General features: G+C 36.5%; 2 protein-coding genes and 3 non-coding genes across 5 annotated transcripts; 3 read left to right on the forward strand and 2 right to left on the reverse strand.

Annotated features, from left to right (window-relative positions):
* Positions 1-907: 907 nt before the first annotated feature.
* On the forward strand, positions 908-2,757 carry LOC101291003. Its single transcript, XR_183957.1, has 2 exons — positions 908-1,064; positions 2,545-2,757. It is a non-coding gene; the product is annotated as an uncharacterized LOC101291003 (transcript).
* Positions 2,758-2,973: 216 nt separating this feature from the next.
* On the forward strand, positions 2,974-3,780 carry LOC101290825. Its single transcript, XR_183956.1, has 3 exons — positions 2,974-2,994; positions 3,170-3,295; positions 3,538-3,780. It is a non-coding gene; the product is annotated as an uncharacterized LOC101290825 (transcript).
* A 5,112-nt stretch (positions 3,781-8,892) lies between these two features.
* On the forward strand, positions 8,893-9,516 carry LOC101299353 (putative ribonuclease H protein At1g65750-like). Its single transcript, XM_004292437.1, has one exon. It carries the CDS (start codon positions 8,893-8,895, stop codon positions 9,514-9,516), a length of 624 nt encoding a protein of 207 aa, XP_004292485.1.
* A 33,960-nt stretch (positions 9,517-43,476) lies between these two features.
* Positions 43,477-47,028, reverse strand: LOC101299642. Its single transcript, XM_004292438.1, has 10 exons — positions 46,864-47,028; positions 46,669-46,741; positions 46,496-46,542; positions 46,207-46,410; positions 46,022-46,118; positions 45,593-45,706; positions 45,330-45,470; positions 45,176-45,238; positions 43,901-44,383; positions 43,477-43,779 (listed from the first exon to the last, which is right to left on the reverse strand). The coding sequence occupies exons 2-10, from the start codon at positions 46,672-46,674 to the stop codon at positions 43,477-43,479; spliced, it is 1,458 nt and encodes a 485-aa protein (XP_004292486.1). The 5' UTR covers positions 46,675-46,741; positions 46,864-47,028.
* Positions 47,029-56,075: 9,047 nt separating this feature from the next.
* Positions 56,076-59,218, reverse strand: LOC101291195. Its single transcript, XR_183958.1, has 4 exons — positions 58,985-59,218; positions 58,257-58,350; positions 58,076-58,175; positions 56,076-57,280 (listed from the first exon to the last, which is right to left on the reverse strand). It is a non-coding gene; the product is annotated as an uncharacterized LOC101291195 (transcript).
* Between the last annotated feature and the right edge of the window lie 11,545 nt (positions 59,219-70,763).

The following is a 70,763-nucleotide window of genomic DNA, read 5'->3' on the forward strand; positions in this document are numbered from 1 at the left end:
ATTTCAGGTGAGAAATGAATTTTTGAAGTTTACACTTAGTTTGGGTTTTTTGCTCTCAAGTCATATTTATTTACGGTTTTTAGGTTTTCGTGCTTGAGAATTGTGCAACTTAGTGAAAAGTTTCTATTTATTTGAATAAATTGAATTTGTTTCCCCAAGCCCCATCTGTAAACCCGGTTTTGATAGTACTTATCAATGATACCGAACAATATCTCAATTCGGATCAAACCAATCAACAAAAGGAAAATAGAAAAAAGGGAAGAGCTTTAACCTTTTCATGACTTCTCTGTATCTGTATTAAAGTCATGCCAAGGAAAGTGTGACATTTAGGAATTGTGCAACAGTTTTACTTAAGAACCTGTAATGATCTCAATTTTTAAATAGGTTATTTAATTGTTTTTATTCTTCTTCTTTATGTGTTTCATTATATGCTTAGGAATAGATTTTTATTGCTATTTTGGGTTTTACCAATATAATTTCAGTCTAGATTTTCTTGTCTATATAGTTTTTATTTTATTATTATTTTTGGTGTGGAAATACTTGATTGGAGTGTGGAAGATTCCAGTCACCATCTAGAACCAAACACGTTGTTGAATCTGTGTCCTTGATCAAGTCTCCTTTGTATGATTGCCTCTCAACCATACACGTTCTCCTTCTTACTTTTTCCCGATTCTTCCTTCTCCTATTTCGTTCCAAACATCAATTCACTCACCCCAAAGCTTCAAAGAAAATCTACACTTCTCATAAGCTTCAAAGAGTAGTTGGGAACACTGTCCAGGATTTGAAACTTCTTGTTTATCTCAGCCATCTCCAGTAAGTTTGAATCTCTCTCATCTTTTCAGACCCATTTGTTCAGTTTCAGCTTTTCCAAAAAGGTTCGGGTATAAACTGTTGTAATCTTGTTTAGGTGGCTGGATTGCTTTGAACTGTTTGGGTGTTTGCATAGCGTGATTGATTTCAGAGATATTGCTATGGTATAAAATGGCTGAGTGGGTGCTTATGCTCTTGATGAGATTTGCTTGACGTCTGTTGTCTTGCTTGGCTGCTGGTATCCATAGATTGAGGTATGGAAAACATAATTCTCTTTATAGCTTTGATTCTAATCTAGTGGCTATGTTTGGGTGTGATTGCTTGGTTTCCTCTATAAATTTCATTGATCTGTTGAGATTTTGATTTATCAAGTTTGAGCTTTGATCAAAATCCTTGTCAATAAACATGCTTCTCTTTGGGAATTGGTGAATTGAGATTCATAGAATAGTTGGTTCATCAGGTTGATATCCTACTGAGTTCCATTGATGTGATCCTTTGAGTTTTAAATTTCTTTTATTGATATTGAGAATTCGTAGTTGCCAACTTGTTCATGGTAACAAGTATCCTTGTTGAGATGTCTTAATCATGTTATGAACTAGCCTTGGAGTATCTTACCAAAATTATTGAACTGTACATGGCAGACCTTGTCCTTCTTTTCGTCTAACCCTCTTCTCAAAGTTAGGTTGCAGTCATGATCCTTATTTACTTGGTATATCATTGAAAGTATTTTATTGGCTTGGTGATTCCAAAAATATTTATTTGGCTGCACTTGAGAGTTTATTTCTTGATCTATTGCTGATGTCCGTTTGTGCTATAACTCATTCATAAAAGTGATTCATATTAGAGTCCTTCTCTATCAGTATTTGTATACTTGTCAAACCAAAGTTGAGATCTAAAATCTAATGGAGCTTTTCAAGATATTCCCACCAACTAACTCTATTTTTATTCTTCTTGTTCTCTTCTAACAAAACTTGTGCAGCCTACATTGTTCTCTTATTCTCTTCCCACCTTACTATGATTCCTCCATTAAGTCTTATATCAGAAAAGAATCCTTGGGAACAAATGTTTATGAAACATGTCTTTATTAAGTCTGAATAATATTCCCTCTTGTAGTCTCTTCATGCCTGTTTCATTGTTAATTTTGCCTTGCTGTAAGTTACTTCCAGATTTGAATGAATAGTCATATCTGCTCTCTTCCTTCTCATGCAAAATTTGGTAGCAGCAAAAAGTACATAATTCCAATGTTTACGTCAATTTCAGTCTCCCAAAATATTATACACTCAAGCTACTATAATTGTGAAACTACCTATCATAATCAAATTCAGAATTTCATTTCGGGTCTCCTGTAAACTTCATCCTAATCAGTACCATGATTCATTTGTGTATACCTCTGTTTGTTCTCATGTTAAGTTTCCTGTTGTACCCTGGTATGTACATATCTTACTGTCAGTTTTAGGGCTGGCAATTTGGACCCTGGCAAAACCAACCAACCATGTACCAACCGTACAAAGCAAATTGGTATGCCAAGTAGTTGGTAACCGAGTTTTCGGTACAGTAGTACCGTACCAAGTTCTTAGAGTCGGTTGGTACGTGGTACAACTTTTCCCAAAATGCAGTATACCGTGTACCAACCGAGTTTTATTAAAAATAATAAAAAATAATTAATATACTAATAATAGCCGTTGATTCAATCTCCATCGTTGATCTCATGACCTAATCGGCTAATCCTTACAGACTCATCACTCATTCATTCCCTCATTCACTTCACTTCAGCCTCTCTCGCCTCTCTTGCCGTCGACTCGGCAGCGCCTCCATTTCGCAGTCGACTCGGCAACGCCTCCACTCGCCGTCAACTCGACTCAGCTTCGAGAACTGGCATGGGCAGCACCTCGACTTTGTAGCACCTCGTCTCTCTCGCCATCGACTCGGCAGCGCCTCCACTTCGACTATACTCGGCAGCGCCTCCACTCGCCGTCGACTCGACTCAGCTTCGAGAACTGTGCAGCACCTCGACTTCGTAGCACCTCGCCTCTCTCACCATCGACTTGGCAGCGCCTCCTCTCGCCGTCGACTCGACACAGCTTCGAGAACTGGGCAGCACCTTGACTGCGTAGCAGCTTGCCTCTTTCGTCGTCGACTCGGCAGCACCTCAACTCGGCTCCGTTCGTCAAGCCTCGAATCTCCGTATGTATCAACTTCCTAATTTGTTCTTCACTTCTGTGTTCTGTGTTCTGCACTTCTGTGTTCTATAATTTGAGCTATCTATAATTTGTGATGAGTATAATCAATGAGTATAATTTGTGATGACTGATCAGTATAATTTGTGATGAGTATAATCTATTAGTTGTGTTTCGCATAGGCTATGGACTCTTCCACGTTGCAGAGTGGTTGTGTAGGCAATTCAAGCTCAACACCATCATTTCCATCTATTGAGATGACTGCCGGTTTACATGTCATTAACTTGATTTGGAGGAGCTTCAGAGAGGTACATGTCATTAACTTGATTTATATCAAACTACTTATTATATCAAACTACATGTCATTAACTTGATCTATATCAAACTACTGATTATTGATCTGAAACATGACATTTATATGATTTTGAGAGTTGAGATCATCATATTGAATTGTTGTGTTGTTGTGTTGCTGTGTTGCTGTGTTGTTGTGTAATCATAATTCTTGTGTATATATATATATATATATTTTATTTTGTTGTTGTGTTTGCAGAGAATGTTTTTGTCCAAGGTTTTGAGGCAGCAAGAAACATACCAAGTAACACCACTGCCTAGACTAGTGTTTAGCAGTCTAGCACTCTCCCGGCCTCGCAGCATCACTCTTTCCCTGTTAATTTGGACTTTTGTGTTTTCATTGGACATGTGTTGTTTAATTTTCTGTATAAGATTTTGGACGTTGTTGGCTTGTTGCATTTGAACTTTTGAACTTTTGATCTTGCTTGTTTATGGCTTTATGCATTTGAAATTATATGATGTGTTAAACTTTGAATGTGTTTAAATAGTTTGATAATTGATAGAAGTTTGGTATAGGCCCAAAAAAAGGATTCAAATGGGCTGGGCCTTTCAGTTTGTTGGGCCTCAATCTAAACTTGGTAGAGGCCCAATACCAACCGTACCAACCGAGTACCAACCGTACCAACTAAGTTGGTATACCAACTAAGTTGGTATACCAACTTTGATGGTTGGTTTTGGTACAAGATTTTGTCTACCAATTTTAAGTTGGTTGGTACATGGTATTGGAAAATATAGTTGGTATACCTACCAATGCCGGCCCTAGTCAGTTTGGTGGATTTCTCGTGCTTTCATGTTCCTTGTCAAAAGTTTGTTTATTTCAAGCTAGTCCAATGTTATATTGAAATCTCAAGCTCGTGTATTTCTACTGATCTGATCCACTTACAAAGTTTCTGAGTTTCTAAAGCTCTACTTCTTAGCAAGTTGCTCAATTTAAAGAACTATTTCTTGACAGACTTCATCCTGTTATTAAAGGGCATTTCAGTTCCTTTGGAAATCCTTGAAGGATTGATTTGGTTTGGAAAAGCAAAGGGTTTCATGGAAAGATCAGATTTGGTTTTATTTGTTTTATTCGGTTAGGCCCGGTTTAAAGTTAAGTAGGGATTGTGACTCCCTGGGGTGAATAGACCCAAAACCTGATCAGGATACCGCATGTTCGGGGTTTGCTCAGTGGTATAGCTGGGCGGTGGGCTCTAACTGGACTTCAAGGATTTCACTGAATTTGATTCATCGGAAAAGAGTTTTACGTGTTGCCTCTAAGTTGGAAAAGGAAAGGAAAGATTTCTGATTTGAAAAAGGAAAAGTAAAGCAAAGAGATTGCTCTGGTTTTGTTGCTACTACTTCCAGATTTTTACGACGACTTTATCCTCCCATTATGTTGAGTATCTATCGAGAAAATCCTGAATTTCAGTTATCTCTTCCTTTCCTGTGTATCAGTCTATTCATTTTATCTGAAATAATTGGTTCTATGTCGTAATCTATTCCTTGATCCTTCATTTGTTCAGTTATCTATTGATTTGGATTCGGAAATGATTGGCCTATTTGCAGTATAGTAATTCTGGATTGTTAGTATCAGTCCTTGATTTCCTTCCTGTCCAGTAGTCTGCTCACTTGATCTGAGTTGCTTGGTCAGTTGCAGCCTAATAATTCTATGTTATCATCTATGCTTAATTCAGTTAATGGTTGGCATTTGTTCCTCAAGCTTAATTCCATATTTGTTTGCAGCCATATTTTTATTCTCATTTGAAAGTACATTTGAAGCATCTCTACCATCCTTCACATTTCAGATGTAGTTGCTGGTTTAGAATCTTAGTTATAACGATTTTTATGTCGTACCTATTGAGCTTGTGAAGCTCATTCCCTATATTCTTCTTGTTGTTTTCAGGTAGTCCATAAGTGGACAAGTTAATGATTTTCTGGAGCTCTTGAGCTGAAGTTTACTTGGGTATTTATATGTTGTGGTGTTGCTGTGATGGTGTTGATGTGTGTATTATGGAAATGTTGGAATTTTTATCAGGTTTTAAGGGAATAACCTGGTATGGTTATGATACCATATGTGATGGAAGGTTTTGAAATTTAAGTATTTTACCAAGCAAAATGTAAAGTTGTATTCAGCCTTCTTGATAGCAGATTTTACTGTTCATGTGTATCTTTGAAAGAGATTGAACTTGAAATGGAGTTGTCTTTAAAATTCTGTTGTTCCTTTTGTATCTTTGAGGAGAACTAAACCAGGAAAAGAAGCTATGTTTAAATTTGTATTTGAACTTTTGTGTATTACTAAGTTTTGGAAAAGTAAGTATTATTCATTATATTTTGTTTACAGCTCTGGTTTACGACTCATCGGAAGAGGGAGATATTTGTGTTTCTTGAGATGTCTTAACTCTCTCATATTTCATCTCCTTGTTTTCAACAGAATGATTCTTACTCCTCCAATATGCCAACACAACCAAAGTTTTTAGTTATTTAGTTATGATGTCTTGCTTTCTTCCAAGTTTAAAAAAATAATAATAATAATTTCACCAATCTTTCTTTCGATTTAATCCATCACTTTAGTTATGCCTTGAGGTCAGGGTGTGACAGAACCGTTGGGTTCACTCGAATGTTTCCTTAACTTTGATATGTATTTTTGCTTCCTACCTTTTACTTTTAACTGTTTGGTTTATGTGTTTTGGAATTGGATCTTAGATTGAAGGTGGTGCTCTGTGTGTGAGGCTATAAGGGGGTTATATTTTTCCATGATTGCTTACTTCTCCCAAGTTTTTTTTATCTCGTTTTTTATATTGTGAATCTGAATTTCGATGATCTTTGCGCTCTTTTTGAAATTTGAACTGTTTCTGATCTTTGTTGATCTCTTTCCAATCTTGACTAAATTTGCAGCGTATCATCAGCAAGAATAGGGAAGGTAATTCTGGGTTTTCGGGTTACAGGTATAATTATTGATATGTTTTCTTTCAAAGCAAGTGTTTAATTAGAATTAAGTTGGGGTTTATAAGGTGTATTTGATCCAATTGTTATTGTACTAAAGCATGCTTCTTTTCAATTTTTGGTGGGTTCAGATTATATATGGCGTTGATAGTGCAATGTGCATTGGTTATAAATTGGGTGTTTGTGAATATAAAAAGCTGGTCTTAAATTGGATTGGGCCAGACTAGATATGAAAAGTGAAGCTTGAAAAGTGAGTTTTAGGTTTGATATAGATGTTGTTGCATCTATATGGATAGCTTGATTTTATCCCAATTGTGAAATTTTTGATTCCTCAAGAACTGCGGAATTTGTTCTCACTGTAAGTGCCCATGTCATTTGTGGTCCAAAGTTTAGGATATTTAGGTACTGAGACTTGACGTTTTCGTTTTGATATTGTTGCCACTGATGAAAATTATTGCAGGAGGTTAGAGCACAACAATGTATGAGGGGAATTGGTGTCACTGATCTATTGCCTCAGTCTTGCAATGGTGTGAGTAATTTCTGATTTCATTATATGTGTAGCGCAGTCTGATAAGGATTTTAATCAAAATTGGTTGCTTGGAATACTTTATTTCATGCAATATGATTGATGCACTTGAATATATGAATAGTTGCCAACTGAAATGATACTTTTCAACATGGATTTTTCAACTTGTCATGCTCTTCAAGTTCATTATTGCTGTATCAGATTTGCAATTTATTCCTTTCATTTGTACAGGGCAATGCTGCTGGGAAGGTGATGATTGCTTCTTTACTTTTGTTTTTAGTATTGTAAAGGTTAAAAAAACTATTAGAGTTTGCTGTTAAATGTGCTTAAAATTCTTTTTGATGATTAATATGCAGCTATGGAGCTTAGTGGAAAGACAATCACGTTTATATCCTATAAATCTGGTAAGGAATTCGTCTTTCACACTGAATTTTATATACACTTTTAGATCAGCAATCATTTCTTTAGACCAAAATTAATTCCAGCATCGAGGTAAAGAGATGAACTGAAGAATGAGTTCAAGTTTGACTGATGGAGTACTAGTTTGAGTATTGTAGTCACTCGAATGTGTCCTTAACTTTGATAAGTACTTCGCTTCCTTTTTACTTAAACTGTATGGTTTGTTGTTCTGCATGTGTTTTGGAATTGGATTGTAGATTGAAGGTGGTGCTCTGTGTGTGAGAGGCTGTAAAGGGGTTATATTTTTTCAAGTGTGCTTACTTCTCCTAAGTTTGTTATTTCCTTTTTTATGTTGTGAATCTGAATTTTGATCTTCTTTGCTCTCTTTTTGATATCCGAACTATTTCTGATCTACTTACCTGCCCTATTGTTATTTTCCTCGATCAAATGCCGAACTACTTGGATGAAGGAGCTTACGCCATCCAAGAAGCTCAACTTTCTCATCTGGAACAAATTCAGGTAGCCGAGATCTTCTTTCTGTTTTTTTTTTTTTTCTTTTTTTTGGATTGCATCTGCTGATTGTGGAGCGCCTTCGAGACCCCTAGGCTTTACTCGACTGTAACCTGAAGTTGCGTAATTTCAATTTTCAGGCTAATAAGACTAATGTAGAGGATCAACCTCCTGTGACTTCAATTCCTGCTTTTACACGGAATTGTCAAGGTGAGAGCCCGCCATGTAATATATAATTTTGAATTCGGCTAATTGGTATTAAACCCGTTTTTGTATTTCATACCTCTTGGCAGCTTGATTTGAGAAACAATTTAACACAGAGATCAATCTTCTCTCTCACCTCCACCCTACAATTGTCATAAAGGTAGCTGAATTTTCTTTCGCCAACTATATACTTTCATTAGTTTGTTTAGCTTTCATTTAGAATTATGCTTCTAGCTTACAAATTTTTGTATAGTGGTCAATGAATTATAGACATGGTTCTTTGGCTTTCATGAGAAAGGTAATCTCTTTTTTATTTCTGTACAAGATTCTAGGCACTCTACCTCTCTTTCTGGGTTCCTGGATGTTGTTTCATCTATTATCTCAATTGTGGTGGTTCTTAGTGCTGCTGTTTACAATCTGTGCCTATCCTATCCAAATGGGTAGGCCAAGATCATCTTGTGAACTATCAGTATTTGAACTTTTAACATGTCCAATGGAAAAAAAAAAAGTATCTGTTAGTTTTGGCTGATACTCTTATCTCCCACTTCACTATGTTTTGTTTCATTCCGGCTGCTTTTTCTTGGATCCTTTAGTCAATCTACGTTTGTTGGGTTCTTTGGAATTATTTTTTTCGTAAGTTGATGGTATGCATTTGAAGCTCCAAAGGGGGTATTCAGGCTTCAGTGTGGCTGAGCATGTAAAATTAATTTTGCATTCTTCTGATAGAGTTTTTTTTTCTAAGTTTTTATTTTTTATTTTTTTATGAGTAAACTATGAGTAAGTGATTTTATTATCCAGAGTTTGTTTATCGTGCCATCTATACTGTTTTAGATTGTTAACTAACTGAAGTGATTTGCATTTTTTTTGTGCATGTTTAACTTTATTGATTGATGGATTAACTTATAAAGGGGCATAACAGCTTCCTCTTTTGTTATCTGCAAATGTGTTGCCATTTAGTGGAGAAATAAGCTTGTTTTTTATTCTACTTTCACTATGCCTCTATGCCCTGAGAAGATAATTTGGGAGTATGCCTTGGAATGGAAAAAGGCTCATTCGAGATCTAGTAATTCTGTGAATTTCAGCTACACAATGCTATCCTGGACTATGCCCCCTCAGAGTTATTACAAATTGAATATTGATGGTACTAGAGTTTCTAGCTCTGGTATGATTGGAGCTGGTGGTGTTATTAGAAACCATTCTGATGCTTGGATTACTGGCTTTCAAATTAATCTTGGGGTTGGTGCCATTGATGCTGAGGCATGGGGCCTGTTTCATGGCTTAAAGTTGGCTTCTAATCTGCACATTTCAAAGCTTGAGATTGAATCTGACTCTGCTATCCTTGTGCATCTTATGAAAAGTGCCAATCTCTCTCTCCATCCCCTGGGATCTCTTCTCAATGGTTGCAAAAGCATGATGTCCCAAATGGATGATGTGAAGCTCTCTCATGTGTTCAGAGAGTCCAACATGACAGCTGATGTCCTAGCAAAGTGCAGCATCTCAAATGATCTTGGTCTCATTCTTTTTGAGGAACCTCCAGCTCATGCCATTCTAGTTTTTCTTGATGATTTAGTTGCTGTTACTAGAGCTAGGAGAACAGGCTTTTGTTTTAGTCTGTAATCTTTTTCTTTCTCTTTTTTGGGTCTTCTAGGCCCCGTTTGTAACCAAAAAAAAAAATGTGTTGCCATTTAGGCATCTCAGATTACAGTGTCCATAATTTCTCATGCTTTTCTTTAAGTTCTATCACATAATCCTCTTCTTCTTTTAACTTTTATTTTTTCCATTCGATGCAGAGCAAGTGAGATTGTGTTTTGAATGAAGAACGAGGGCGGGATTGGATGAAGTTTTGAGGTACACTTTCAATTTGTTTTCAAAACAAATGCATCTTTATATTTTACTTTTTCTGTATTCAGTGCAGCTTTGCAATGTGAGAGTTTGAAACTAAGATTAATCGGAGTTTGTTGTAGTTGCTTTTCTAATCTACTCCATATTTTTTTTGTTAGTGCTGGTCTGCAGAAAGAGAAGATCATAATCAATTAAGCTTAAAGGGTACAGTGCAATGCCTTTTCTGTTCATGTGCGGTCAATTGGCATAGCAGTCTAGGTAATTCTTTGTTTGATTTCAATTTTTGTTATGGGTTATCATTTGTGTGATATCCCGATTTTATTTATTTAAATATAAATTTATTTTTTATGTCTAATTTCATTTTACTTTATCATTGGTTTAAATGAGGTCTGAGTAGTTTGAGGAGCAGTTTGTTTTTTTTTTTTTTTTTTTCAAGAACTTTTGAAACGGTTATACTGATGGTAAGGCTGGGTTTTTGCCGCTTAACTGCATGGGCTAGGGGGAGCTCTGGCGATTTGGAAGAGAGGGAGAGAAGTTAAAGGTTTGCCTTGGGAGAAGGTGTTTGAGGTGAGTAAAACTTTCGAAATATTCCATTGTCTGGTGATATGCATGATTATCCATTTATGTTCTTTCGTATTCACTGTGTCGATTTACCTGTAGAGCGATTGTTTTGCAATCGAGATATTCATTTTGGTTGTCAACAATTGATAAGAACTTCAGTGATAGAATTGTAGTTGTAGGAAGTCTGGTATCATTAGAATTGATTTCCTTTTTTTGCTTGGGTCGAAATTTTTGTCATTGGTACAATTGCATTGCCTTATGGGTTCTTAAATCCATAATTGATGGCTCTGACTCGGATGGATTCCTCGAGTACTTTTTAATCAACATTTATGTGCTATTTCGACTAGGTATTAAGAATGTTTTTGAGATGTGAAGTCGCTACTGTTGTTCTTTGTCAGTATGGAACCTGTTGGATTCAAGGATTAATCTGGTTCTTGAACTCCTCAATTGGGTATAAATCTCACATTTTGTTTTTGTTTTGTTTTTTTTTTTTTTTATTAGAGGGTGTCATTCTTCATCTATAGGATCAAGTATTATCTAATTTGGGTATGTTTTGAGATCATGGAGTTGTATCAAAATTCTTGTGTGAAAACCTGATATTTAAAAGTCATTGCTACTAGCGCTACTTACTGTTATTGCATTGTGATGTTTAAAAACTCTTATGTTGGATATTATGTGGCTGTGGGAAGTAGTTCTCTGCTTTGCTCATCAGCATTGGTAAGCACCCATTGAATTGAGTCTGTAGCTTTTAATGTCACTCTTGATGAAGCTCAATTGAAGTAGAATTTATACCATCTTCAATTTTTTTATTTTCCTTCTCAAAAGTTATTTTGGTTCATTCCAAATCTTTATGTGCGGTACTTGATATACTTTAGGAATTTAAATTTTGGATTTGAGGTATGATTTCTGAATTTGACCGCGGATGATTGGGGTAGGAAGGAAGAGAGATGGAATCAATGGACATGAGGCTGCTTCTTGAGGGTATGGCAAAATTCTCAAAACAACATTACTGACACTTTTGATGTTTATACGCCTAAGTACTCTTTGTTTCTTTAAATAAAACAGAAAAAATTGATACAATACTATTCTGATTGGGATTTGTTTCTATCTGAGATATGTACAGCTGCAGTTGGTAATAGCATAGATCAAGAGGTCGGAAGAAATGCTTTGGAATCGGTGGGAAAGTCGACTGGTATCAATTTAAACAACTTTGTTATCTTTACTCTTCTTAGTTAGTTCACTCTGTAGTGTTATATTTCTTCTCCAATTTAATCTCATGTGTGTTGTTCTTCTGAAGAAGATGCCCCCAAACGGCCAAACCCAAAGACTCCCTAATTGAATTGAGTAAGCACATTCTTCAATTTTGACTTCAATTTCATTGCTTTTATCTGTTTTAGCAAATCATTCAGTGAGGCTATTCTGATCAGTATCTTATTTCAGAATTCCCACCTTTTCCAACAGTGATTGGTTGATAATCAAATATGTGAAATCTTGCCTCACAGGTGAGTGGTCTTGGTTTTTGATCTGTTTTTGGTTGGTGGGTATTGGATGGTTTTAGTGATTGTTTCTAAAGTTTTGAACTTTTAGGCTTTTGGCTTTTGGGTGTTTTGCAGGTTTCCATTTCTTTTGGTGGATATTAAGATCGAGTACAACCCAGGTGTTTCAACTGTTGCTATTAAGATTTTACTTTTCTGATGAGTTTCCTCTTTTGCAGCTTCAGTTTAGTTGGTTCACTAAAAGAGTTGGTTGGAAATACAAAGTTGCTAATCAGCAGGCGGTAGAAAATTGTAAGAGGTATTACAGTCTCACTTCATTGCTTGTGCATAGAAGCCTATTATTGCCTGCACTCAATTGTGTTCTTGAACTAATTACGTTTCCAATTGCACAGCTTTTTAATTAAAGATTTTACTTGCTTTGTGTTTGCACTACACACAAGCTCTCTTTTTTCATAAAGTTTCTGTGTTTAGACGATATATATCATAAACGTGGATGTGAGAAGAAGTTTCCAACATCTAGGTTTTATTGAAGTTTAAAAGTATGATTTTGGTGTGCTGGGATTCTGGGTTTTCAGTTGATTGGTGGTGCTGGGAGTATATACATATTTCTATAGAAAGCTTCCCATGCTTCATGATACGTGAGGGAATCAAGTAACAAATAATAATGAAAAGCACTTGGCTACATATAGATTAGTTGTTAGACCGATGATCAGGTAGTAGATTGATATGTTCATACCATCTAATCATATATACCTGAACATATTGAAGTATATAGTCTAGCTGCATTGCTTTGTGTTTATTTTGTTCTCATTGTGTGATTGCTTCGATAAATACTTGGCCTTTTGGCTGAAATGGGTAATGTTTTGGCTGACATGAATTAACTATTTTTGTGAAATTTTGGGACGTTGATCCCGGCAATCTAAACTAAACTCCCGGCACTCTAAACTAAACTTTGTTGGACAAGAGACAACCAGATTTTTTTAATTTTTTTTCTTTCAGAAACTAAGAATTTTCTAAATATTCTATCCTTGCTGTGCAAATCTTATAATTGTTGTTTATCTTTTAATATATAGTTGCGGATTAAGGATGCGAATCCAAATTAGGTGAATGCGATCGGGATTCTAGTTGAGGATTAAGGATGCGAATCCAAATTAGATGAATGCGATCGGGATTCCAGGTTTTGCGCTCGCGCTCGTGCGTATTGACGATGCGATCGGAATGCGATCGAGCCAAGGCACGTTCGTGGCCTGATCCTTGTATCAAGATTTGGTTTTCATGTGTGATCCTTGAGGTGAATGCCGGAAACGTTCGAGGTTGACTGCGAGAGGAAAAGGTGAGCGCTGGCTCATGTTTGAGGAGAAGTTTGGCCGTTTGGGCTCTTCTGATCTAATCGATCTTTATATTGAAAAGTGCTCAATAGAATCCTTGTTCGCTAGATGGCCTGAGTCAACTGTGAATTTGCTAATTGAGTTGAAGATGATGCAAAGGGAGATCTGAGCCCTCATGATTGTTATCACAGAAAAGGCGGCTGGAGTTCATGAGTTCCGCCGACCGCCGGGGTTCTCGGCAATTGGGGTCACTCCGTTTGTTGCCATAATCTGGATTGGGTGTTCAGAGTAATTTGCTTGGCAGAGAGCACGTGGAATTATGTCAACTTCTTTTGTATTCGTTGTTTCCTGAGAAACAAATACTTAAAGTGAGAATTTGTTATGAAAAGAAGTTTTGCATTCATTCATTTTAGTTTGATTTATTAAACTATGTCCACAGTTATTGTTATTGTCATCAATTTCATATTTTAGCTTATATATGCATTTGTTTTTACTAGCCCTTCTACCTGCGCAAATTTGCATGTTGTTACAAATTCATCCAAAATTAATGAGTGGTTAATCCACTACCCTTGTTTTTCTATTTCAAAAATTATCTTTTCAGTTTATTATTTTGTTTTTTATTTTATAATTTACCATAGTAGCTATTTTTTTAAAACTCTGAATTAACTTAACAAGGGTAATTTTAGCAAAACAGAATCTGGTAATTTAGAGGCAGCTCGTTTTATATATAGTAGAGATTTCTATATCAAATGTTTATTAGTGCTTGACAAGAGAATATAAAAAAATAATCGATAGGAAGAAAATGTTTTAAATGACAAGAAAAAAATTAATTACTAGGAAGAAAATGTCTAAAATGGAAGATTTTTACCCAATATAAAAAGAGGCAGATTTTAGGCTTATCCAATCAGCCAAAACAACTCCGCAACAAACGTGGTATAGGAAAGGAGCTGGACAACTCCAATCAAATCCTAGTCAAGTCTGATCAGAAATGGATTTGACATCCAATCTTGTACGGTGTACCAAACGTCTCCAAAGTGAGAATTTGTTATGGAAAGAAATTTTGCGTTTGGAGGGAAAGCAAAGGGAAGCATGGGCTTGTTAGAACTTGTGTGGTATTTATCCCATATTGAAGAAGAATTAAATGTGTGAGTCTTTATATAAAAACACTCATGTGACTCATTAAATAGATAATAGGCCTAATATGGGATTGGTGGGCTTTCTATTGGGTTTCTAACAGAAATGAATAAATAAATATATATATATATATATATTAATATATGTATATATATTTAATAAAAATCAAAGATTGGGCTTTGGGATCCGAATTTAATATTATTTAATTTAATTATTAAATTTAGATAAATATCAAAAGACATAACTGTCCAAACAGTTACAACTGTCCGAGTAGTTGTGTCTATCCGAACAGTTATGCCTGTTCAAATTGACTTTTATATAAAGACGACTTATGTCGTTGTTTTAATCATCGAATAATTCTTTTTCTTCCTCCCAAAACTATTTCTTCTGAAGCATAAAGTAAATTCGCTAGGGTCAAGTTTTTGTGCAAGAACTTGAACCAGATAGTTGTATCCTCTAGATAGACGTCCGAGACTGCAGCACAAGTAGGGACGAATTTCTATCTTAGGTCACTGTAAGACAGGCATTTATCTGATCAATTAAGTTAGTGTTGTTTATTTTTATTGTTATTTTTTAATTTCGTTTTGATTTCATTGTTATATATATAATGTTTTTGAACGGATATTGGATTGGTTGTAACAGGGCTTTGTTTCCGATTGCCGGAGTATCGCTCGGAGGCAATCCGATCGGAAGCCTCGAACAGATCAAAATCTTAATTTGATGAGTCGAAAGGCCTGGTCGTTTGATCCGAAGCATGCATCGATGCGCTCATGGAGATGGAAATTATGATCGCTTGGCTTTTGAATTTGATTCCGAACGGGTCGGTCAATCAGAGTTTGGTGCTCGTTCGTTGTACAGAGGATCGAGCGTTAGGCTCTTGTGTTCCGAATTCGAATCGGGGAAGGTGGAGCGGAGCCAATTTTGTGGATTAACTGCCAAATGAATGAGCGCTGGGCTCCTTTGTCGATCGCTGCAGGAGATTGCTTTGCTTCTTGCTTGATTCAATGTGGCGATTATTTGATGCAGCGGTATGAAATAGAGGACAAATTTGGATCCAATACAAGAAGTCTGGGCTCTTATTTTGCTCGCCGGAGCTGGCTGTTCATCAATTGAAGTCGACTTGTATGGTTGCGATCGGAATTGACGCAGACTTTAAAGATGCGTTCGATCGATTGACGCGTCCTTGGCCATTTGCAGATATGTTTCTGTTTTTGCAGGTTTGCTTTTTCGTTTGGAGATAATCGAATGGCTTTCGAAATGCTGTATCCAGCTGTGTGTTTGTTCGCCGGAGATGGTCAAAGTCGGGATCGATTTGGGTCTCGAATAGGTCGAATTTTCTAGTTGAACTGATTATTGAGCGCTGGGCTCTTGTATTTGCGCTGTGTTGTATTTGTCCATCATATGGCTTTTCCTTTGCTGATCGTATCTTGCATGGTGAACGAATGGAATTGGCCACCCCGAACGACATCTTGCATGGTGAAGTTATGAGCTGGGCGTTATGTCTCCGATCAGAGTGATGAGATTACGAGCGCCGAGATAGAACAAATCAATTATGTGTTTGTAATTGCACTAGATAGATAATTATGGAATTGATAGAATAAAAGAGTGTGAGCAGGGTTTTGAATTTCTTGTTCCGATGGAGCTTGTTGATTGTCAATCGGAATTGAGAAGCTTGGCTTTGAGAGAAGCGTCGTCGGAGCTTGAAAAGAAAGGCTGGGTGCTGATAATAAATTTCCAGATTTGTAAAGCTTGAAGTATTGAGCTTGATGTCGATCGTGGAAAGCTCTGAGCTTTGTTTTGCGTTCGGAACTGATAGCTAGCTTTGTGTCTGCATATCGAATGACGAAGCAATATCCAAAATCCCAGTTGAGCTAGAAATTTTCGCATGGGTGCCACGAAATATTAGCTGGGTGTCGAGAGTATATTTGCTCATCATCTAGCTTTGATGCCTTTTCTTTTTCTGATCGCTTGTATATATAAAAGAAAAATATCTAAATAGTGTTTCATCTTTTAAAAAAGTAAAATTTTAAAATTGTATCTCACGTTCTTAACCCGACTAAAATAGTGTCTAATGATGTCAGCTCCGTTACGGAGGATGTTAGATAACATATATTTATGGGTGTTTTGGTCTTTTCGCTTTTTTCAATTTTTTATTTAAACTTGTCCTACCTTTTTTTGTAAATTATTTTTCTTTTTCTTTGTTGCTACTATTCTCTTCATTCGCTGAGTTTGATTCCTTCAAGCTAGTCATGGCCGCCGAAGGTCATGACTCTCTAGCCGTTGAAACCCACCGCGAATAGAGGCTAGATCTCCGGCAGTCTAGAATCCTTTGGTAAAATTTTCCTAGAGATTCTACAAACCAAAGACATAGATGTTAGCACTTCGACAAGACAACAAGTTATGATATCTACATATACAACAACACGCCAAGGCATAGGCATAAAATTGACTGGGTTAAAGGTTTGAAGCCATGCTGATAGGAGAAAGAGAATTAGTGTTGTGCACTGTCAGCCTCATGCTCCATCTCTTGTGCATCCTCAAAGCGTTGGTCGTTGATCTAAAGCTCAAGCACTGACGCGCTCGTTTCCGAGCGTGCGACAATTATGAACCCTGTTTTGACAATTGTAGTATTGGTAAATAAGGTTCGATCAATCCAAGGACTTTAGGGTGCTCCTGCGTTACAAAACTAAACAGATTAGAGTAAGAGTTATATACAGAATATAAACAGCAATTACATTTATATGATTTCAGGGGGGATTTTAGGGTTTGTTTACTAAATTCCTACGAAAACAGAAAATAAAAGATACTAAATTACTATGTACAAGTGATCAACTTCATTCCATATAAAATCATGTAATAAATTGCTTCAACCTACATAACTTAAAATTATGCCAATCAAGTATGAAGAAACGAATTCAGAATTACACGCCTCAGCGGTCATGCAACATATAATAATCTTCTTATGTATCTTATGTTTGCCTCACGGTTTAACACAGAAATTTCCATGCAATATGTCATGTTAATACTCAGCGCAACCATACAACATAAAACATGAATCATTAAGATCAAAGAAGAATTCGAATATGTAAACAAGTTTATCTTAGCGCTTAAATAGTTCACATGTAACTCATGATCAAAAGCTGACTCATTCCCATGAATCTAAGCTTTTGCCACTTTTTCAATCTGTGTTTGCCTCAACGGTTTAACACAGATCGATGGCACTACTAACCCTGCAGAAGTCAGTCATTTAAATAATCCAGATCATAACTTTTCAACATCAAGAATGGCACAGGAATAAGTTACGCAAAATTCATTAACAATCTAAGAACAAAACTTTATAAAATTCATGTATAAAACATATTTTCAAAATCAGTACTGATAATCCATGCAATTAGAAATCCAAAGGCAATAGGAACAAAATAGTAAATCAAAAGCATAGTTTTACACTTTTGAATCTTCTTGGCCTTGAAGCTTCAAAGGGGTGACGAACTAGCACAGGAAGGACTTCGACAGCGTTGAGGAAGCTCTATTGGCTGCGTGCTTGCTCCTTGCGGCTTGGCACTCACACAGATTTAGAGAACAGAAGAGACAGAACGTTTTTCTGAACTTTTGGCGAAAGAAGTGATGCTGAAAACGTTGCTCCCTTAATTCTCTGATTAGCACATACAAAATCCTTGATTGCTATAGAATTCGTCCTCCCCTTTTATACACATTCACAGATTCCTATTCCAAGTTGGATTAGGTTTCCTGACTGCAAATGGTTTCCCTGTCTCATTAGAAAAGAAAGTTTCCTAAATATTTTAGGAAAGTGAGAATAGGAAAGATTCAGAAATAGTAAGTTTCCTAAATCAAAATAAGAAAATTTCTTAAAATGAAATAGGCAACTTTCCCTTTTCAAAACAGGAAAGTTTCCTAAACGACTTATCCTTTGATTCTGTGACTTAATGAGACTCCTTGCTGCAGTAGGAATCCTTCTTTGATTAGGATTTCCCTCAATTCTTGCGTTTTAGCCTCCTTTTGTGTAAAACTGCCTCTTTTGACCTACAACACAAAAACAAGCTAGAAATGACATTATTAAGGAATTAACGAAGCTAAATAGCGTAGGAAATACATTAAGAATATAGCATAAAATGCGTTTATCAGACAGTTGAGGGCACTGATCAGTATGATGTCCTTGACTTGAGCACACACCACAAGCTTTCACTTGGCTTTTTCCAAGCATAAGATGAGATAATAATGTATCAATTTTATTTTCCGTGGTGCATGATTTTACTTCATTCACCTTCCTAGAAGAGGCCAAAGCACCAGCATATTGTTGATCGTTTAAGGCACGATTGTCTAGCAATGCCCATGCTTCTCTTGGTGTTTTGTCAAGGAAGGACCCTCCAGATGCAGCATCCAGCAGCTGGCGCTCCAAAGATGAAAGTCCTTCAAAAAAGTACTGCAGAAGGTTATTCTCTTTAAACCCGTAGGAGGGGCAAGCTGCAACAAGGGCCTTAAATCGCTCATAATCAGGACAGAATGTTTCCTCGGGTCCTTGCTGAATTCTGGTGATTTGCTTCCTCATCACCATGATCTTTGAAGCTGGAAAGTACTTGGTCAGGAACTCAGTCATCATCTTTTCCCATGAATCTATATGTCCGGCAGGTAAATCAATGAGCCATGACTTGGCCCGGTCCTCCAGTGAGAACGGAAATGCCTTCAACTTCAAAATGTTAATATCTGCATTTCTAGGGCACATGCTCACACAAACAAACTGAAAAGACTTCAGATGCTTGTTGGGATCTTCATTGCTGAGCCCATGGAATTTTGGAATTTGGTGCAGAAGTCCACTCTTCAACTTGAATTCTCCTTCCTTAGTGGCTGCCAGTTCAGGATAAGTGATACATGAAGGTCCATTACCTCCAGCTCCTGGTACAACCGAATTCGATAATTGTCTAATAATCTGCTGATCCATTGGTGGAATGTCTTCCTCAGAATCTGAATGTTGTGAAGACTTTGTGTGTTCTTCTTCCTCTGCTTCCAATTCTGCTTCACTCTCAAACTCTAGCTGTCTGAATGTGTTGGGGGTTTGAACAGGAAGATCAAGAATCTGGGAAGGTTCTCCTCACTTAATGCGCTGTAACCGCTCCGTCAAGTTCGTGAAAGTCGCGTCGGTTAATCCAGGAATACGAATTTCCTTATCGGACATTCATAACCTTACAGAAATGAAATAACAAAATAAGAAACAATATAAAAATTAAACATAAACAAAGTAACTAAAATTTAAAAACGAGCTCAAACATAAAAGGCTAAGTTTACATTTTACAAAGGTTCTAAATGACAACAATCTGTTTGAGTTAGCAGTTAGCAGTTATAAGTTTTATAAATTTTCAAACTCGAATCTTAAGTAGTAAACCAATGATGAATAGGTATGAATGTCCTGATACAAACGTTTCCGTGGTTTCAGAAGACTTGAATGGCCAAGCCGAAGTAAAATGGGCTGGTAGGACTTCGTTTTTAATGGGTTACGGAGGTTAAAACCCCTATCGTGCTATCGCACAGTCTATAACCCTTTGAAGTCCAATTTTGGTCTCAGGCGCTTACTCGGGCCTAAACACCATCCAAAATGTCCCTTACTCAGTTAGGAAACACTTGTATGTTTGACAGTCATACAAGAGTTAATCAGATTCGCCCTCAACTCCAAAAGACCATTGAAAAGGTACTAATGAAGGGTTTAGCATCCTATTAACTAAAGTAACCTTCAATGGTTTACAAAACAAGATAAGTACTTGAAAATAAATAAAACAGACAACAATTAGTCAAATGTGTTAAAGCAGTATAAATATTTAAACAAATAAGTAACCGAAAATCGTTAGAGACTTAATAAGTACCCGGCAACGGCGCAAAAAATTGACGTGCTCGTTACCGGGAGCACAATTTAAAAACCCTTTTGTTATCAGAATGTAGTATTGGCAAATCGGGTTCAATCAATCCGGGGACCTAAAGGGCGCTCCTGCAGTCACGGTTACACTAAAGAATCAATAACTATAAGTATTTACAAATATTCAGTTACAAATATACACATGGTACAGTAGATAAAGGGGGTGGTTTTTGAAGGTTTGTTCTACTCTCCTACTAAAACAGAAAATAAAGTATATACAAGTGATCGACTTCAAACACACACAAACATGTAAAATCATGCCAATCAAGTATTATGAAACGAATTCAGAACTACACGCCTCAGCGGTCATGTTGACGCGCTCGTTTCCGGGCGTGCGACAATTATGAACCCTGTTTTGACAATTGTAGTATTGGTAGATCGTGCGAAAATGCCAAAATAACACGTCAAATTTTCTCAAAAAAAGTTGAAAGATCAATGTTGTGGGTGTATGGAGGTCCCAAAAAGAGCCAAGAATTTGGTTTCGGCAGATTCCGAGAACGTTGATATGTTCGCAATCTCGTAAGATCGTGCGAAAATGCCAAAAATAACACGTCAAATTTTCTCAAAAAAAGTTGAAAGATCAATGTTGTGGGTGTATGGAGGTCCCAAAAAGAGCCAAGAATTTGGTTTCGGCAGATTCCGAGAACGTTGATATGTTCGCAATCTCGTAAGATCGTGCGAAATGACCAAATAACACGTCAAATTTTCTCTAAAAAAGTTGAAAGATCAATGTTGTGGCTGTATGGATGTCCCAAAAGGAGAACAAACTCTCAAAATCCCCCTCTGAAATCCTGTAAATGTAACTGCTGTTTATTTTCTGTGATTAACTCTTCTAGTTTTGTAAACGCATGAGCACCCTAAAGTCCCCGGATTGATCGAACCTTATTTACCAATACTACAATTGTCAAAACAGGGTTCATAATTGTCTCCCGCCCGGAAATGTGCACGTCAATTTTGGCGCCGTTGCCGGGGATCGAACCCGGGTCACCCGCGTGACAGGCGAGAACCCGGGTCCTATTTGAGATTTATGATAATCGATTATCAAAAAGCAAAAAGTACCACAGTTTTTTTTTTGGAGAGATAGAGATATTTAAGTAAATAGTCCAATTGATTTAATAGATCTAAATACATAACAGATACCTTCATCGTTTCAAAATTTTAACAAAAAAATTTAACTGAAAAATGAAAAAAAGAACATACACCTTAACCGAGCAATTGATGTCGTCCATCTTGAGGAAAAATTAATATCAACTGAACTTTTACTCTTAACTCAGAACACACTCCTTTATTTTCCTGCACAATAATAAAGCACATGAAAATATCAAACACACCAAAACCACAGTTTGAACTAACCCAAAAGATTGATATCCTTGATCAAACTAAAAAAATATAGAAATCCAACCAAATTCCAAATACAGATGCGACAAAATAAGATTTTTTCACTCAACTTGATCTAACACAAAGGCTTGAAACCTTCAAGATTGTGATTGCTTTTATTAAATCGAAAATCAATGACCTCCATGCAACTACAATGATAAAAAATGGTGATCTAAATTGTTTTTTTTGGCCCTTATACAGATCGTTGTATAATTTGAAATCAGTGACAGCGAAGAAACAAAACTCTAAGAAATGAATTGAAATCAAAGAAGAACAGAGAAAGGAATTGAGGATCCGATTCTGTGTTTCTCCCTTCTCTCTCTGTCCGTCCAGAAACACCGACGCCTAGCAAGTGAAATTAAGAAACCCAATTTCCAATAATTCAATTCTTGAGGATTTCTTCAATTGATGCAAAACCCTAAGAACCAAAACTCTAAGAAATGAATTGAAATCAGAGAAGAACAGAGAAAGGAATTGAGGATTACCGATTCGTGTTTCTCCCTTCTCTCTCTCTCTCTATCTCACTTCTTTCTCTGTACTTAACTCGACATAGAACTCCCTATTCTCTCTCTCTCTCTCTCTCTCTCTCTTCTTCTCTGACTATACTAACCGTAAAGTAGTTAATAAATAATAAGTAGACGACGACGGTCGTACGTACGTCTTCTTCTTCTTTCTTTCTTTCTTTTTTCTTTTCTTACTTTTTTTGAAGAAAAATAAAGTCTTATATGTATTTAGTGGGTGCTTACTAAATGTACTACAAACAAACTTTACCTTTTTTTTTTAGTTACAAACGGGGCCTAAAAGACCTAAAAAAGAGAAAGAAAATATTACAGACTAAAACAAGAGCATGTTCTCCTAGCTCTAGTAACAGCAGCTAAATCATCAAGAAAAACTGGAATGGCATGAGCTGGAGGTTCTTCAAACTACTTTCTTTTGTTTGTGCCTTTTAGGCACCTTCTGTAACTAAAACAATAAAAATAAAAATGTACCCAACAAACTACTAAAACCTCAATTTAGAATATGTCCATAGGAGTGACGTGGAAAGAAATAACGTATGGAGATCTGTCATGAAACCTAAAATAGAGTTGGAGGCTTGGACTTGGAGAAGATGCTGCAACTTTGAAGGAATAATCTTCTTTGGAAGATAAAAGAAAAATAGAGATCAATGGCGGAGGTAGAAAGAGTACAATGATTAATTTTTTTATTGATATTTATTAATATGTCGTTATTTGTTTTTTGATTGAGAAATGAAATAAGGTATGAGTATGATTTTTTGATCCCTTGACTCTACCCTTCCTATTGTCATTCCTAGTAGTGCTTGATACACGCATTTTATGCTATATTCTTAATGTATTTCCTACGTTATTTAGCATCGTTAATTCCTTAATAATGCCATTTCTAGCTTGTTTTTGTGTTGTAGGTCAAAAGAGGCAGTTTTACACAAAAGGAGGCTAAAACGCAAGAATTGAGCGAAATCCTAATCAAAGAAGGATTCCTGATGCGCAAGGAGTCTCATTAAGTCGCAGAATTAAAGGATAAGTCGTTTAGGAAACTTTCCTGTTTTGAAACGGGAAAGTTGCCTATTTCATTTTAAGAAACTTTCTTATTTTGATTTAGGAAACTTACTATTTCTGAATCTTTCCTATTCTGATTTTCCTAAAATATTTAGGAAACTTTCTTTTCTAATGAGAAGGGGAAACCATTTGATGTCAGGAAACCTAATCCAACTTGGATTAGGAAGCTGTGAATGTCTATAAAAGGAGGAGGACGAATTCTGCAGAAATCAAGGGATTTATGTGTTAATATAAATCAGAAATTAAGAGATTCTTTCCCTTAATTTCGTCATTTAAATTCTGTCCATCCTACCACATTTAACTGATTTTATTTCCCTTGCAGGAACCCTAATTGTGCCTAGGAAAGGAAGGAAAATCATGGATTTTCGTCATAAAACTGATTGACAGCAGAAGAGGGAAAATTCCTAATCACAGGGATTTCTTTTGGAGAGCAAGGAATGTACCTAGTCCATATTATGGCCTTATGCAATGCATTACTGCACAAGATATTCCAGAGAATTCTGGGAAGGTCTAAATCAGATTTAAAGCAATAATTCTGCATTGTTGGATGGCAAATCAATCAAGGGCTAGGAGGACAGCTAGGGTTCGGCCAAGACAATATAAAAGGGAGCAAGGTAGCAACGTTTTGATGATCACTTCTTCCACCAAAAATTCAGAAAAACGTTTTGTCTCTTCTATTCTCTAAATCTGTGAGAGTGTCAAGGAGCAAGCACGCAGCCAATAGAACTTCCTCAACGCTGCTGAAGTCCTTCCTGTGCTGGTTCATCACCCCTTTTAAGCGTCAAGGCCAAGAAGACTCAAAAGTGTAAACTATGCTTTGGATTTATTTTGTTCCTAATGCCTTTGGATTTCTAATCGCATGGATTATGACTACTGTTGATTGACAATATGTCTTATGCATGAATTTTATAAAGTTTTGTTTTAGATTGTTAATGAAATTTGCGTAACTTATTCCTTTGCCATTCTTGATGTTGAAAACTTATGATCCGGTTTATTTAAATGACAAACTTCTGCAGGGTTAGTAGTGCCATCAATCTGTGTTAAACCGCTGAGGCAAACACAGATTGAATAAGTGGCAAAAGCTTAGATTCATGGGAATGGATCAGGTTTAGATCATGAGTTGCGTGTAGACTTGTTTAAGCGCTGAGATAGACATTTTATGTGTTCGAATTCTTCTTTGTTCTTAATGATTCATGTTATATGTTGTATGGTTGCGCAGAGTAATAACATGACATATTGCATGGAATTTGCTGTGTTAAACCGCTGAGGCAAACATAGGATACTTAAGAAGATATTATAGGTTGCATGACCGCTGAGGCGTGTAATTCTGGATTCGTTTCTTCATACTTGATTGGCATGAATTTAAGCTATGTAGATTGAAGCAATCTGTTACATGATTTTATATGTTTGTGTGGAATGAAGTTGATCACTTGTACATAGTAGTTTAGTATCTTTACTTTACTGTTTACGTAGGAATGTTAGAACAAACCTCAAAATCCCCCCTGAAATCATGTAAATGTAATTGTTGTTTATATTTTGTAAATAACTCTTAAGTTAGACTCTAATCTGTTTAGTTTTGTAAACGCAGGAGCACCCTAAAAGTCCCCGGATTGATCGAACCTTATTTACCAATACTACAATTGTCAAAACAGGGTTCATAATTGTCGCACGCTCGGTTTCGAGCACGTCAGTGCTTGTTATGGATGTGAAAATGGAGTGAAGAATTATATAGGAAAAGGTTAGAATTACCCGGGAAAGTGATTTTCGGGCTTGACCTGCAAAACGAGAACGAGATTAGAGAGGCGCCTGGACGTATCCGGATAGTCACCCTTTGACGCTCGAGTTAGACATTTTGCGGACAAACATGAAGGAAGAGTTGGAAATTAGTTAAGTTTATTACCTTGGGAGTGAGGCCAGACCTTTTTATATAGAGGCGCGGAGGGCGAGTTTGTCAAGGTGGCCAGCGACGGCTGTTAAGGACAAGTGTCACTTGTGGTACGGAAGGAAACTTCCAGACCCACGCTCCGAATCGAACCGCACATGTGCGTCCATGTGTTTTGCCGGAAGGTGCCCAACGTTGGGCTGAATGTTGAGAACGCATGTGCAAGGCTAAATTAGAGCGCTTGGCATAGGTTCCCACAACAGTGCTACATACACCCAAATGTTTTAGAAAAAAAAAAAAAGGGTAAAATTCCTCCTATGAGACATGACGTATGGCCAACTGGACAATTTGGTACCTGAGGTTTCCGAAACTCAAAATTGAGTTCATGACTAGCACAACCACATTTAGAAGGAAGAGAGCTTCACGATTTACATTCTATTGCTTATCGTCGTCACCGAAATTGGCGACTTCCGGCCAAGTAGCACTGCCTGCTCCCACAAGAGGTATCTTGTTTGGCTTGACCCACCGTGCAACACCACCCCAAATTTGAATTAGGTGGCCGCGTGAACTCACCGTGTCACAAGACTACTTTAATTAATACACTAAAGGTAGTGTTATGGGTGTTCAAATCACAAGTACAAATTTCTTAAACATAAATTTTAATAATGTCATATTCGATCAATATAACTGTAAAACATTAATATGCTCCCAAAAGACTTTAAAAATAATAAAGACCCCAGACTAATAATCATCGACCCACAAAACTCATGTTCTTTTATGTTTATAAATAGAAATAGCACATAAATATCAATTTTCGTGGCATTTGCAGTTTCATTTTCTAGAATAAGGAAGGAGCGAGGAACAAGCTAGCTACCATTGTGCATCTCACTGCAAACGTCATACATCTCTTTGGGGCTTGATGAACAGGTAAAGAGGAATACCTAAGACTCAAAGTTAACAGAAGTATAGACTGAAAAGTTAACAGAAGTACCATTTTCGTGGCATCTGCAGTTTCATTTTCTAGAATAAGGAAGGAGCGAGGAACAAGCTAGCTACCATTGTGCATCTCACTGCAAACGTCATACATCTCTTCGGGGTTTGATGAACAGGTAAAGAGGAATACCTAAGACTCATCTCAACTCTCCGCAAAACTCGGTGGTCCTAGGGTTCCACAAATTTTTTATCCTTTCCGTCCGTTGACGTTGCCGTCGGACAGAAGATCGTGGGTGGCCAGTTGGTCGTCGTGCCCCATCTTTACTTCTAACGATTGCTCTGAGCTTTGATACTTATTGCGTTTCATATTTTAGTTGACATTGAAGTGTTTTTGGTGGGTTGTTTCTTTGAGTGATTCAAGTTTGGTATAATCTGTCTGCAATGCTTTTACTACCTCAAAGCTGCTGAGTGGTGTTTCTTGTTGTTGCACGCTCCAGTATATCCATTGTCATGGATTCACAGGAAAACCAACCACAACCCCATCCAACTCAACCCTTAAACTTCAAATTGAAATCATCTGTATTCTATGTCTCCTCCATCCTAATTCTCGTCCTGGCCATCTCATTCAGTTTCACCAAATCAAACTTTCTAAAACCCCAACACCTCAAGTACACATTCTCGGTAGATCCCACCTTGTTTCAGACTATTCTAGAGTTTATTCACTCATCCAATAAAACCATACAAACCCAAGAACCTGAACCCATTTCGCTTCCCCGCAACTGTGTCCTGTGGATGGCTCCTTTTCTATCGGGTGTTGGCTACAGTTCAGAAGGTTGGTCGTATATTTTATCCCTTCATGAACAGAATAGAACCCGCAGTTTTAGAATTGCTATTGAGCAACATGGTGATCTACTATCGCTTGAATTCTGGCAGGGATTGCCTGAATATATGAAAGATTTGGCAATTGAGCTTTACCGCACAAAATGTAATATGAAAGAGACGATAGTCATATGTCATAGTGAGCCTGGTGCATGAAACCCCCATTGTATGAAACTCTGCCTTGTCCTCCAGCTGCTTATGGAAACTTCAAATCTGTGATTGGTCGGACCATGTTTGAAACTGATAAGGTGAGTCCCGAACACGCGAAAAGCTGTAACAAAATGGATTACGTGTGGGTTCCTACGGAGTTTTATGTATCTACATTCATAGAAAGTGGACTGGTCATACACTACTGAAAACACTACAAATACAACAATTTAAGTACTGGTCATACATACACTACTGCTCTTCAATGTCAACTATAGATAGTGGACTGGTCATACACTACTGAAAGTGGACTGGAAACACATTACTCTTGAAAATCTTATACATACACTACAAATACAACAATTTAATAACCAAGTTTACATGCCAGCAAGTTTGGACTGGTCATTTGAAGAGCTGAATTTTGATCCTGGTCATTTGACATTACAATACTCAGAATGCGATAGGATCATCTTTTGGGAATGCCATGGAAATAGAACCTAAAAAGATTAGAGTGATAAGACTAGGAGCATGATCAATGCTCATCTTGGCAAGGGAGTCGGGTTATTCATCTATATTTTCAATCCCAGCATGGAATCAGTAGCTAACCAAATAAAATAAAAAATTGGTGATTAGCATAATATACCTCTAATCTCCTTCAATACCTGCCTTGAGCTAAAAATCCTGAATGCAATCTACTTTTCAGCGACACAGATGAAATACCATGCTCAATACACTGGACAAAAATTCATTGTCAGGGAAGGACATAAAAGGACAAACAAGGAACTCTGATTGTAGCCAGCTCATGCTCTATCCACACTGTAACTTATTTTGGATATTTTTGTCTAAGGATAAACCAACAATATCATTTGAGACCAATCAGTTGGCCCACAAAAATCAATGCCTGATATACATACCTCAAGAAGATATCCGTGCAGCCAATCCAATGTTTGTGGGAATGTTGTTGCTGATATATTGACTACTGTCAATCCCTGTTAGATATAAATGACAAAATAAATAACTGTAAAGTGTAAACCATTAGACCAATCACAGATGTAATGAATTGAAATGACATGAAACATACCTGAGAATTGAATGAGCAAAGATAGTCTTGGATGGTCTTTAAGTTGCTTATTAGTTTATCTTTATCCTGGGAATGAAAAAAGAAAAGAAAAAGAGATTATGATACAACATTACAACTCATACGCTATCATAGATGCCGGAAGAAAGCAAGTAATTAAAAGCTTCTTTTTATTGGCACTCTCAAACACTTCGCTTAATCAATGTATTCACTTTAGACCGGTCATCCATCCTTAACTAATATCTCCATAAAAACAGGGAACATAAATACTTAATACCTAGACTAGACACTTATCACTGAACGTACGTGTTGAGATCTCCTCCTCTAGCAAAGCCTGAAAAGAGAAGTTTTAAGAAAACAGATGATTCAGACCAAGAGGGAATAATTGAACATAACAACAATAGAACTAAGTAAAATGATCTTGAAGTTGCATCAAACCCACCCAGAAAAATTTCAATTCAAAGAAAACATATCTGAGAATCGATGTTCTTTTCCCATATACGGTACTAAACAAGTTTGTTTTAATGATTCCGAATCAGGAATTAGAGGCCTATGATTCAAAGAGAGAGCCGGGCAACAATTTTGTACTTGCAGTTTTACCTACCTTTGTCTATTATGTGCTAAAACATGCCCAAAAATAGCGTCCAAAACCTATTAATGGAACACATTCCAAGTTACTTGTGAAAATGAACCTAAAGAAACCAAGGGTTAAAGATTTTAAACCAAAGAACACACGCACACAAAGTCACAGAACAAGGAGACTGAGAAAGAGAAATTCGCATAGAATACATTTGGAAGAGAAATGCATAGTCGACCACCTTATGATCAAATTCAGCCATTTTCAGAACTATAGGTATAATTATTGGTTCCGGACCGGACTTCTCTTTATTGACAAGAGAATTTTTGTCTGTCTCTTCACCACTAAGCTTTTCACCTGTAGCACCACAAAAGTAGTTCGAAAAGTGAAACCTTAAATGCTCCACTCTTTTTTTCACTTCAACATTTTAATGCATATGTGTGATTCTTGTCGAAGTTTGTGTGTGGGTCGGGCTTTGTGGTTGTTGTCCATATAAATGTAGTTTTATGAAAGTTTAAAGTTCAACCCAACGCCATAAATGGCAGTTTTAGAAGTGAAATCTGCACTCTATTTATAAGAATGTGTTTTGAAAAAAAGGAAGATAATAGTTATTGAACAGAACATAAACATTGTGAGCAATATTTAGAGCAGTGGTTCACGGTTTTATCAGACAAACTTGCAGCAAGGTTAATAGCTTCCAGGTAACCTGAGACATTGTTGACTTCGTTACCTAGTGTCCCTTCTTCAGAGTTGACATATGGTTTGTGTCGGGAGTTTTCTCTTGCATATCGGCTAGTGTCTTATTTTCATCATCCATTAGATAAAAATGCATGGATCCAAATATATTCCCTGCCATTAGAAATAGATTAATAAGACTCAAATATGATACAAACAAAGACCAACCCAGAAAAGAAAAAGAAAATCCTCACAACCTACAAAAGAAAAATCAACAGAATCCATCAAAGAGGTATAATATTAAAACAAGACATGAACCGGGAAAAAAGAAAAAGAAAAAGCGCTCCCCAACCTAGATAGGTCAGACTAGCTGGAGTGTGACCCTATAAAGAAGTTATACAACTGCATAATGCAGAAGAACCACTTAAAAAATTAGGTCTCTTAAAGAGGTACACAATGAAATATGGAGAAGTATTCTTTAGTAAAACATTCTAAAATTCTCAGGAATGTCAATCAAACTGATTACAAAATCTGAACGCCTCTCAAGGCTGCAAGAGGGTCATTTTAACTGCAAGAACCACTAAACATCCACCAATAAATGTTTTTTTTTTTTATTTTAGAAAGAACTAGTCTTTTTAATTAAGAAACAAAAAACAAAGAACAATGAGACGGACAAGGAGTAGGAAAGAGAGCAGCTCAACTTTAAGAACTACAACTAAACAAACAGATTATACTACAGCTGCTTCCCAATAAAGAATAATGGAAGAAAGACTATAATCCTTAAATTCCTTAGAAGTACAAGCCCATAAAGAATGCCCAGAACTTGACTCTCTCCCACAGGTCTTCCCTCTCCACCCCCCACTATAGGATTCAAATATTCTTCTATTTCTTTCCATCCAGACCACCCAGACTACCGCTAACACCCCACAACCCCAAAGAACTCTGGCTTTATTCCCTTTTCCAAAAGCTGAAAGATTTTCTTTGAAAAATCCTTCCTCTCTGATGGAGCTGTCCAGACCACTTTTGTCTCCCTATATAATTTCTTCCATAAAAAGTTAACAACTTCACAATGAATAAAGACATGATCAACACTTTCCCCTTGAGCTTTGCACAAAATGCACCAATGAGGGGAAAAACAACAGCCTGGTCTTCTCCATTGAAGAACATCACAAGTATTCATCCTCCCATGTGCCACAAGCCAACCCAACATTTTTACCTTAGTAGGAGCCTTGGAGTTCCAAATAAACTTTGCAGGCGCAAAGATCGGGTCTAGTCCGCTACTAATTAAGAATCTATGAAAAGATTTGCGAGAGAATTTCCCAGTAGACTCGAGCTTCCATGATGAGGACATCATAGTCAAACCTTTCAAGGTTTATGAGCGAAACAAATGGAAGGAGAAAGCACCTAATCATTCAAGATAATTATTACACCTGGAGGGAAAGAAAGTCTGATGCCTGAAGTCTCTAAGCTGTTTGTGTCTTTTCATATTTCCATTTCAGTTTAGTAGTCTTAAGGTCTCAAGTTAGTCTTAAATATAAACAAATAGGAATTATCTATAATATAGAGTCCTGTTAAATAAAATACTTTCTAACATGAGTGTTGTGCAATATGATCCATGCATTGCATTTAAAATAAAAAAAACACAGCCCATTTACTGAAAAAAATAAAATAATTAATAACACTTATTTCTGTTCCTCTTTAGGTATCAATGGACTGGTAAACAAAGAATGTCATCAAGGCATTTACTGACCTCAGTTTTGCAGTCTCAGTTCTGCATTTTATGGCTCTGACCCTTGCCTCTTTTGAATGGGGACTGAAACTTCACCTTCCTTCCATTGAAAATTCTGATCACACAGTGAAAAAGTAGAGACCCGGAGCTTGAAGTTTTATGTATGGAAGTCCGAATTATTCCTTGTAGATATCTCACAGTAGCTAGGTAAATTTGACACACAGTTTCTGAAATCTGCTGCTGACCCCCAGTCACCAAAACTGCAATAACTGATGCTCCAGAGATGCAAAGGGGACCCCCAGTCACCAAAACTGCAATAACTGATGCTCCAGAGATGCAAAGGGGGTGAGACCACTTGTGAATGAAAGGTTACACACACTACTGAGCTGTTTGCTTCCTGGGCGCAGTAGTGCGATCGTAGAGTCTCAAATGGTGCCTCCTCCGCCAGATGGAAACAAAAAATAGAAACAAAACTTATGAGATTGAAGCAGAGTAGTAAGCAAAAATTACATAAAAATTGATTAACAGAAGACAGAGACTACCCAACGGCATTTTAATGAGATCACCAGGTCATACCTGTAAGTCATACATGTAATCAAATATATGTGATTCCATCAGAAAATATAAAAATTACAACAAATTACCGAAGGCAGCAGAGTTTAAGAACAGCCGGAGAAAAGTAACTTAAGCAACGTACGTACCCAAATCGATACGTTGGTTTGATAGACAATTGAATTTGGAATTAACGATTCTGATACCAATCTTTCACTCTCCCTCTCTCTCTCTCTCTGGGTTTTAGATTGCCCTACTCCTCAATCTGTGTGATTCTACAGAAATTTATTACCAAGGGTAGTAAAGGAAAAAGAATCACATACCACAGAATAGGCATAATTGAACAGTACCTTTCATAACCAAAGGCAGCCAAATTGAAAAAACTGTATCTTTCAACGCACAATCATTAAATGCAATCACCAAAGAAGTACCCCTTAAGCTTAATTGATTATGATCTTCTCTTTCCAGCAGGGCAGCACCAACCAAAAACAGAGTAGATTAGAGAATCATACCACAGAATAGACATAATTGAACATTACCTTTTATTACCAAAAGCAGCCAAAGTGAAAAAACAGTATCTTTCATCACACAATCATCAAATGCAATGCCCAAACAAGTACCCTTTGAACTTAATTGATTATGATCTTCTCATTCCTGCAGAGCAGCACCAACCAAAAAACAGAGTAGATTAGAGACGCAACTAAAACAAAATCCGATTTCTCTTAGTTTCACACTCTCACATTGCAAAGCTGCACTGATACAGGAAAAAGTAAAATACAAAGATGCATTTGTTTGGCAAATAATTTAAAATTGTACCTCAAAACTTCATCCAATCCCGCCCTAGTTCTTCATTCAAAATCTTAAACACACTTGCTCTGCATCGAATGGAAAAAAAATAAATTAAAAGAAGAGGATTATGTGATAGAACTAAAAGAAAAGCATGAGAAATTATGGACACTGTAATCTGAGTTGCCTAAATGACTATATATTTGCAGATAACATAACATAACATAACATAAATAACAATAACAATAACAATAACAATAAATAAAATAATAAAAATAGATCGACATTTTAAAAATAATAATAATAAATAAAAGCCTAAAAAAGTTTAATCAGAAAAGTGCAAAATTAATTTTACATGCTCAGCCACACTAAAGCTTGAATACCCCTTTAGAGCTTCATTTTCACCGAAAAATGCATACCATCAACTTAGGAAAAAATAATTCCAAAGAACCCAACAAACTTTGATCGACTGAAGGATCCAAGAAAAAGCAGCTGGAATGAAACAAAACATAGTAAAGTGGGGAGATAAGAGTATCAGCCAAAACTAAACAGATACCTTTTTTTTCATTGGACATGTTAAAAGTTCAAATACTGATAGTTCACATGGTGATCTTGGCCTACCCATTTGGATAAATAGGAAAAGATTGTAAACAACACACTAAGAACTACCACAATTGAGATAATAGATGAAACTGCATCCAGGAACCCAGAAAGAGAGGTAGAGTGCCTAGAATCCTGTACAGAAATAAAAAAGAGATTACCTTTCTCATGAAAGCCAAACAACGATGTCTATAATTCATTGACCACTATACAAAAATTTGTGAGCCAGAAACGTAATTCTAAATGAAAGCTAAACAAACTAATGAAAGTATATAGTTGGCAAAAGAAAATTCAGCTATCTTTATGACAATTGTAGGGTGGAGGTGAGAGAGAAGATCGATCTCTGTGTTAAATTGTTTCTCCAATCGAGCTGCCAAGAGGGAGGTATGAAATACAAAAAGGGGTTTAATACCAATTAGCCGAATACAAAATCATATATTACATGGCGAGCTCTCACCTTGACAACACCGTGTAAAAGCAGGAATTGAAGTCACAGGAGGTTGATTCTCTACATCAGTCCTATTAGCCTGAAAATCGAAATTACACAACTTCAGGTTACAGTCAAGTTTAGCCTAGGGGTTTGGAAGGCGCTCCACGATCTGAAGATTGTCAGCAGAAGCAATAAAAAAAAAACAGAAAGAAGATAGAGATAAGCCGGCTACCTGAATTTGTTCCAGATGAAAAAGTTGAGCTTCTTGGATGGCGTAAGCTCCTCCATCCAAGTAGTGCGGCATTTGAACGAGGAAAATAACAATAGGGCAGGTAATTAGATCAGAAACAGTTCGGATATCAAAAAGAGAGCAAAGAAGATCAAAATTCAGATTCACAATATAAAAAACGAAATAACAAACTTGGAGAAGTAAGCACACCTGAAAAAATATAACCCCCTTACAGCTTCACACACACACAGCACCACCTTCAATCTAAAATCCAATTCCAAAACACATGCAGAACAACAAACCATACAGTTAAAAGTAAAAAGGAAGCGAAATACTTATCAAAGTTAAGGAAACATTCGAGTGACTACAATACTCAAACTCGTACTCCATCAGTCACACTTGTACACATTCTTCAGTTCATCTCTTTACCTCAGGATAATCAACAAAACAGATGTTGGAATTAGTTTTGGTTTAAAAAAAGGATTGCTGATCTAAAAGTGATAATAAAATTCAGTGTGAAAGACGAATTCCTTACCAGATTTATAGGATCTAAACGCGATTGTCTTTCCACTAAGCTCCAGAGCTGCACATTAATCACCAAAAAGAATTTTAAGCACATTTAACACCAAACTCTAATAGTTTTTTTTAGCCTTTACAATACTAAAAACAAAAGTAAAGAAGCAATCATCACCTTCCCACCAGCATTGCCCTGTACAAATGAAAGGAATAAATTGCAACACTGATACAGCAATAATGAACTTGAAGAGCATGACAAGTTGAAAAATCCATGTTGATAAGTATCATTTCAGTAGGCAACTATTCATATATTCAAGTGCATCAATCATATTGCATGAAATAAAGTATTCCAAACAACCAATTTTGATTAAAATGCTTATCAGACTGCGCTACACATATAATGAAATCAGAAATTACTCACACCATTGTAAGACTGAGGCAATAGATCAGTGACACCAATTCCCCTGATATATTATTGTGCCCAAACCTCCTGCAATAATTTTCATCAGTGGCAAAACAATATCAAAACGAAAACGTCAAGTCTCAGTACCTAAATATCCTAAACTTTGGACCACAAATGACATGGGCACTTACAGTGAGAACAAATTCCGCAGTTCTTGAGGAATCAAAAATTTCACAGTTGGATAAAATCAAGCTATCCATATAGATGCAACAACATCTATATCAAACCTAAAACTCACTTTTCAAGCTTCACTTTTCATATCTAGTCTGTCCCAATCCAATTTAAGACCAGCTTTTTATATTCACAAACTTTCCAAAACAAACACCCAATTTATAACCAATGCACATTGCACTATCAACGCCATATAAATCTAAACCCACACAAAAACCCACCAAAAATTGAAAAGCAACATGTTTTAGTACAATAACGATTGGATCAAATACACCTTATAAACCCCAACGGAATTCTAATTAAACACTTGCTTTGAAAGAAAACATATCAATAATTATACCTGTAACCCGAAAACCCAGAATTACCTTCCCTATTCTTGCTGATGATACGCTGCAAATTTATTCAAGATCGGAAAGAGATCAACATAGATCAGAAACAGTTCAAATTTCAAAAAGAGCGCAAAGAAGATCGAAATTCAGATTCACAATATAAAAAACGAGATAAAAAAAACTTGGGAGAAGTAAGCAATCATGGAAAAATATAACCCCCTTATAGCCTCACACACAGAGCACCACCTTCAATCTAAGATCCAATTCCAAAACACATAAAGAACAAACCAAACAGTAAAAAGTAAAAGGTAGGAAGCAAAAATACATATCAAAGTTAGGGAAACATTCGAGTGAACCCAACCGTTCTCAAGTAAAACTGTTGCACAATTCCTAAATGTCACACTTTCCTTGGCATGACTTTAACACAGATACAGAGAAGTCATGAAAAGGTTAAAGCTCTTCCCTTTTTTCTATTTTCCTTTTGCTGATTGGTTTGATCCGAATTGAGATATTGTTCGGTATCATTGATAAGTACTATCAAAACCGGGTTTACAGATGGGGCTTGGGGAAACAAATTCAAACAAATAGGAACTTCTCACTAAGTTTGAAGCACAATTCTCAAGCACGAAAACCTAAAAACCGTAAATAAACATGACTTGAGAGCAAAAAACCCAAACCAACTGTAAACTTCAAAAATTCATTTCTCACCTGAAATTGAACAAACAGGAGAAGCTTTAGAAATTTATATGGATAGCTTATTTGAGTATGTTGCATGTAAACTGTAACTTTATCTGATAAACTGCTAAAAAATGAAAATCAAATCAGCAAGCTACTGGAATTTGGTGCAATCGATCATTGAGGTCCTAGACTGCAGAACAGACAAACGCCGAATCAGCTCAAATCAAGTAATGGGAACGGTTATCCTTCTTGAAATGATAAGCACAATCTCAAACAGTATAAAAACCACACAAACGGAATGAAAAATTTTGAAAAATTCAAAAGCACTCAACTTATCTATTCGATCTGAGCAGAGGATTGGGAACTTCCCAAATCTATAGTCCCATGAATCCGTCTTGGGGAAAATTTATATTGCACTCTTTGCATTCAAACACCAAATTTCATGCCACCAAAAAAATTCAAATGAAAACACAATAAAAATTCAAATGCAAAAGCAAAAGCCAATAAAGTCAAGCATAACAACATCAAGAATATACCTGATTTAAAATCTGGCTCGAAAATCAGACGCTGACAAACACAGCTACCGAAATCATCTTTCTCCCTGTCACAAAAAAGCGGTCTCAATCCAAAATTCGATACCCATATTTCAAATTGCCGATAAATCAAAAACACATAACCAAATTTCAAATTTACCATGAAAAAAGAAACCCAAATGATAACCCAAAACCAAAACTGAAATCAATCAAAGAATTACCCAGACTGCTATGTCAATTGACCGGTCAAGAACAACAGAAAAATCATTACACTTTAATTAGAGGATGGTGAACAACAGGAAAGGAGATTAAAGCAATTGAGCTAGTAATTACATTCACCATCTTTAGCTTCCGGCCAGATCCAGTTATCTCTGCAATTTTGTATTCTGGTGGCACTCGAAAGCAAAAAGAAGATAGAAAGAAAGAAAAATCATATTGATACTCAGATTAAGCAAAGATGAAAATTAAATCAAGTAGATGAAAGCAAAGTTTTCTTTCATTGAAGCCACTATATAATCGATACAGTTTTCTTTATTTGAGTATATTGCATGTAAACTTTAAAACTATACCTAAAAAACTGCTTAGAAAGGAAACTCAAATCAGCAACCTATATACTGGAATTCGGTGCAATCGATCATTGAGGTGCTAGACTGCAGCACAGACAAAACCCGAATGTGCTCAAATCAAGGAAACAGAAAACCCAGTCAAAAATAACAATGTGCATCACATTCTTCATCAGATAAAAGATAAAACATGCTGTCATGTTTGAAAAGATAGCGACTGCCGAGGATCAAAGCAATTGAGCTAGTACTTACATTCACCATCTTTAGTTTCCAGCCAGGTCCAGTTATCTCTCCAATTTAGTATTCGGGTGGCACTCGATAGCAAAAAGAAGATAAAAAGAAAGAAAGAAACGAAAATCAGATTGAAACTCAGAAAGAAGGAAATACAGTGTTCTTTATTTCAGTATATTGCATGTAAACTGTAACTTTACCTGATAAACTACTAAAAAAAATGAAAATCAAATCAGCAAGCTATATACTGGAATTCGGTGCAATCGATCATTGAGGTCCTAGACTGCAGAACAAACAAACACCGAATCTGCTCAAATCAGGTAATGGGAACGGTTATCCTTCTTGAAATGATAGGCTCAATCTCAAACAGTATAAAAACCACACAAAAACAGAATGAAAAATTTTGAAAATTCAAAAGCTGCACTCAACTTATCTATTCGATCAGAGCAGAGGATTGAGAACTTCCTAAATCTATAGTCCCACGAATCCATCTTGAGGAAAATTTATATCGCACTCTTTGCATTCAAACACCAAATTTCATGCCACAAAAAAAAATTCAAATGAAAACACAATAAAAATTCAAATGCAAACGCAAAAGCCAATAAAGTCAAGCATAACAACATCAAGAATATACCTGAGAAACTAACAAATTGGATCCCGCCCAAAATCAACCAAACTCGACCAGGCACATGTTGTTGACAAATCATCCATAGATTTTCACCCAAAGATATCTCATCGGCTCTACACCGAAAATGAAAAAAAAAAAAAATATGGATAGAACCAAAAGAAAAGGATAAGAAATACTGAGACATTAGAGCTGCTCAAAATATGGACTAATAAGAATAAAATGGACTTCAATGGTGGTATTTTTTTTTTTACCAAGATCAAAGGCCCAAGGGGCTTGAACTCTATTTGAATCACATAACACAGTTATGGGAACAAATTAAACCCTAGACAAAGAGCAATATGACAGCTCACAACTATTGAACATGAAAAACAATCTTGAATTTGCTTCCGGTGATGATACACAGTTCACTTTTAGCTTTACCTGAAATGCAGGTGGCTGTGGGGTACTTCTTGACATTGCAGGTAATGATGGTGCTTTAAGAATCTGTAATGACCAACAAAGTCCAGTGAATCAACGATATAGATCGTGACTGAAAGTTGAGATCAGGCCATAGCTTGAGTACCTTTTTGTTTACTGGATGAGCCTTAAACTTTGGAATTTTGGCCATCACCTCTTCTTCCAGCTCAGCAGTGCTCTTCACTCTAACTGAGCGCACACGCTGTGATGTCTCAAATTCTGACTCCTTTGGTCTTGTTAAGGTGAGTTTAGGCTTCATCTGAATAATAGAAACAACATCAACCTCTATAGCAAAGAAAAAAAAATTATTCAACCTGACCAACTAAATATATATAAAAAAAAGTGTAAAGTGAAACAACTTTAAGCAGGGTGAAGCTCCATTACGTGTGAAAGAGAACCATTAGCATGCGGCAGCGACAAGTCTCTGGTACTTGATGGGAACCTGTTCATCATTTCTGCCATTGAAACAAATGGTGCTGCAGGTTCCCGAACATAAATCTGGAGATTGGGAAAGGATCAACTACTCAATTCTGATACTGCATAACAACATGGAGTGCAAAAGAGAGATGAAAAGCACAAACCGTCATGTCCTGTCCTCTTTTTGAGTTTTAATAGCTGTTGAAAAATGTGTGGCACTGGTATGACCCAGTTTTGACTTGTGGAGCAATGTTAGGGATTAAGAATCTGCATTTTAAGGGCACAAGGAAAAACAATCAGGGGAAATGTCTAGAAATAATCTTCACCAAACGACAACAAAGAGGCTTCTAGATGTGAGCCAACACAAATTACAGAACTAAAAGTAACCTGTCTAGATGTAACCCATGAAAAAAATTGAAATCAAACAAAGAATTACCCAGACGGCTATGCCAATTGACCGCACATGTACAACAGAAAAGGCATTGCACTATAATAAGAGGATGGTGAAAAACAGGAAAGAAGATTGAAGCAATTGAGCTAGTACTTGCATTCACCATCGTTAGTTTTCAGCTGGGTCCAGTTATCTCTCCAATTTTGTATTCTGGTGGCACTCGATAGCAAAAAGAAGAAAGAAAGAAAAATCAGATTGAAACTCAGATTAAGCAAACATGAAAATTAAATCAAGCAGATGAAAGCAAAGTTTTATTTTTTATTTTTTATTTTTTATTTTTAAGCCACTATACAATCGACACAATTTTCTTTATTTGGGTACATTATAGGTAAAGACGGTAACTTGACCTGAAAGACTGCTTAAAAATGAAACTCAAATAAGCAAGCTATATACAGGAATTCGGTGCAATCAATAAGCCTTGGCAATGTGCTTTATGTTGAATGTTCTTGATTATTATTATGCAGAACCACACATTATATTTAAGTGCGCATGTAAAATAAGCAAAATGCACAGGACTAATTTGGGTTAAACAGTAATACCTCAACCATGAGAACACCAGACATAATAGGCCTCTCTAGGAAATGGCCAGGGAAAAAGTTCTCATTGATCGTCACATCTTAATAGCAACAGTTGAAACACCTGGGTTGTACTGGATCTCTCTATCCACCAAAAGAAATGGAAACCTGCAAAACACCCAAAAGCCAAAAGCCTAAAAGATCAAAACTTTAGAAACAATCACTAAAACCATCCAATACCCACCAACCAAAAACAGATAAAAAACCAAGACCACTCACCTGTGAGGCAAGATTTCACATATTTGATTGATACCAATCACTGTTGGAAAAGGTGGGAATTCCGATCAGAATAGCCTCACTGAATGATTTGCTAAAACAGATAAAAGCACTGAAATTGAAGTCAAAATTGAAGAATGTGCTTACCCAATTCAATTAGGGAGTCTTTGGGTTTGGCCCTTTGGGGGCATCTTCTTGAGAAGAACAACACAAATGAGATTAGATTGGAGAAGAAATATAACACTACAGAGTGAACTAACTAAGAAGACTAATGATAACATAGTTGTTTAAGCTGAAGAAAGTTCATACCAGTCGACTTTCCCACCGATTCCAAAGCATTTCTTCCGGCCTCTTGATCTATGCTATTGCCAACTGCAGCTGTACATATCTCAGATAGTAACGAACCCCAATTAGAATAGTATTGTGTCAATTTTTTCTGTATCTTGCGTACAAACATCAAAAGGTGTCACTAATGTTGTTTTGAGAATTTTGCCTTACCCTCAAGAAGCAGCCTCCTGTCCATTGATTCCATCTCTCTTCTTCCTTCCTACCCCAGTCGTCTGCGATCAAATTCAGAAATCATGCCTCAAATCCAAAATTTAAATTCGTAAAAGTATATCAAGTACCGCGCAGATTCGGAATGAACCAAAATAACTTTTGAGAAGTAAAATAAAAAAAATTGAAGATGGTATAAATTCTACATCAATTGAGCTTTCATCAAGAGTGACATTAAAAGCTACAGACTCAATTCAATGAGTGCTTACCAATGCATCGAGCAAAGCAGAGAACCACTCCCCACAGCCACATAATATCCAACATAAGAGTTTTTAAACATCACAATGCAATAACAGTAAGTGGCAGCAGTAGCAATGACTTTTAAATATCAGGTTTTCACACAGGAATTTTGATACAACTCCATCATCTCAAAACATACCCAAATTAGATAATACTTGATCCTATAGATGAAGAATGACACCCTCTATAAAAAAAACTGTCAGATTTATACCCAATTGAGGAGTTCAAGAACCAGATAAGTCCTTGAATCCAACAGGTTCCATACTGAAAAAGAACAACAGTAGCCTGCCTGACTTCACCCAAAAGCCAAAAGCCTAAACGATCAAAACTTTAGAAACAATCACTAAAACCATCCAATACCAACCAACCAAAAACAGATCAAAAACCAAGACCACTCAACTGTGAGGCAAGATTTCACATATTTGATTGATACCAATCACTGTTGGAAAAGGTGGGAATTCTGATCAGAATAGCCTCACTGAATGATTTGCTAAAACAGATAAAAGCACTGAAATTGAAGTCAAAATTGAAGAATGTGCTTACCCAATTCAATTAGGGAGTCTTTGGGTTTGGCCCTTTGGGGGCATCTTCTTGAGAAGAACAACACAAATGAGATTAGATTGGAGAAGAAATATAACACTACAGAGTGAACTAACTAAGAAGACTAATGTTAACAAAGTTGTTTAAGCTGAAGCTAGTTCATACCAGTCGACTTTCCCACCGATTCCAAAGCATTTCTTCCGGCCTCTTGATCTATGCTATTGCCAACAGCAGCTGTACATATCTCAGATAGTAACGAACCCCAATCAGAATAGTACTATATCAATTTTTTCTGTTTCATTTAAAGAAACAGCTTAGGCGTACAAACATCAAAAGTGTCAGTAATGTTGTTTTGAGAATTTTGCCTTACCCTGAAGAAGCAGCATCCTGTCCATTGATTCCATCTCTCTTCTTCCTTCCTACCCCCGTCGTCCGCGATCAAATTCAGAAATCATACCTCAAATCCAAAATTTAAATTCGTAAAAGTAAAGTAAAATAAAAAAACCACGAATCAATAGTCCCACGAATCCATCTTGGGGAAAATTTATATTGCACTCTTTGCATTCAAACACCAAACTTCATGCCACCAAAAAAAATTCCAATGAAAACACAATAAAAATTCAAATGCAAATGCGAAAGCCAATAAAGTCAAGCATAACAACATCAAGAATATACCTGATTTGAAATCTGGCTCGAAAATCAGATGCTGACAAACACAGCTACCGAATCATAAAAAAGCGGTCTCAATCCAAAATTCGATACCCATATCTCAAATTGCCAATAAATCAAAAACACAACCAAATTTCAAATTTACCATGAAAAAAGAAAACCAAATGATAACCCAAAACCAAAACTGAAATCAAACAAAGAATTACCCGGACTGCTATGCCAATCGACCGGACAAGAACAGAAAAAGCATTACACTTTAATAAGAGGATGGTGAAAAACAGGAGGGGAGATCAAAGCAATTGAGCTAGTAATTACATTCACCATCTTTAGTTTCCAGCCAGGTCCAGTTATCTCTGCAATTTTGTATTCTGGTGGCACTCGAAAGCAAAAAGAAAGAAAAAAATACGTTTTCTTTATTTAAGTATATTACGTGTAAACTGTAACTTTACCTGATAAACTGCTAAAAAATGAAAATCAAATCAGCAAGCTATATACTGGAATTCAGTGCAATCGATCATTGAGGTCCTAAACTGCAGAACAGGGCAAACACCGAATCAGCTCAAATCAGGTAATGGGAACAGTTATCCTTCTGGCAAACTGAAGCATTAAAGACTCATTAGGACCCTCTCCTGAAACTGACGCATTTAAGACTAACTTAAAGAGACCTTAAGACTTCTAAACTGAAATGGAAATATGAAAAGACACAGGCAGCTTAGAGACTTCAGGAATCAGACTTTGTTTCCCTCCCGGGTGCAACAATTATTTTGAATGATTAGGTGCTTTCTCTTTCCATTTGTTTCGCTCATAAACCTTGAAAGGTTTGACTATGATGTCCTCATCAATTCTCCCTGGCTGAGAAGAGCTCGCCTCCGGCGAGATAAAACTGTAGTATCTTTCCAAGATATCTGGATTGGTGTGCTGCAGCTCCTCCTTGTCAGAGTCAGGTTTTTCTTTCCATTTAATTGAATACTTCTGGTAGCCTCCTTGTCTTGTTGAAACCACCTGCTCATCCACAATGTTTTCTACCACATCTCTTGGGACGATGATGTTAAGCGATTTTGCCTGCTGCCCTCCCTTGCAAGGTAGTTGGGGTACCGGTTTTGGCTGGATAGGATTCAGCTTGATGTGCTTTCCTTCATGAATAAAGGAACACGAGTTGGAACGGCCGGAAATGGTCACATCTAGATCATACAACCATGGTCTGCCCAAAAGAATGTGTCCCACGTCCATTGGCACCACATCACACCAAACAGTATCCTTGTATGATGAGAATTGAATAGGAACCTGACACCGTTGTGTTACGGGAATAGAACACTTATCAATCCATGCCACATGATAAGGTTGAGGATGATCAGCAGGGGACAACCCCAGGTTAGAGATGGTTGGAGGGGAGACAATATTGACACAGCTTCCATTGTCAATGATGACCTTATAACTTCTGTCTCCATAAGTGTGAAAGATGCTGGTCCTCTTCCAATCTTCAGCCGCTTTGGGTTGAGTCAAAGTGCACCTTACCACCGCCGTTCTTGGTTGAATTTGGGCAATAGGTTCATCCTCCAAGTCATCATCAACGGCAGGAATTTCAGGGATATAAACTTCTTCCTCCAATTCCTCTCAAGCCTCTTTTCCTGTGCTTGCTGCAAACAGACTACGATGTTTCTCTTTGGTTGGGCATTGGCCAGCATAGTGACCATGGCCTAGACACTTGTAGCACTTTACAGATCCCCCTCCTCGAACACCAGATTGCACTCCCTTTCCTGTATCAGCTTTCACAAATGAATTGGCAGTACTGGAGCTATTGGCAAATGGAGATGGTGCTGTTCCCGATGAGCTGGGACGAAATTCAGGATTTTTCTGGTCAAATCGGCTATGCACAGTTGTAGGAGTCTGCAAGTAGCGCTCCAATTCCAGCACTATCTGGTATGCTCGCTCCAATGAATATACTTCATGAGGAATCAGCTCCCTCTGAAGTTCTGGACAAAGGCCGGTTCTAAAACGAGCGAGTCACAAAAGGATCTTCATTTATGTTGCATCTCACCATAAATTCTTCAAACTTATCAATATACTCAGCAGCTGTCATGTTCCCTTGACGAAGAGATTGCCACTGATTCAGCAAGCGCTCTTTGTAAGCCAAAGGAACGTACTTCTCCTTCAGCCTTTCTTTCATCTCCTCCCAATGAATGATAGGTTCATCACCGGCTCTTGCAGCTCGCCTTTCCACACCACTCCACCATTCTCTAGCTTTGCCCACCAACTTCATCTTTGCAAACCGCACCCTTCGAGTTTCAGACAACTCGTACCAGTCAAAATAGTGGTCCATGTCTGATATCCAATCCAGACACACCTTCGCATTCAGCTGGCCATCAAAGTTTGGAGCTTCAACTATGACAGACTTCAATGCTTTTTCCTCAGGATCATGTCCATCTTGCCCATTGTTGTTTCGAACAGCCTGCCTGCGAACATTCCTCCTAGACTGCATCCTTGATCCTCCACCAACACTCTTCTTCGTTCTGGATAGAAGCTTCGATTGCAGCCAAACGTTGGTTATAAGCAACTGCTTGATCCTGTATCCTGGTCTCAAGATGACCAATTTGAGCGGCTAAGCCTTCAATTGTTTTAGCCAAGGCTGCAAGATCCATGGTTAAATGAGGATTCTTGGCTGGAGCTTGGACAGCTCTGATACCAAAACTGATGCAGCAAACCTCCTGCTTAGATACCAGGATCAACAAGCTCTAAAGCTTGGGGTTTTAAACACACACAAAACACTTGGATTTGGGAATCACTCCCTGGTTTCTCACCAAATCTAGGCTTCTCACCCTAAAACTAGGCTTCACGCCAATCCCATCACAGGAAAACTCAGAAACACTCTGATAATTTTATTCATATAACATAGCATAGCATCCCTATGTAGCCCTTACACTTATTTATACTTGAGCTGGTAGCTCAAATGGACTGCACTAAAGACTCTTCTAAAACTGAAGCATTAAAGACTCATTAGGACCCTCTCCTGAAACTGATGCATTTAAGACCAACTTAAAGAGACCTTAAGACTTCTAAACTGAAATGGAAATATGAAAAGACACAGGCAGCTTAGAGACTTCAGGAATCAGACTTTGTTTCCCCTCCCGGGTGCAACAATTATTTTGAATGATTAGGTGCTTTCTCTTTCCATTTGTTTCGCTCATAAACCTTGAAAGGTTTGACTATGATGTCCTCATCACAAAGAGCAATATGACAGCTCAGAACTATTGAACATGAAAAACAATCTTGAATTTGCTTCTTGTGATGATACACAGTTCACTTTTAGCTTTACCTGAAATGCAGGTGGCTGTGGGGTACTTCTTGACATTGCAGGTAATGATGGTGCTTCAAGAATCTGTAACGACCAACAAAGTCCAGTGAATCAACAATATAGATCGTGAATGAAAGTTGAGATCAGGCCATAAATTGAGTACCTTTTTGTTTACTGGACGAGCCTTAAACTTGGGAATTTTGGCCATCATCTCTTCTTCCAGCTCAGCAGTACTCTTCACTCTAACTGAGCGCACACGCTGTGATGTCTCAAATTCTGGCTCCTTTGGTCTTGTTAAGGTGAGTTTAGGCTTCATCTGAATAATAGAAGCAACATCAGCCTCTAGCAAAAAAAAATTATTCAACCTGACCAACTAAATATATATAAAAAATAGTGTAAAGAAGTGAAACAACTTTGAGCAGGGTGAAGCTCCTTTACGTGTGAAAGAGAACCATTAGCATGCGGCAGCGACAAGTCTCTGGTACTTGATTGGAACCTGTTCATCATTTCTGCCATTGAAACAAATGGTGCTGCAGGTTCCTGAACATAAATCTGTAGATTGGGAAAGTATCAACTACTCAATTCTGATATTGCATAACAACATGGAGTGCAAAAGAGGGATGAAAAGCACAAACCGTCCTGTCCTGTCCTCCTTTTGAGTTTTAATAGCAGTTGAAAAATGTGTGGCACTGGTATGACCCAGTTTTGACTTGTGGAGCAATGTTTGGGGTCTGGGATTAAGAATCTGCATTTTAAGGGCACACAAGGAAAAACAGTCACAGGAAATGTCTAGAAATAATCTTCACCAAACGACAACAAAGAGGCTTCTAGATGTGAGTCAACACAAATTACAGAACTAAAAGTAACCTGTCTAGATCTTCCAACATCCAACTTCTCCCACTTAATTGCCTGATTCTCCTGAGCTAACATGGATGTGCCACTTGCATTTTTCACGTTCTCTTCTCTGTAAGTTTCAGTCAAGTATACAATTAGGACATAGCACTGGCGTATAATGAATTCAAGAAATACCAGAAAAAGTGAAGCATGCCAACCTTTTCATAGTATACGGTTTAATATGTGAAGAGTTCAAGTGACCTTTTCCCCTTGGCCCTGATTGGTTTTTGGAATCACTTGGAAGATCTCCCTTCTTGGAATAATTCATGGGTGGCTTTGGAATACTAGCTATGGAATTACTATTCTCCTTCTCATTAGTTATATCAGTTCTCTTATTGGAAGATACTGCAGCAGCCAGAACACTGCAGAGAAGAAACACAATGAGAAACCTTAGAGCTAGAAAGAGACCTAAGAGAGCATTATATCAGCGGTAAGAGGAAAACTAACCTTCCATCATCTTTCATGCATTTGTCCTCTACTTTATCAGCAGAAATCTGAAAGCAACACATTAGTGATAAGGGGCCACATGTAATCAGGAAAATATCTAAATGAATATTTGCAAAAATTAAGATGAATTACTACAATTTAAATTAATTAATTATCAGTTGAGTTCAGCTCACTCTCATAGTTGCTAGGATCAAATTTAGCGCAGATTTTTTCCCATTATACGTGATTGCAGCTTTGTCATAGGCCCTACAAAAAAGTGTACATCAATTCTCACTCCAATCTTCAACTAATTGTTTTTCTTCTTCCCAGAAACCAATAAATTCAATATCTGTATCGCTATCTGTATCTGCAGCTTTGCAAACACGTACCTTCCGCATCGTTCTCAGCATCAAATAATCCCAAATAAACGTACCTGTAAAATCAATCATTAAGCTGTGTAAGAGATTACAAATGGGGCACACAAAATTTTTCATCGGCATTTCATGTCATTTGACCATCGATCTAGACCGTAAAAAAAATGAGGTCTAAATAGGGTTGACAACAAAACATACCGGACAATAAAATGAGTGATAACTAAGAAAAGGGTTTACTTAATTTTTGCCTAAAAATTGGCTAATCCGAGCCCTCCCATATCCCACACTTATGCAATGGCACTTCTCTATATTTTGAGCCGCCTCTAGGGAACCCAGTACTTTGTCGAAAAAGTACATGCACACATTCCTCCTTTGTTAAATTGCCACGTTCAGCAACATATTACAAAAGAATATAATCAATCTTCCCCGTATCCACAAAATCATTAAAAAATAAAAAATAAAATTGAATAGCTGGTTTTACTGTTGAAGATAAGCTATAAAACTGTTCATAATAAGTTCAGAGAAAACCACAATCCCAAAAAACCTAGCTTTCTTAAGGCAAGAATTGAAGAACTCAAGTCAGTACTCCATGTCATAGTCTTCATAGTCTTCCATGTCTAAATTTATGTCAGCCTCTACTCCCTGAACTTGATCGCTGCTCTGTCATACACTGCAAGACCAACATGGATATTTTATTTGCAATGATGAAACAGGTGTCCTTGTGTCAATTCATAGAAACTATCTCATTGGCATTTCATGTCATTTGACCGTCAATCTACACTGTTAAAAAAATGAGGTCTAACTAGGGTCGACAACCAAAACATACCGGATAATAAAATGAGTGATAATTAAGAGAAAGGTTTACTTACTTTTCACCTAAAAATTGACCCATCCGAGTCTCCCATCTCCCACATTTATGCAATGGCACAATATTTTGAGCCGCCTCTAGGGAAGTAGGGAACCCAGTACTTTGTCGGCAAAGTACATGCACACATTCCTCCTTTGTTAAATTGCTCATCCGTTCAGCAACATATAACAAAAGAATATAATCAATCTTCCCCATATCCACAAAATCACAAGAAAAAATAAATTTTATTAATTAAATAACTAATTGAATAACTGTTGAAGATAAGTTATAAAACTCTAAAGGCAAGAATTGAAGAACTGAAGTCGGTACTCACTTGTTTCAAGTCATCTTCATAGTCTTCAATGTCATCATTCATGTCAGCCTCTACTCCCCTCGCAGCTCTATCATACACTGCAGAAAATAATTTATAATAAGCAACTAACTAATCATTAAAATTTCTACATGTTCTTGGTTTCATTGCTTTTGACTATCCTCCTAACCATTTCTAGAGCAAGGATGAGCTCTTCCTCTAATTTTTAGTCTGTTTGTTTTTTCTGCTTTGTGTCTTTTTCACCTGTTTGTAACCAAAAAAAAAGTCAAGCCTCAGGTACCTCACTCAATCTCAAACGTAAAATACTTGAGTATCCAGTCTTTCTCTCTTTCTATTCTATTGCAAATCCACAGAGATTGAAATGTGAATGAATTTGGCTAGAAAACATATCTTGTTTGCATATACCGGATGTAAATTGTTTTTGGCCATACACAGCAATCAAATCTGCAACTAAATATTTTTGCTCAGAACTGTCATCATTAACATTCAACGGGTACATTTTTGGAATTTTAGATGCATTGCATTGTATGCATTTTATCTATGTGTATATATCTCTGATGAACAGCTAAATCCTAATGTGAGTTATGAAAAGGTCTGCAATCACACCCAATGTGAAAAGTAAAATAAACAGAACACAGACCTTCAATACGGAATTGAGTCCCAGCAAGCTTTACCCTTCACCGAACCTGCAAAAAAAATAAAAGTATTCGCAAGACCCAATCCAAAATCCAACTGGTCATGTGAATAAATAATAACACACTCAAAACTCACATATCAAAAAAGGACTTCATCCATACAGTACTCATTTAATCACATTGCATACAACATTGCAATCCTAAATTCTTAACCTCATAAAAGCTGAAAGTCCTCCTATCGTATCTAAAGATGGAAAAATCTGTCTGCATTATAATATAGCAGCAATCGTTCTTAACAATGCAATGGAGCTTCTCCATTTAGAAGGCAAAAGAGCAACCAATTTTGCAGCTCATCATCAGAATTTTATTTTATTTTTACATGTACAAAGTGTACCTCAAAACTTTATCCAATCCCGCCCTCGTTCTTCATTCAAAATCTCAATCTCAGTCCAAGTAGTCCGGCATTTGAACGAGGAAAATAACAACAGGGCAGGTAGATCAGAAACAGTTCGGATATCAAAAAGAGAGCAAAGAAGATCAAAAATTCAGATTCACAATTTAAAAAACCAAATAACAAACTTAGGAGAAGTAAGCACACCTGAAAAAATATAACCCCCTTACAGCCTCACACACACAGAGCACCACCTTCAATCTAAAATCCAATTCCAAAACACATGCAGAACAGCAAACCAAACAGTTAAAGTAAAAAGGAAGTGAAAATACTAATCAAAGTTGAGGAAACATTCGAGTGACTACAATACTCAAACTCGTATTCCATCGGTCAAACTTGTACTCATTCTTCGGTTCATCTCTTTACCTCAGGATAATACACAAAACAGATGCTTGAATTAATTTTAGTTTAAAGAAAGGATTGCTGATCTAAAAGTGAAAATAAAATTCAGTGTGAAAGACGGATTTCTTACCAGATTTATAGGATCTAAACGCGATTGTCTTTCCACTAAGCTCCAGAGCTGCACATTATTCACCAGAAAGAATTTAAGTCACATTTAACACCAAACTCTAATAGTTTTTTAACCTTTACAATACTAAAAACAAAAGTAAAGAAGCAATCATCACCTTTCCAGCAGCATTGCCCTGTACAAATGAAAGGAATAAATTGCAAAACTGATACAACAATAATGAACTTGAAGAGCATGACCAAGTTGAAAAATCCATGTTGATAAGTATCATTTCAGTAGGCAACTATTCATATATTCAAGTGCATCAATCATATTGCATGAAATAAAGTATTCCAAGCAACCAATTTTGATTAAAATCCTTATCAGACTGCACTAAACATATAATGAAATCAGAAATTACTCAGCACTGACGCAATAGATCAGTGACACCAATTCCCCTCATATATTGTTGTGCTCTGCCCTCCTGCAATAATTTTCATCAGTGGCAACAATATCAAAATGAAAACGTCAAGTCTCAGTACCTAAATATCCTAAACTTTGGACCACAATTGACATGGGCACTTACAGTGAGAACAAATTCTGCAGCTGATAAGTTCCTGAGGAATCAAAAATTTCACAATCAAGCTATCCGTATAGATGCAACAGCATCTATATCGAACCTAAAACTCACTTTCCAAGCTTCACTTTTCATATCTAGTCCGTCTCAATCCAATTTAAGACCAGCTCTTTATATTCACAAACTTTCCAAAACAAACACCCAATTTACAACCAATGCACATTGCACTATCAACGCCATATATAATCTGAACGCACAAAAACCCACCAAAAATTGAAAAGCAGCATGCTTTAGTACAATAACGATTGGATCAAATACACCTTATAAACCCCAACGTAATTCTAATTAAACACTTGTTTGAAAGAAAACATATCAATAATTATACCTGTAACCCGGAAAACCCAGAATTACCATCCCTGTTCTTGCTGATGTTACGCTGCAAATTTCGTCAGGATCGGAAAGAGATCAACATAGATCGGAAACAGTTCAAATTTCAAAAAGAGAGCAAAGAAGATCGAAATTCACAATATAAAAAACGAGATAAAAAAAACTTAGGAGAAGTAAGCAATCATGGAAAAATATAACCCCCTTATAGCCTCACACACAGAGCACCACCTTCAATCTAAGATCCAATTCCAAAACACATGCAGATCAACAAACCAAACAGTTAAAAGTAAAAGGTAGGAAGCAAAAATACTTATCAAAGTTAAGGAAACATTTGAGTGAACCCAACCGTTCTTAAGTAAAACTGTTGCACAATTCCTAAATGTCACACTTTCCTTGGCATGACTTTAATACAGATACAGAGAAGTCATGAAAAGGTTAAAGCTCTTCACTTTTTTCTATTTTCCTTTTGCTGAGTGGTTTGATCCGAATTGAGATATTGTTTGGTATCATTGGTAAGTACTATCAAAATCGGGTTTACAGACTGGGGCTTGGGGAAACAAATTCAAACAAATAGGAACTTCTCACTAAGTTTGAAGCACAGTTCTCAAGCATGAAAACCTAAAAACTGTAAATAAACATGACTTGAGACCCAAACTAAGTGTAAACTTCAAAAATTCATTTCTCACCTGAAATTAAACAAACAGGAGAAGCTTTAGAAATCTATATGGATAGCATAATTGAGTATAGATTAAGAAACATGAAAATTAAAAATCAAGCAGATGAAAGCAAAGTTCTCTTTCTTTGAAGCCACAATATAATCGATACAGTTTTCTTTATTTGAGTACATTGCATGCAAAATTTGTAACTTACCTGAAAAACAGAAAAAACAACAAACTAAAATCAGCAAACTATATACTGGAATTCGGAGCAATCGATCATTGAGGTGCTAGACTGCCGCACAGACAAAACCCGAATCAGCTCAAATCAAGGAAAAAGAAAACCCAGTCAAAAACAACAATGTGCATCACATTCATCAACAGATAAAACATGTTGTTATGTTCGAAAAGATAGTGACTACCGAAGATCAAAGCAATCGAGCTAGTAATTACATTCACCATCTTTAGTTTCCAGCCAGGTCCAGTTATCTCTCCAATTAGCATTTGGGGGTACTCAATAGCAAAAAGAAGAAAGAAACGACAATCAGATTGAAACTGAGAAAGAAAGAAAAATAGTTTTCTTTATTTGAGTATATTGCATGTAAACTGTAATTTTACCTGATAAACTGCTAAAAAATAAAAATCAAATCAACAAGCTATATACTGCAATTCTGTGCAATCGACAATTGAGGTCCTAGACTGCAGAACAGACAAACGCCAAATCAGCTCAAATAAGGTAATGGGAACCGGTTAACCTTCTTCAAATGATAAGCTCAACTCAAACAGTATAAAAACCACTCGACTTATCTATTCGATCTGAGCAGAGGATTAGGAACTTCCCAAATCTATAGTCCCACGAATCCATCTTGGGGAAAATTTATATTTGCACTCTTTGCATTCAAACACGAAATTTCATGCCAACACACAAAATAATTCAAATGAAAACACAATAAAAATTCAAATTCAAATGCAAACGCAAAAGCCAATAAAGTCGAGCATAACAACATCAAGAATATACCTGAGAAACTAACAAATTGGATCCCACCCAAAATCAACCAAACTCGACCAGGCACATGTTAACAAATCCTCCATAGATTTTCACTCAAAGATATCTCATCGGCTCCACGCCGAAAATGAAAACAAAAAAATGGATAGAACCAAAAGAAAAGGATAAGAAATACTGAGACATTAGAGAACACGAAGAACACGAAGCTTACTTGAATCAATCACCCAAAAACAACCAACGCCCACAGCCACACCCGACAAAAACAAAACGAAGAACCAAGAAGCAACTTCAGAACAAAAACAAATCAAATCAAATGCAAACCAAAATCAAAAACTTAGCAGAAGTAAAACATACCTGGAGAAAGATCACTCCTCTCAAGCTCGATCACAACATGCAAAGAGAAATTTTCTGTTCGGAAATCAATTCGTCCAATTCAAATTCAGCATCAGATAAAAGAAAGGTACGAAATTGAAAAACCCGAATATATATGATTCAAATTGAGGAATAGTTGTTAGATTCCCTTCTACTATGACTACTTTATTTCTACAAAAAAGAAAGGCAAAAAAGATAGTTAGCTTTACCCGAGGACGACGCTAGAATCAATTTACTGAGTTTTTGGACTACAGTTACAGCTTAATTTTCTTGGCATCCTAAATCCTTCGTATCAGCTCATTCTTCGTACCAGCTCAATTGATATCATGATATGCATGATAAATAAAACTAATAAAAGAAAAATAAAGGAGGACGAACAGAAAGCAAAAGTTTGTCTATCAGGAGGAAGAACCTTATGTGCTCCATCAGGGGGCTTGATCAGTCGCATCCATCATTCGGTTTGTATGATCAATAAGTTACTGATTCACCAGCAAATTTTGAAGATGACGTTCAGTTCCAATAATAAACGAACCCTGAAATAACCATAATTTTAGTGCACAGAGTGCATTGGGACTGCAATTCAACTAATAGCCCCAGAGAAGATCACCTGCAGAAACCAGAAACTTATCACTATCAGTTTAGAGTTAGGAATATGACTATACCAGTAAACTGGACAACAAATGAACAAAGCAACCTACCAATGTCATTTTTTATATACTTGCCAACTTATTTTTGATATATTGGAAATGCTTGTTAGAATTTAATGGTAACTGTAGCTTTGAATGAGACATTTGTACTGATTTAGCAATTAGTTCAACCTTTACAATATATTTTTGAAGTACATGCATATTCATAAGAAATTCACCCGAAACTGTTATTTAATCAAAAATTGAAAATGAAGGGAAAAAATGAATTCTGAAGTACATGCATATTAGCAGGAATGAAATTGAAGATTATTTCCAATGCAAAAATGAACTGAAGAAAGACAACACAAAGTTTACCTAGTTGTTCCCATTCAATTGCTTCCGATATCGATTGACATTGAGCACCTAAACGAACAACCAAGAACCAAATCAGAACCAAAAATGAACAGAATATTTCAAATCACATCTTTGAATCCTAGAGGTACCCAAAGAAATGAAAAGGGAACCTGGACACATGAAAAGTTGGAGATGATCAATCAAAATCTTGGCATGCACATCATCTTCAGAGATCGATGTGAGGGTGGACAGACCAACATCTCCCAAACCCACCGCCGCTTCTTAACCCTCCTCCCAAACCCCATCTTCAGTTTTCACTTGCAGATACCAAATGAAGTCAATTTCAGATTTACTTTAAAACTTTTGGCTAATCGCGTATCTATTCAACTGTAAATCAAAACGTGTTAATAGCTGCCAAACTTACACAAACAATACTGAATATCAAACACCATAGAATGTTAACAGAAACTAAGGAGAGAAAAATTACGAAAAAGATTCAGTATGAACCAAGTTATAAGCTTCATTTGATTTCGATAACTTCACTTTTGTTGTATATAGTTCATTTTCATCACACAAAAAATCCCTCTTGCTGACTTCAAATCCTTAAACTTGTAATTAACAAACCTTGCAACATAAGGCAATGTGAACTTTCTCCATATGTTCATAAAACACTGTGACAGGTTCAGAAAATACAACTCAAGCTCTGAATTGGTTGCATTAATCTATATTCTATACCTTTGGCGCCTTTTATATACATTTATAGAAATTTATATGCTTTACGGATAAGATTAAGGAATGCAAATGCCAGCAGTATCATAAAAGATCTCATCTAAAAGCAGAGACTGGAAAGATTAGTAAGACAACAGATTTAGTATTCAAACTTAGGATCTCAAAACTGAAACTTCAAACGCTGTGGTTGTCAGCAAAGACAATACCTCTGCAAATAGTCTTCTTTGTTCAAATAGGTAAGGAATCCAGCAATGATGATGTCCTTGTTTGCCGAATTACCTCCTGCAAGAGAATATTTCAGAATTCTTTTTAAGCAGTGAGAGACTAATAAATCAAGACGTTTCAACGATTTGAAGAAGCTTTCCAAGGCATTTAGTCAAAGTAAAGAGATGTAAAGTGAAGCATACCCGGAGAAAGATCACTATTCTCGCTGAGATGTAAGCAATCAAAATAACCAACTCAATCAAACGGAGTCCACCCCTGCAGCAGCATGCATACAGGAAAATTAAAATTCCACATCACTTTACATGAAATGAACTAATACTGTAACTAAAAAGTAAAGAGAAGCACAGTACATCAATAAGCACAGCATTTCTAAGAATTGGAACCAAGATGAGATTTGGGAAGGACACAGACAAATCCCAAACTTTTGCTGCTTCCAATCAGGAGTTTCAGTATTTAAAAGCATGTTACAGTGTACAATCAAAATCACAGTGGGAGATAATAGCAAGTACCTCAACTGTGCTAGGAACTTGAGAAAGGAAATTCATAGGTTAAAGCTTCTTTAGTTCATCTCTTTACCTCAGGATAATCCACAAAACATACGCTGGAATTAATTTTGGTTTAAAGAAAGGATTGCTGATTTAAAAGTGAAAATAAAATTCAGCGTGAAAGACGAATTCCTTACATTCACCATCTTTAGTTTCCAGCCAGGTCCAATTATCTCTCCAATTTAGTATTCGGGTGGCACTCGATAGCAAAACGAAGAAAGAAAGAAAGAAACAAAAATCAGATTGAAACTCAGTAAGAAAGAAAGAAACACAGTTTTCTTTATCTGAGTATATTGCATGTAAACTGTAACTTTACCTGATAAACTGCTAAAAAATGATGATCAAATTAGCAAGCTATATACTGGAATCGATCATTGAGGTCCTAGATAGCAGAACACACAAACGCCGAATCAACTCAAATCAGGTAATGGGAACGGTTATCCTTCTTGAAATGATTAGCTCAATCCCAAACAGTATAAAAACCACACAAAAACTGGATGAAAAAATTTGAAAATTCAAAAGCACTCAACTTATCTATTCGATCCGAGCAGAGGATTTGGGAACTTCCCAAATCTATAGTCCCACGAATCCATCTTGGGGAAAATTTATATTGCACTCTTTGCATTCAAACACCAAATTTCATGCCACCAAAAAAAATTCAAATCAAAACACATTAAAAATTCAAATGCAAACGCAAAAGCCAATAAAGTCAAGCATAACAACATCAAGAATATAATGAAACTCCCGATGAAAATGAACTTTAAAAGGTGTTAATGGGGCTGGGCTAGGGGTATGAATTTAAGAGAAGGTATTGCAAAATTCTTAAGGACCTAGCAGAGCATTCAAACACACCTTATGTCGCCAAAGCAAGGGCCAAATGTCATCATTCTGGGCCCTTCGTCATTTCAACCACTTTACAACATCATGAAACAGAACAAAGGCCAAGTAATTTCATTTTTGGGCCTTCCATTTACAGTCAAAATTCCCATTTCACAACACAGAGAATGTCCAATTTTTCTTTTTTTTTTTTTCTTTTTTGTCCCCCGCCGAAATTTTCTTTTCTTTTACACAGACATTCAATTCCCCCACACTTGTTTCACATCATCATTTCATACGATACATCACAATTGCTCTACTAGGCCCAAAGGACAAGGGTAGGGATATCATTGTACTAAGCTCAAGGTAAAAATTCCACGGGTGTTAGAAAAAAAAGTCTCAATGTAGGCTCAAAACTAAGGGGTGTGCAGCGCACACAAATAGGGGACGCAAGCTGTTTGGCAATGGTGTTCATCCTAAAAAGTTCCATTTATCCTTTCCAAAATCAGAGTGTTTTATGATTAAAAGTTTCGAAAGTCCACAAGAGTGAGTTCTAGTCATCTAGAGTTCATTAAAAGCTATGGTGAGCAATCAATCAAATTGAAAGAATAATGAGGTTTTCGAAAAATTCAAAGCTAAGAAAACGAATCAGAATTTTTCAATAATCACTCATCAGAAAGAATAGCACATATATAGGCTCAAAAGCTCACATTGGGTTCATATGAATCAAAACTCATATTAGCATGCTCATTTCTGTACCAAAGTTTCAAATCATATCCACTACATTTCACATGATTTCCATTCATTTCAATTAACAAACCGAACATCAGTTATAAATCAGCTCAATCTTGTGATCTCTTATCCATAATTTCAGAGATTTTAATCATCATAGACAATTAAGGGCTCTTATGACTCGAAAACAAACAAAAGACTCAGAAAGCAAACGAATGGTTAGAATATAAGCATGGAAACATGGATTCACACAAACAACACACTGTCAAACTAATAAATGCGAAAAACAAAATGGAAAAATAAAGGAAGAGTTCAAGAAGACCAATCTCCGTTGATGGCTCGTCCATAGCTACGGTTGAATTGGGTTGCCTCCCAAGCAGCGCTTAATGTTTATAGTCTTTCAGCCTAGACTTGTACCTCCATTTTAGCTCTGTGTGAATGGCGTATCCTGTACTTCCTCCACAATGTGCTCTTTAAAGGCCTCAAAGTCAGGCTTCAATTTGTGGTCATTCACCTTAAACGCCTTATGATGAGTCTAAAAATGACGGCCAATCATCTTCAACTCATTGCTGGTCACTTCACGTTCAATCTATGTAGCATCTCCATGGAAATCTTTAGTGTAAGTGGGAACTACCGTGCATGTGAAGGACGTGAGGTTCTTGATCGACTAAGTTCCTTTAGCCGTATGATATTTCCTGGAATTCAAAGCATACGTTAGTAAATGTAAAATGAGATGCATAAAATGAGAATGATAATGAAATGCAGTGTAATGAATGAGAATGCAACTATTTTGATGAAGAAACATTTTGGTACCAGACTCGACATTTACAACAATTTAAACCTATGTCTAAGTTAATTTTATCTCTTTAACACTTAGGTACAACCTTTTGGCTCTCACATACAACTTAAGCTTTTCAAAATGATACCTTATGAATAAGAAGCCTAACCTCCCAATTCCCTACATAAAAGGGCTCTCCTAGCCTGTCTTGTTTTGCATTATCTATAATTCCTACACAATAAGAAGCCTAGGAATTATCTACAATATAGTCCTGTTAAATAAAATACTTTCCAACACGAGTGTTGTGCATTATGATCCTTGTTTTGCATTTAAAATAAAAAAACACAGCCAGTTTACTGAAGAAAAAAAAATGAAGAACACTTATTTCCGTTCCTCCTCTTTACGTATGAGACCTTGGACCGGTAAACAAAGAATGTCATAAAGCCATTTACGGACCTCAGGAGCTTAAACAAAAGAGGAAAAGAAATTGTCAAAAATAGATCACAAACTTATCAACTACAAATAATTTACCGCACAAATGTAAGTAAGTTTCAGATATCAGAGATTACTATGCGATTCAAGAACTAATTGCACTAAAAGAACACTAATGTATTACAGTAAAAGTACCACATAGAGTTTGACAAAAAATTGTGCAAGTTTCCTAACCCAGCCACGAGCAGGATCAAAACTTAAACGTTGTTTTTTATCTTACCTCAAAGAAAAGCTTGTCGGTCCAGGAACATTCTCTCACCGGTCCCTTAATGTTGTTGCTTTTCAGGTACTCCTGCATTGTTGCAATAAATGAACCCCAACTGAAAAGAAAAGAAAAACAGGATCAGCTCAAATTCACAAACATTAAAAAATGAAAATCTAGGAAAAATTGAAAGGATTACCAAGACCACAAAAATAGACCAAGTCACAACTGTCCAGAGCCAACCAAATCCAAAACCTCCCTAGTTCCCTTCACCATAGTTTCAGTAGCTGATACTGTAACAAGAAAACCCATAATCAGCATCCAATTTACACAGAACCCGAACTAAAAATTGAACAGCGAATGCAGGCACAGATAGGATACTTCAATCAACTTTTATACTGCAATCAACCCTAAACCCAATCAGTTAAAAACCAACAGCAACAATGAACAAAATCAAAACCCACAAAAAGGACGAACCAAGTCATTACCAGTGCAAGCCAAGTTAACGTGTATTAGAAAATACCTTTCAACTATTCAGTGCACTTAAACAAACCAAGTCATTACCGGTGCAAGCCTACAAATCCCAAACAGCCCAGAAATATGAGTAGGCCAATGACAAATAAAAAGAAGAGGGTCAGTTAGTGTTTAAGCTAAGGGCTAGAGTAAATGTGGGTTAACAAATATAAAGGCTAATATGTTAGGCTCAAAGGGGTTAACCTAAAGATTACTGTTTAGTAGGATTATGATTGGTTTGGCCATGGTTCTAATCTAGAGCCTCCGTCGTTTCCAAAACATCACAAATTTGACACGAAGCCTCAAGAGGTCTAAAACAAGTTCTAGAGATGCACACCAATTGGAATTTGGACACATGATGAACAAGTGACATGAAAAATGCATGTTCACAATATAAGGCTCAAAATATCTCACAATAGGTCATGCGTGTCTCGTACAAGTCTAGATACATGCTCTTTCAAATCTAACAAATTGAAGTAACCAGGCCATCTGCATACACTACAAAAGCAAAGTCACTAACCAATGATTGAGCTCAACCGATCTAAAACATGCTTACTCTTTCATTCAACTCAAATGTGGACATATTCATCATCGGGACTAGTCAAAGAAGATATATAACTACTCAATTTCACAAGAAAACACAAAGAAGAAAAAAAAACTGAAATTAAAATGGCACACAAAAAGAAAAAGAAAGGTTTATACAAACCTCACCCCCACACTTGAACTTAACATTGTCCTCAATGTTAAAATGATGGAATCAAGCAAAAACCGCAATGAGAAATTCAAGTGTGCAGAAAGGTCGGGCGAAGGCCCAAAATAACTAACAACTATGGTCAAGAAAAGTGAAACAGTACTCCCTTTGTAGATCTCCCAATGCACACGACCTTTGGTGAAGATACGATAGACACCATCCACAAGGAAACAAGGCCTTGACTTCCTCCAAGCAAAACGCACCTCACACATTGCAGCTTGACCTCAATTACTCTCTAGGGCTTAGTGTAGCTTCAAATAAAGTGTGGCCAATTCTAACAGAAACTAGACTCCTTGAGCTTTAAGTGCACAAAAAATCTCCTCTAGAGTCGTTGTGTGTCAAGAGATATGGGTCTTCAAAGATGACTGAGCTGCAGTCTCAGTTTTTGCATTTTATGGCTCTGACCCCTGCCCCTTTTAATGGGGACTGAAACTTCACCTTCTTTCCGTTGAAAATTCTGATCGTACAGTGAAAAAGTAGAGACCCGGAGCTTGAAGTTTTATGTATGGACGTCCCAATTATTCCTTGTAGATATCTCACAGTAGCTTGGCAAATTTGACACACAGTTTCTGAAATCTGCTGCTGACCCCCAGTCACCAAAACTGCAATAACTGATGCTCCAGAGATGCAAAGGGGGTGAGACCACTTGTGAATGAAAGGTTACACACACTACTGACTTCCCGTAAAATTTTACTTTTTAACTCATTGTCATCTGGGAAATATCTCTCTTCAAAGTTGACTGTTCTGCTCTCCAGTTTCTGCCTACTCTGCTCTGACCCTTGCTAACTTGGAACACCAAATAAGAAGCTAGGAAGTTCCAACATGAAAACTGTTTTTCAAAGGTACAGTAGACATGTCAAGGCACAACATATAAAAGTTTCAGCTCAAAATACTACCAGGTTAAGGAGTTGTAGCTTTCCAAAAGTCAGAGTACAGAAGCTGCACTGATTCTGACATTCAGGCCATAACTGCTTGATAAATGGAGTTCCAGGGCTTCAAAATGAAAACTGTTTTGCAGGCATTTAGGTGACATAAAGGGCTACATTTCTGGAAATTTTCACCAACAAATCCTTCCCGAGCTGTAAATTATAGGCTCCCAAAGTCACTTCAGAAAACTGGGGGGAAATTGTACTTCAAACAAACGTCAGTTTTCGCCATGCCATCACTTCACACACCTTCCTATCACCCAATGATGGTCAAATAACCTTATTAACTACAAGATGAAACTCAAAAGATCAAATTACCAAGGGTTGCCTCCCTAGAAGCGCTTGAGATAAAAGACGTCAAGCCTGTCTCCAAACAACACAAACGAAATGAAGAAATTAAACACAAAGGAAAAGAAGTGGAAAAGCGGCCCAAAGCTACCTAAATAGGTACACCATGGCCTTGGAACACAAAGAGGTGCTCCACACTTCATCCGACAAAACACAAACTGAGAGATTTTTTTTTNTTTTTTTTTTTTTGTGGCATAACAAGTTGCCAAACATTTTTCATTAATTCACACACAAAGACAGAAGCAAAGAGGAAACTACAAAGAACATGCAAGTGACTAAATGACCATGTGATTAACAGATTCCTCCTCTTGCTTACTCGTACAAAATAAATCAAGTTACTGATTCTCTAATAAAGAACCAATTCAATTTGTCATATAAATGAGAACCCTACCCTAAATCAATGAACCATAATATCAGTTAGCACCCGCCAATAACTCCCATCACATAAATTCTCCCAAATTCGTAATTCCCACATCATATACTAAAGCAAGTGATTTTAATCACTTCTTGTATCAAAATCACGACAGACGTCTCAGTCAAATAAAAAATTCAATCAATTTTATATCCAATTAATCTAAAATAAGTTGTACAATGAAAAATTATAAAGTATAATTAGCCAAAACTGACGTGTCACAGGAAAACAGAGAAAGGCATACCTCTCTCCTTTCAAATTCAATCTTCTCCTCTTCCGTGTCATTCACCTATTACATAGTAACAGTTTGACTTCTGTACATAGGAAGAAATCACGCAACAGACAAAGTTGTTCACCAAAATGTTAGTAACTTGGAAAACTTGCCCGTAACTAATGCTTTCCATTTCTCACTACCGAATTTAGCTTCTAATTCAGCCACATCATTTGTCTAAATAACATAAGTCCACCAACGGCATTCATACATGAAATTTAGCTCAAATGTAAACAGATAGGAATTATATATAATATAGTCCTGTTAAATAAAATAATTTCTAACATGTGTGTTGTGCATTATGATCCTTGCTTTGCATTTAAAATAAAAAAACACAGCCAGTTTACTGAAAAAAAAATTAATAACACTTATTTCTGTTCCACTTTAGGTATCAATCGACTGGTAAACATAGAATGTCATCAAGGCATTTACTGACCTCAGGAACATAATCAAAAGACGAAAAAAAATTGTCGAAAATAGATCACATACTTACAAACTACAGATAATTTACCGCACTGATGTAAGTAAGTTTCAGATATCAGAGTTTACAATGCTATTCAAGAACTAATTGCACTAAAAGAACACTAATGTATTACAGTAATTGTACCACATAGAGTTTGACAAAAAATTGTGCAAGTTTCCTAACCCAGCCATGAGCAGGATCAAAAATTAAACGTTGTTTTTTATCTTACCTCAAAGAAAAACTTGTCGGTCCACGAACATTGTCTCACCAGTCCCCTATTGTTTCTTTTCAGGTACTCCTTAATTGTTGCAATAAATGAACCCCAACTGAAAAGAAAAGAAAAACAGGACCAGCTCAAATTCACAAACATTAAAAAATGAAAATCTAGGAAAAAATGAAAGGATTACCAAGACCACAAAAATAGACCAAATCACTACCGTCCAGAGCCAACCAATCCAAAACCTCTCTAGTCCCCTTCACCATAGTTTCAGTAGCTGATTCTGTAACAACAATAAGAAAACCCATAATCAGCATCCAATTTACACAGAACCCGAACTAAAAATTAAACAGTGAATTTGTTGAAGGTGTATGCAGGCATAGGATACTGCAATCAACCCTAAACCCAATCGGTTAAAAACCAACAGCAACAGTAAACAAAATCAAAACCCACAAAATGGACGAACCAAGTCATTACTAGTGCAAGCCAAGTTAACGTGTATTAGAAAATACCTTTCAACTATTCAGTGCACTTAAACAAACCAAGTCATTACCAGTGCAAGCCTACAAATCCCAAACAGCCCAAAAATATGAGTAGGCCAATGCCAAATAAAAAGAAGAGGGTCGGTTAGTGTTTAAGCTAAGGGCTAGAGTAGATGTGGGTTAACAAATAAAAAGGCTAATATGTTAGGCTCAAAGATTACTGTTTAGTAGGATTATGATTAGTTCGGCCATGGTGAAGATACGATAGACACCATCCACAAGGAAACAAGGCCTTGACTTCCTCCAAGCAAAAGGCACCTCACACACAGTGAACAAGTAGAGACCCGGAGCTGGAAGTTTTATGGATGGAAGTCACAGTTATTCCTTGTAGATATCACAGTAGCTAGGCAAATTGGACACACAGTTTCTGAAATCTGCTGCTGACCCCCAGTCACCAAAACTGCAATAACTGATCCTCCAGAGATGCAAAGGGGTTGAGACCACTTGTGAATGAAAGGTTACACACACTACTGACTTCCCGTAAAATTTTACTTTTTAACTCATTGTCAACTGGGAAATATCTCTCTTCAAAGTTGACTGTTCTGCTCTCCAGTTTCTGCCTACTCTGCTCTGACCCTTGCTAACTTGGAACACCAAATAAGAAGCTAGGAAGTTCCAACATGAAAACTGTTTTTCAAAGGTACAGTAGACATGTCAAGGCACAACATATAAAAGTTTCAGCTCAGAATACCACCAGGTTAAGGAGTTGTAGCTTTCCAAAAGTCAGAGTACGTAAGCTGCACTGATTCTGACCTTCAGGCCGTAACTGCTTGATAAATGGAGCGCCAGGGCTTCAAAATGAAAACTGTTTTACAGACATTTAGGTGACATATAGGGCTACATTTCTGGAAATTTTCATGATCAAATCCTTCCCGAGCTGTAAATTATAAGCTCCCAAATTCACTGCTGAAAATTGGGCGGAAACTGTAGTTCAAACAAACTGTCACAATCCAAAATTCAATACCCATATCTCAAATTGCCAAAAATCGGAAGCACATAACCGAATTTCAAATTCACCATGAAATAAGAATACCAAATGATAACCCACAACCACAACTGAAATCAAACAAAGAATAACCCAGACTGCTATGCCAATTGACCGGACATGAACAAAAGAAAATGCATTGCAGCTTACTTGTTTAGCCCCTCTCCATCTCTCTCAACATCTCCGGAAGCGGATTAGCATCTAGACCTGCAAAGAAAGGAACCTACCATGTGTTAGTAACTGACTAATAGGTGATGCCTGGAGACTGCATAAATAGGATGACAGTTGCATAAATTTGTTGTCAAAGAAGAGAGATCAATAAAAAGAATGCTTTATAAATATACTTCCTTGGCATGACATCAATCTATACAGTTACAATGTGAAAAGAGAAATAGAGTCTTCAACCCACACATGCAAACACAATACCCAATCTTATTGAAAAAGAGAAAACCGCAATGTACAGAGAGATTAACAAAAGGAATTTAAATATCATTATCTCATAACACTGAATATAGAGTTGGTGGATTTCCATTTGATGGAAGGTGAGCAACAAAGTCCTTGGGAAATATAAAGCACAAATTAGAAAATACAATCAGACAAAAATAATATAAAACTACAGAAAAGTATAGCACTGAAGTTAATACAATTGAAAGGTAATTCATTAAAATTATCATATATAGAACAGATAGAAAAAAAAAAAAAAAAAAAACAAAAAAACCTTAAAAACCCACTAACTGAGCTGTTTGCTGCCTGGGCGCAGTAGTGCGAACGTAGAGTCTCAAATGGTGCCTCCTCCGCCAGATGGAAACAAAAAATAGAAACAAAACTTATGAGACTGAAGCACAGAGTAGTAAGCAAAAATTACATAAAAATTGATTAACAGAAGACAGAGACTACCCAACGGCATTTTAATGAGATCACCAGATCATACCTGTAAGTCATACTTGTAATCAAATATATGTGATTCCATCAGAAAATATAAAATTTACAGCAAATTATCAAAGGCAGCAGAGTTTAAGAATAGCCCGAGAAAAGTAACTCAAGCAACGTACGTACCCAAATCGATACGCTGGTTTGATAGACAATTGAATCTGGAATTAATGATTCTGATACCAATCTTTTACTCTCCCTCTCTCTTGATTTTCAGTTTGGATAGTTTTGGAAAAACCATCTGTTTTGGACAAACCATCTATGTCGAAGCATAAAGAGAAATTAGAGTTACCTTTACCACCTTAATGTGCCGTTTCCGTTTCCTTCGTGCGTGCAGTTTATTCATCTTAAAGCCACAAATGGTGTCTACTCCGCCACTGAAAACGAAAAATAGAAACAAAACTTCATGAGATTGAAGAACCGAGTAGTAAGCAAAATTGCATACAAATTAAAACAACCCAACGGCATTTAAATGAGATCACCAGATCACACCTGTAAGTCAGAAACCAAATATATCCGGTTCCTTCATAATGGAGATAGTAAGAAAACCTGGAACTAACTTAATGAGGTCACAAAATCATAAATGTAATCAAATATATAGGATTCCTTCATAATATATAAAAATTAGAGCAAATTACTAAAGGCTAGTAGAGTTTAAGAACACCCAGAGAAAAGCAATTGAAGCAAAGTACCCAAATTGATTCGCTGGTTAAATAAACGGTTGAATCTGCAATCAACGATTCTGATACCAATCTTTTACTCTCTCTAGGTTTTAGTATGCTCTGCTCCTCAATCTGTGTGAGTTCCACAGAAATTTATCACCAAAGGTAGTAAAGGAAAAAGAATCATATACCACATAATTGAAATAATTGAACAATACCTTTTATTACCAAAGACAGCCAAATTGAAAAAACAACAGTATCTTTCTTTCTTTCATCACACAATCCCCAAAGAAGTACCCTTTAAGCTTAATTGATTATGATCTTCTCTTTCTACAGACCAGCACTAACCAAAAAAAGAAAGTAGATTAGAAACGCAACTAAAACAAGCTCCGATTAATCTTAGTTTCAAACTCTCACATTGCAAAGCTGCACTGATTACAGAAATAGTAAAATATGAAGATGCATTTGTTTTGAAAACAAATTAAAAGTGCACCTCAAAACTTCATCCAATCCCGCCCTAGTTCTTCATTCAAAATCTCAATCTCACTTGCACTGCATCGAATGGAAAAAAAAAAAAAAAAATTAAGAAGAGGATTATGTAATAGAACTAAAAGAAAAACATTAGAAATAATGGACTCTGAGATGCTTAAATGGCTACACTTTTGCAGATAACAAAAGAGGAAGCTGTTATGCCCCTTTATAAGTTAATCGATCAATCAATAAAGTTAAACATGCACACAAAAAATGCAAATCGTTTCAGTTAGTTAACAATCTAAAACAGTATAGATGGCACGATAAACAAACTCGGGATTATAAAATCACTTACTCATAGCTTACATTACTTTCTCCATACCTCAAATCAAAGAAAGAAGACAATATACAGATACGACCGACATATAAAAATTAATAATAATAATAATAATAATAAATAAATAAACTCAATAATAATATGACCGACATATATAAATAAACTCAGAAAAATGCAAAATTAGTTTTACATGCTCAGCCACACTCAAGCCTGAATACCCCCTTTGGAGCTTCATTTTCACCAAAAAATGCATATCATCAACTTAGGAAAAAATAATTCCAAAGAACACAACAAACTTAGGTTGACTAAAGGTTCCAAGAAAAAGCAGCCGAAATGAAACAAAGCATAGTAAAGTGGGAGATAAGAGTATCAGCCAAAACTAAACAGATACTTTTTTTTTTTCGTTGGACATGTTAAAAGTTCAAATACTGATAGTTCCGGTGATGATCTATAAAAAATATAAAAAAAACAATTTGCATTTAGCAGATGAGAGATATATAATATATTGAGAATTGACAATATAAAATGCATAGTTAGAAGTAAATATGGATGTGCTGCTCAGTATGCAAATGTCACAAAATACATTTGATTTGTTTACTGCCAAAGGTACTTTAACAAAAAGCATCTCAAGGTTTTCAAAATTCGAAACTTTTGATCTTATGAGACTTAACTTCTAATATACCAGTTTGAAGCTGCAAACTACCTGTAAAATCCATGGGTTACTAGAAAAAGCTGCAAACAATTATTTTTGAATTAGGAAGTATGCCTACGACTGAAAATAAGCAAACCTGATTAATGAATTATTAAATAATAGATTATCATCTGTACTTAACTCTCATGGCCCAAACAGCAGCAAGGTACCCAACTACATTGAAGCACAACATCATAATTCAGTAGAAACCTAAACTACCAGAGCCCTAATTTCTTATAATTATGTTCTCAAATCCGTGATTCCCACATCGTATCAAAATCGTCTGGTATCAAAATCACGATACACGTCTAAGTCAAACAAATTTTCAATAAATCTTGTATCCAATTAATCTAAAATAAGTTAAACAATGAAAAATTATGAAGCATACCTCAAAAAAACAGAGAAAAACATACCTCTCTCCTTTCAAATTACTTCTTCTCCTCTTTCGTGTCATTCACCTATTACATAGTAAAGTTTGACTTCTGTACATGGGAAGAAATCGCGCTAAACAAACAAATTTGTTCACCAAAATGTTAGTAACTTAGAAGACTTGCCCGTCACTAATGCTTTCCATTTATCACTACCAAATTTAGCTTCCAATTCAGCCACATCATTTGTCTAAATAACATTAGTTCACCAAAGGCATTGACATGAAATTTAGCTCAAAGATAAACAAATAGGAATTATCTATAATATAATCCTGTTAAATAAAATACTTTCTAACATGAGTGTTGTGCATTATGATCCTTGCTTTGCATTTAAAATAAAAAACACAAAAAAAAAATGAATAACACTTATTTATGTTCCTCTTTAGGTATTAGACCAATAATTGGACCGGTAAACAAAGAATGTCATAAAGCCATTTGACTGACCTCAAGAAACTTAAACACAAGAGGAAAAGAAATTGTCGAAAATAGATCATATACTTAGACTACAAATAATTAACTGCACTAATGTAAGTTTCAGATATCAAAACTTACTAATGCTTTTCAATTACTAATTACACTAAAAGTACTAATGTATTACAGTAAGAGTACCACATTGAGTTTGACATAAAACTGTGCATGTTTCCTAACCCAGCCATGAGCAGGATCAAAACATAATGTTGGTTTTTATCTTACCTCAAAGAAAAGCTTGTCGGTCCAGGAACATTGTCTCAATAAATGAAGGTGGTGGTATTCACACATCCCAGCTCCACCAAAAAGGGATCATACACATAGCAACAGATAATATAGTATCTGAAAACATAAGTACAGATTTATTAATCGTAAAAGAAAAATATACATTGTCATATCACATCAATTTTGAGAGCCAAAAATGATGATGGTGTTAGAAGGATTTGGATATCACGGGCTACATTTGCATTTGTGAAATACATACAACTTGGTAACGTAAAGATCAAATATCATTAGCCTAGATAATGCACCAATTTTGAGAGACCAAAATTATTATAATGCTGTTAGGCCTTGTAGCTTACCTTAATCATTATGATGAGATGAGCGCCTAGCATGCAGTCATCTGTAACGATCAAATTCACATCTACATCCTGTAAAAAGAGCAGGGCAATTGAATTAGATATTGATAGATACATCATGTAGAAAGAGGAGGGCAATTGAATCAGATATTAATAGATTAAAGCTAGCTACATAATCACACGCGGAATAAAAAGTAAGAAAACCACCCAACATGAAAAATGAAACACCTGACGATGATTGCTTGGAGACCAAAAAGAGCTTTTGCGATGTCACTTTGATCCTCTTCATCATTCGGACTCAAACATATTAAAGCTTTACTTCCAGAATCTACAGCAATAATTGCCAGAACAGAAGAAACCTAGAAGATTCAGTATTTGGAATCCAAAATGCAATCCTCCTATATCATCCTAATAAATTCGCAAACTGGTAGATACTGAATGCAAAATCTGTGAACTCAAAACGGAGCTGAAACTAGAAAAAAGAAAGTTGTCATAGTTTATGTTCATTTTTCAAGAATTTTTGTGGTGGAGTGTAGTGTGGTTGATAAAATAGCAATAGGACACGCAATATATGTAAAAACAACATTATATCATTACAAAATGGTAGATGTGATTTTTGTAAGATTGCCTGTAGCTGGAGGCAATCTCCCCACTTTGAGAACTCGACAACTTCATGTGCTTTGCTACAGATAACTACAGATCACAGCATAACTACATATCACTCTCTTCTTGGTCATTGAAATTAGTAAGCTTGGGACAGAAATTTTGAACAAATTTATTCCAAAGCCATGAAGATCTTGACAAGTTTTTATTTCTTTAAGAATTGAAAAGATTCCAACTTTGGGCTGTTTTCAACTTTGTGTCAAAGTAAAAAAGGAAGAAGAAGAGGAAACACCCACACCAAAATCACAGGTAAGATTAAGCCAATTTAACACAACCACAAGAAGCCACAAATACTGATATCTTTTTTTGTCTTTCTTTCTTGTTTAGATTATGTGTTTCTAATCATGTATATTATCATCATCCAACCTAAATCTGAGTGCCTATTCATGAAAAGAGAAAAGAAAACCAAAGTCAAATACCAGTATTCTTTGCAAGGACTTGAATCAAAGATAAAATAAAGACATCTTCATAGACCACAACGTACCATGGATATGCCATAATCTGCTTGGGACCAAAATCATTATATCACCACTTCATACCAATTTGCAGATACACAGTATTTTCAGTATAAACCAATACATCAAGTCACCACATTTAACAAGTAGAAAGCTCTACAGATAAACATTTGAAGAACTTACCATACAAAACCCCACAACCTTCAAATTCGAATTCAAAACAAATGTGGCCAAATACCTTAACCACATATCACACAAAAATGAAAAAATGAACACACTTTCAGGGCTCAGGGGTTCACATTCCCTGTAATGCTCTGCATTAGTCAAGATTGCAGAAATTAACACTCACCCAACAGAAACACCAACCAACAGAAACCAACACAACACCAGCAACACCCAAATTCAAAACTTAACACTCACCCAATAACTTCCTCTCGTCCATAACATGAATTCAGGAGCACCTCCATGCCTAAACTCAACCTTGGCTCAACATCACCGCAAAAGAATATTGCAAGGCTCGAAGAACGCCGGTAGCCCGGAGAACAAACTCGAAACCCAGAAAAACAAAAGGAGGGTTTTTGGGATTAGGGTTCAAATCGAGGAAAATAAAGAACCAGAATGTGAAGAAGGAAGAAAGGAAGCTAACCCTACCTTCCACTCGTCGGCTCGTGGCCGGAATCTCAAGGATTCGCCGGAAAACAGCCGCGCATCTTCGACGTCGATCTCCCTCGTGAGTGGATGCCTGTGCGAATTGAGGACTGGGTTTTGTAGAGAATGAAGAGGGGAGTGATTTGGTGGTGGATTCGCGGCATGCGGCGGCCGGATTCGGTGACGCCACGCCGGAGATGGCGAAGGCAGGCGGAGAGGAAGAGAGCTCTAGGCTCGGGTCTAATATGGTATCTGAAACCCTCGTCTAAAATAAGCTAATAAGCTAAGAACGGAAAGTAGAGAAGAAAAAAAAATAATAATCGTGTCATCATGGTTAAATCGTTTAGTTCATATAGTCCATACCGTTAGCATGCGATTTTGCCGCGTGGGTTACATGGGCTACATCTAACGCACTTTCAGAAAAACAATTAAAACATATAATAACATAAGTACATAACACATATATGCTAACAGCTATAAATATTAAGAAAATAAAAAAATATATTGATACATAACAGGAGAATGATGGAGCAGGATTAGCATGTGGGTGACTTCATGCTCATCTGTCAATATGTGAGTTCACTTGTATCAATTCTCCCAATTTGGGTTTAATCTGAAAGAGAGAGAGATCAATTCTCCTAATTTGGGTTTAATCCGAAAGAGAGAGTTCCCAATCCAAATATTCATCTCTACAATCATCACCGACGACATACATCGTTTGAAATTAGAAAAAGCAAATAACAAAGCTGTAGAAAAGAAGATGTTAAAAAAAACAAAATAAAAGGTTAAAAGGTAGGAGATACCGTTATTTTATAATAAAAATATGTTTACCGTTATTTTTTAACAGAGGTAACGTAGGAGATACCGTTATTCAGGCAGGGTACGAACGTGAGATACCGTTTTGAAGTTTTTCAAATGTGAGACACCAAAATTTAGCTTTGTTTAAA

The sequence above is a fragment of the Fragaria vesca genome, linkage group LG2, assembly GCF_000184155.1.
Source record: "Fragaria vesca subsp. vesca linkage group LG2, FraVesHawaii_1.0, whole genome shotgun sequence".
NCBI classification, from domain to species: Eukaryota; Viridiplantae; Streptophyta; class Magnoliopsida; order Rosales; family Rosaceae; genus Fragaria; species Fragaria vesca.

Coding starts and splice junctions, on each gene's coding strand:
- LOC101299353 (XM_004292437.1), top strand. CDS start 8,893: ATGCCTCTATGCCCTGAGAAGATAATTTGGGAGTATGCCTTGGAATGG.
- LOC101299642 (XM_004292438.1), bottom strand. Junction 46,411..46,495: donor TGCATGAAAGATGATGGAAG/GTTAGTTTTCCT, acceptor TCTTCTCTGCAG/TGTTCTGGCTGCTGCAGTAT. Junction 44,384..45,175: donor CACAGCCACCTGCATTTCAG/GTAAAGCTAAAA, acceptor CTGCAATCGAAG/CTTCTATCCAGAACGAAGAA.